Source organism: Siphateles boraxobius, unplaced genomic scaffold (genome assembly GCF_051911475.1).
Source record: "Siphateles boraxobius isolate OS27281-9 unplaced genomic scaffold, OSU_SipBor_1 130, whole genome shotgun sequence".
Lineage (NCBI taxonomy): Eukaryota > Metazoa > Chordata > Actinopteri > Cypriniformes > Leuciscidae > Siphateles > Siphateles boraxobius.
Genome location: NW_027508734.1, coordinates 38,125,880 through 38,197,968, shown reverse-complemented (window position 1 = coordinate 38,197,968; position 72,089 = coordinate 38,125,880). Strand labels below are relative to the sequence as shown.

General features: G+C 37.6%; 4 protein-coding genes across 9 annotated transcripts; 1 reads left to right on the top strand and 3 right to left on the bottom strand.

Moving 5' to 3' along the window:
* Nucleotides 1-14,743: 14,743 nt before the first annotated feature.
* On the top strand, nt 14,744-39,220 carry sin3ab (SIN3 transcription regulator family member Ab). Of its 6 annotated transcripts, none has more exons than XM_077229326.1 (21): nt 14,744-14,794; nt 17,735-17,948; nt 20,138-20,305; nt 20,383-20,495; nt 22,637-22,928; nt 23,011-23,262; nt 24,529-24,681; nt 24,758-24,913; nt 25,026-25,109; nt 25,239-25,357; nt 25,550-25,760; nt 26,227-26,343; nt 26,436-26,674; nt 27,707-27,890; nt 27,981-28,548; nt 28,892-29,061; nt 30,391-30,564; nt 32,596-32,688; nt 34,951-35,045; nt 36,808-37,009; nt 37,696-39,220. In XM_077229326.1, the coding sequence occupies exons 2-21, from the start codon at nt 17,766-17,768 to the stop codon at nt 37,915-37,917; spliced, it is 3,795 nt and encodes a 1,264-aa protein (XP_077085441.1). In that variant the 5' UTR covers nt 14,744-14,794; nt 17,735-17,765; the 3' UTR covers nt 37,918-39,220. The 6 variants fall into 6 exon arrangements, with proteins under 6 accessions (XP_077085441.1, XP_077085443.1, XP_077085442.1 ...); XM_077229328.1 differs by having other exon boundaries at nt 14,752-14,794; nt 20,383-20,489; XM_077229327.1 differs by having other exon boundaries at nt 14,792-14,999; nt 20,383-20,489.
* A 1,259-nt stretch (nt 39,221-40,479) lies between these two features.
* crabp1b (cellular retinoic acid binding protein 1b) lies at nt 40,480-49,159 on the bottom strand. Its single transcript, XM_077229312.1, has 4 exons — nt 48,872-49,159; nt 47,087-47,265; nt 43,889-44,002; nt 40,480-41,137 (listed from the first exon to the last, which is right to left on the bottom strand). Exons 1-4 carry the CDS (start codon nt 48,939-48,941, stop codon nt 41,087-41,089), a joined length of 414 nt encoding a protein of 137 aa, XP_077085427.1. The 5' UTR covers nt 48,942-49,159; the 3' UTR covers nt 40,480-41,086.
* A 5,445-nt stretch (nt 49,160-54,604) lies between these two features.
* On the bottom strand, nt 54,605-58,214 carry slc25a44b (solute carrier family 25 member 44b). Its single transcript, XM_077229310.1, has 4 exons — nt 58,065-58,214; nt 56,036-56,705; nt 55,642-55,769; nt 54,605-55,425 (listed from the first exon to the last, which is right to left on the bottom strand). The coding sequence occupies exons 2-4, from the start codon at nt 56,664-56,666 to the stop codon at nt 55,234-55,236; spliced, it is 951 nt and encodes a 316-aa protein (XP_077085425.1). The 5' UTR covers nt 56,667-56,705; nt 58,065-58,214; the 3' UTR covers nt 54,605-55,233.
* A 1,201-nt stretch (nt 58,215-59,415) lies between these two features.
* oaz2b (ornithine decarboxylase antizyme 2b) lies at nt 59,416-66,621 on the bottom strand. The gene is given in 6 exon segments (XM_077229309.1): nt 59,416-59,674; nt 59,872-59,957; nt 63,927-64,099; nt 64,525-64,602; nt 64,604-64,676; nt 66,507-66,621. Coding segments are annotated over 6 exon segments (561 nt in total). The 5' UTR covers nt 66,527-66,621; the 3' UTR covers nt 59,416-59,543.
* Nucleotides 66,622-72,089: the final 5,468 nt, after the last annotated feature.

Genomic DNA, 72,089 nt, shown 5'->3' with positions numbered 1-72,089 from the left:
TTAGTTGTTCAGTGTTATTATAACTGGTTAAACGTCGTAATTAGCCAGCATAGGATTCAAATGAAAATAACATTTGATATTAGTGATATTTAAACTGTGTATTATTAATGAATATATAAAATAGTTTCTGTTTGATAAATTTTAACCAGTGCTAATTTAAATAAAATTAATGAATTTAAATGGATGAATAACAAATATGTTGCCCAATTGTTATTTTCTTTATTTATCTTTATTTATTTGCAATTCCGGTTAGTTACCTTTACATCATTAAAAATGGGTGTCTCAACTGTACCATGGTAGGCTACCGTCTCAACTGTACCACATATGGGTACAGTTGAGAGAGACAAAGTTGAGACAAAAAGCACCTTATTTTTATGAGCTAATTGTGGAAAATATAAACTACTTATGGGTATTATTGATTGATAATACAAGCCATGTGGCATGTCATGTGGAAATTCACGTCTTTTCAGTAGGCCTATCTATTTTTGTGTGAAAAATCAAAACGCAAAAAGTGTCTCAACTGTACTCAGTCTACACCACAAATCAGGGATAATCTAGGAGTAATATGATCATTTCATTATTTACGCATGGTTGCCAAGGTTGGAAATAGGCACATGCAGATTTTATAAATATTTTTATATGATTTTTATTTTTATTTCTACCAAATGTATATTTTGTTTAGTACTTACTATTTTGCAGATAAAATCATATAAATTAGATTAAATCATAGTTTCTCTAGCAATTGCTAGCTATTTTAACCTGATAAATTCAAACCATTATGCTAATGTATCTAGCTAAACACTGATTGACAGGGGTGCGGTGAGTTGTAGGCTGAAATTTCTTTTAAAAAATGTACAACCATCCCCTAATATACAAACAACAGTTTGTTTTCATTAACTTACAAAAGGCCTAGACATTGAAAAAGAAAGGTAGACAGAGGTGAAAAAAACTGACGAGGTTTCAAAGAAGGAATGTATTGTATTGGCAAATGTATTGGCAAGATGTTTTAGGATTTATTAGGTCTGAAATCTAAAATGAATGTGTGTTCTATTGGAAGGATGTGGTCCTAGGCTTTGTTGATTATGATAAATCTAAATATAGATATATATATATATAAATCTAAATATAGATATATATATCTAAGTATAATTAATATGATCTTATTACTAGCAAAATTCCATATTCATAAATCTAAATATCTAAATGCCAAACCTCTCTTTCTTATATTTGTTAAAGAACTTGAAAAATATGTTTTTTCAATTAAGTTGTCTGAGAATAAAAAAATCCTGTAATTCTTTTCCTTTTTTCAGTGTCATGTAATTCTTATAATGTATCAATATGTTTAATTTATATTATTCCCCCATTGTTATTTTCTTTTTTCTTTTAAATTTTTTTGTGTGTTTTTTTGTATTCTGTTATCTGTTATTATTTGTGTATTGTGTTAAGCATTAATAAAAAAAAAAATAAAAAAAAGTTTGTTCTAGTAGACTAATTTAAAGACACATGCACACACTCCTGAATCTAACATAAAGTGGATTTTAGACTTTGTTTTTTATTGTTCTTTTGAATTGCTTCAATACATGAAATAAAACGTTTTTTAAAGCATTATATTGCATAATTTGTTCTTTGTTTTTGCTTTTTTTTGTTTAATTGTTACTAACTGACCCAAGCATGTGTTACATCCTACCCCGGTAGTGGGGTAGATTGTAACAAAGGCACACCATGGGCCCTATTTTAATTATCTAAGCGCATTGTTTAAAGGGCAGGGTGGCAATTGCACTTAGGGCGTAAGTAGTGTACGGCTGTTGTGGACCCGCCTAGGCGCACATTACTAACGCGCTCTTTAAACAACAACAAAAATATTGCGCCATTGACTTTAAACCAGGTCTCAGTTGGTCAATGGCGCAGTCTATTTCAGTTGCCTCAAAATAGCAACATGCCAACAATGCGCCTGAACACACCTTGTTTTCAGATCAGCACACCCATTGGCTCACAAATGGGCGCAAATGCTTTTGCTATTTAAACAACGTGGTGCAAGACGTGAAAATGATAACTGCGTCAGGCTGAAACTAGCAAAAAACACTTGCGTCGCGCTTGGTGCTGCATTCTGCCGGGTGTATGATAGGGCCCCATGCTTGGGCGTAATTTGCGGGTGGGACATGTCCCCACCACTTTTTGCCAGGGTCGATATTGTCCCCACCACTTTTTAAAACATCTCGCGGCACGGATGTACCAAAACAAATAAATTAAAAAAATTCCAGTTATAGAAGAGCATTCCTTTAGTTCGTTTGTTAAATAAGAGGTGATCTAGCAGTGGAATGTGTTGTTTTTGAAATCAAGTGATCAAAGCGCTCATTGCCGCTGCTATCAGGGGCGCGGATACAGTGTTCTCTTTTGGCTCTAGCACAGTCTTCACTGTACACGCGCTTCAATCCGTTACGGAGACTCTCTATTCGTTCCGGTGAAATCACAAAATAAACGTGTTCCTGCTTGACATACAACAACTGATGAACATATTCGGTTTTGAAGGGGGAAAAAAAACCTATACTAGTGCGGATTAGAACCCAGAACCTCTGACACGCTTGGCAAAATTTCTACCACTGGACCATTAAAGTATATAAGTAAAGAATTTAGATCTCATTAAATGACAAATTAAACCCAATGTACAATTTAAATTGATTGCTGGACATCATAATGTTATTGTACATTTATATTGTACATATCTGATTTAGCATTTTATTAGCAACCCTACCCCACCCACACACACACCCCCCCACACACACCCACACATCTGTCCCACCCACTTTTTAAAACAAAGTTGTCACTGGCCCCATGCATTTGATGCATTTGTAGTAAACAAATGTGGGCATTTTGTATACAAGTTTGAGCACTATAGCTCAAAAATGGAGTTACAGATGCTGATGCAAAAAGTGTTACAACCATACCCAGGCTCCCGTACACTGTCACATATACAGTTTGGCACCTTTCACCACTTTTTACCATTTGGATCAAGGGGCCCTAAACTCCAAGACAGAAGAACAATAAAAAGGAAATATGGGCAGAGCAGGTGCCTACACAGCTTTGGTGCTTGGCCTCAAATAATTTGACAGCCTACCACTATGTAAATAAAAATACAAAAGGGCATTCACATAAACCACTAGACAATATGTCATGCATAATATATGAGCATCTGGGTGCAATTGGAGATATTATTTTTAAATGAATGTTGACATAGGCTACTATAAAGAATTTTCTTTTTCTTTTTTTACCTTGTAGACTATGTAGTGCTCTCCAGCAGTTCATTTTTATTTACTTAAGTGCACAGAAATTTCATTTAAAGAATTGTTGTTGATGCATCTCTACTTTGCAGTTTATGCTGTGCTGTTAATTGTATTTAATCAAAATTAAAATTTACTAAAAGGCTCACAAAGCCATCCAATCTAGAGATACACTGATTACCCTTCACACACTCTGAGGTTTATTTTGAAAAATAGCATATCATGATCCCTCACTTTTTTTTTCTCTCACATTTTGCAGCATTAAAACTCTAAAATAATATCCTTCAAGCCACCTCTATTACCTGCAGAAAGATGTCCTGCTCATTCAGATTTCTGTCATATACCGTCCATCATAAGGACATGGTCAACTAGCACAAAACTTACATGTGACACTAGATCCTGAGGTGCTAATGCATGAAAAATAGAGCTTTCTGTCGTTCCCATGGTGAGAATTTGATGGCATGATAATTAATGCATGCTAGAATACATGGAATAACACTGGTGAAATAATTATTTTAGAAACAAACTCTGTTATATTATTTTCATGTTATCACTGTGAAGCTGCTTTGATACAATCTGTATTGTAAAAAGCGCTATATAAATAAAGGTGACTTGACTTGACTTGAAATATGGTGAATTTGTAATTATAACAGTATTTAAAAAAGGTTTGCAATCTGCCTCAATCAGGAATAGTGTTTATAGTTCTAAGAAATAAGTATTTCCATTAGAAAATAAAATCATGGTTTGTTTGGTAAACATAATGCATTTAGAGTGAGCAATTGAGAAAAATGTGACAGAAAATAAACAGACCTGATTGTGAATGAGTATAAATGTGGACCCACTGCACTAGCTGAAAATGTCATATATGTGTAAATCATTATTCATGATTCAACAACATGCAAGGGATTTTTGTGTCTAAGAGAGAGAGATTAACAACTCAGAAATTACTCTGTCTCCCTCTGCTGTTATGGGTCCCTCCATACAACACTGTTCATCACAACTTTAGATTTACCAATGTTCCGTTAATATATATATATATATATATATATATATATATATATATATATATATATATATATATATATATATTGAATAATAAAAAATGATATATGTGTGTTTAAATAGTGAGCATTTTTTCGGATGGCACAAAACAAACATATGTTCAGAAAATAATTAAAGTCTACAACTTCATGAATTTTGTGCAGTATGCATGCCTACTTAATAAAAATAGTGAACCATAAGTGAAATAGTAGATGACATCAAACAGAAATCCGCATCATGTAACTTGCAAAGACGTGATATCAAATTCAAACTCTATAATACCTTGAGAAAGCTATATGTTAGCATTCACATTAATCTCAATGTTGCAGGACACTTTAGTAATGCCTTCTTTTATCAAGGCGGCTCATGGACCCATAGTTCTGCTGCCAGGATCTTTTAAGCCAATCATCTAGGCCATAAACGTCATGTGACAAATTACTCTGGAAAATGACATCATGACAGCACTGACTAGCTGATGGGACCACAAGAATCTGCACAGTCCCAAAACCTTCACTAGTGACTATTCTGATAAACGAGAACTAATAAAAAAATCGACTAAATACCATGCAATATATACATTTACATTTAATCATTTAGTAGATTCTTTTATCCAAAGCGACTTACAAATTAGGAGAACAGAAGCAATCAAATCAACAATATGAGAGTCTCTGTTGACAAGTCACATTTAATGAAGCACAGCATACTGTACATAGTATAGGCCTACAGTTTACACATTGCAAGTTTTTTTTTTTATAAATAAAAAATATATATAGATAAAATATAAATAGAATAGTGTTAGTATTAACAGGTTAAGTGATGATGAAAAATATGTGTCTTTAGCCGTTTCTTGAAAATGGCTAAAGGCTCAGCTGCTTGGTTTGAATTAGACGCTTCATTCCACTAGCAGAAAAAAGTCCAGGTAAAGGTTCATGAAAGTGATTTTGTGCCTCTTTTAGGGGTGGCCAATACTACAAAATTTGGTATCGATCCAACACCAAGTAAATACAGGGCCAGTATCGCCGATATACCAATACTGATACTTTTTACTTTTAAAAGCATGCAATTGAACTTACATGTTCTTGTAAAGCATTGTGTCATGATTTGTAAGGGGAATGCATCAATATGCCAAATCTGAATACATTTTTGTGACCACTAAAAGATTTTGTGATTTGTTCTCTTGACGTGGCTCTAATTAGTTATGTGTATTGTTACTGCAGTTAAGCCATTGTTCATTTTTGCAAAAGAGTGCCAGTGACAGGCTGTTGTACCCCAAAAAGTAAAACTGTTGCACATTTTTTCGGACAGATTTATTAACAGCAGTTACAAAACATAACCCAATCTATTTGGACTTTTAACTATCAATTTAAATCAATTTAATTGCACAAACTAATTATAATAAATGTTACATACAGTACTGTTCAAAAGTTTTTTGTTCAGTAAGATTTTTAATGTTTTTGAAAAGTATTTTCTGCTCACCAAGGCGGTATTTATTTAATCAAAAATACAGTAAAAGCAGTAATATTGTGAAATATTATTACAATTTAAAATAAAATGTTATGTGAATATAAAATGTAAAATATAATTTATTCCTGTTATCAAAGCTGAATTTTCAGCATCATTAATCCAGTCTTCATTGTCACACAATCCTTCAGATTTGAGGATTCAGACAGGAAGACCCCTGGAAATGCCTGATCGGCTCTGTGCTTTCCTTCCTTCATGAGGGGTTGAAGCAGAGGCTTTCCCCCTCCACCTTGAAGGTGTATGTTGCTGCCATCACAGCTCATCCCGATGCTGTTTTGATGGCTGGTTACTGGGAAAGCCCGACCTGGACATGAGGTTCCTGAGAGGCACTAGGAGGTTAAATCCTCCCAGGCCATGCCCCGTTTCCTCCTGGGACCTCTCTGTCTTCCTTTCAGGTCTACAGAGAGCTCCCCTGGAGTCAGTTGAGCTTAAAATCTAGCTAAAAATGCTGTCTTCGAAGACAGTACTCCTGACCGCGTTTGCTTCCTTCAAGAGGGTCGGGGACTTGCAGGCCTTTTTGGTCAGCGAATCGAGCCTAGAGTGTGGACCGGTTTCACGCCATCTCACGACCAGGTTGTGAACTTGCAAGCGCAGACCCAGCCCTCACGTTGCTGTGTCCCGTTTAGCTCTGCATGTTTACGTGGAAGCTCAGAGCAGCTCTGTGTCTGCTTTGGAGGTCAGCAAAAGGGAAAGGCTGTCTCCAAACAGAGGTTGGCCCATTGGATAGGGGATGCCATTGCCTTGGCGTACCAGTCCCAAGGTGAGCCGTACCCCCTTGGGGTGAGAGCTCACTCCACTCGGGGTGTTGCTTCCTCCAGTCCGACGTATTGTCTCCGTTCTCTCCTTCAGTGAACAGGGGGTTACATTAGTAGCCTAGACGTTTCTTGTATAAAGACCCAATTTATATTGTGAAAAATGTATTTCTATCAAATCATTAAGTTTTTTTATACTCATTATTGTACTGTACTGAAATAGTACAGTACCATGGACCCCATAACAAGCTTGCTCCCCTGATTTAAAAGTGCAGTAAGTGATTTTCTGGTAAACACTGTTGATAACCTGCAACGAATATGGCAGAATCTGCTGTGCATGCCAGGGTATGATGTCATCAATATGTGAAAGCAATTTGTTTTACTATGATAATTTAGGTCGAATGCCTAATTGTTATTTAGTTCCTCTACTCATTCGATAGCAAAATTACGCCTTTCATCCCAAAAAACAAACACCGTTTTCATGAACAGCTCCCTACATAACACGATAGTCCAAGTAACTAATATATTACAAATATGACCAAAGGGTTCCCTTCAAAGAGGTCTCTCGTATTGTGCAAGTTACCTTACGCTATGGTTAAACTCCTTTTCTGGAGAACATTGAAGCAAATTTTTTAAAACGAAGTGCAGCTGCACAGCAGACATACAGCTGAGTGCCTTAGCTCGCTCACTGGCTGTGCTGCGGCCTCTGCACGAACCTATGGCGAGTTGGCTAGGATGCGTGAACCAATCAGGACGCTTTGCGCCCGTGCGCGTCAGAGCCCGCCAGAATGGGCGTGGCTAATAGCAATATAAGCACCCATTTCGCCATAGAATTCAGTTTTAATCTCCTTCAGCATAAAGTTGAGCACAGCAGTTATTGAAAATTGATGGTAAGTTATTAACATAGATAGAAAAAAGAAGTGGTCCCAAAGTTGAGCCCTGGGGCACACCTCTTTGTTGAATCAACAAATTAGATTTATTCCCATGTAGGATGAATTATTGTTTTCTATTTTGAAGATATGAACTAAACCACAGAACTTCAGAAAGGCCAATAGCATGGAGTTTATCTAAAAGTAAATAACGACCAACAAAGTCAAAAGCTTTAGTCAAGTCAATAAATATTGCACCTGTAAATTCACCATTATCTGCAGCAGAGAACACATCATTGGTGAATTTAAGAAGGGCAGTAGATGTAGAGTGGTTAGACCTAAAGCCCGATTGAAATGGTGATAAGATATTGTTGGCACTAAGATAATGTGAGAGTTGATAATAAATTATTTTTTCAAACACTTTGGCAATAGAACATATAATAGATATGGGTCTATAATTGTTAAGATCTAATACACCTCCTCCTTTATGTATTGGAGTGATGCGTGCACATTTCCAGATGGATGGTAACTCATGTGTAGACAGAGAGAGATTGAGTTAATAACTCACAGATCTTGTCTCCTCAGCCATCTAGAATGCCTAGGTCTCAGGATCAATGCTTCAAAAAGTGCACTGTCTCCCAGCCAGAGTATACCTTTTCTGGGAACAGCCATAAATTCTATACAGATGAGAGCGCGGCTGACGTCAGAGCGCGCACTCGCCATTTAGCGACTTGCGGCATCATTCAGAGCAGGCGCTTGTGATCCTCTCAAGAGATTTCAGAGGATGTTAGGCCTCATGGCCTCAGCATCATCAGTACTCCAGTTGGGTCTACTGTTCTGTATATGCATCGCCTCCAGCACTGGTTAAAACCCCGTGTACCAGCTCACACATGGCGATCTGGCCACTTACGCATCAAAGTGAACCACGGATGTGTCAGAGCCTTGGCTCATTGGAAAGCAGCTGACTAGTATCAGTCCGGCGTGAGTATGGGCGTGATTTCGAGGAGGAAAGTGATCTAGACAGACAATTCCAACAGAGATTGGGGGACCCTATACGAGGGCAGGCCCATTTCCACCCTTTGGTCGAGCCCGGAGAGGTGCCTGCACATAAACTGTCTAGAGATGAGAGCAGTCACTCTATCACTAAATGCTTTCCTCCCATACATAAACGGTCACCACTTCTTGGTCCGGTCAGACAACATGTCAGTGGTTTCCTATATAAATCACCAAGGTGTTCTCAGGTCGAGCAACATGCACATCATAGCCAAACACCTCTTGCTATGGGCTCAGCTCAATCTGCGCTCGCTAAGAGTGGCGCACGTGCCAGGCATTCTGAACCAGGGTGCGGATATGCTATCCAAAGACAATGTCCTCCCAGGGGAATTGTCTCTTCACCCGCAAATGGTTCAGATGATATGGAGCATCTTCGGCGAGGCAGTGGTCGACTTCTTCACCTCAGAAGACAATGCTCGTTGCCAAACATGTTTCTCCAAAGACAGGGACTCGCTGGCCCAGAACTGTCCACGCCGCCCGCTGTACGCATTCCTGCCAGTCACGATGCTAGCTCAGGGAGAGCAAGTGTGCAGTGCTCTTAGTAGCCCCGCTCTGGAAGAACCAGTCATGGTTCTCTGAGTTGACTCAACTGCTGGAATCAGCCCCATGGCCGATACCGCTGAGGAGAGACCTCCTCACGAAGGTGAACGGGACGATCTGGCAACCCCGTCCTGACCTGTGGGCCCTCCATTTATGGCCCCTCAACGGGTATCCGGGAACCTTCTGGATAAGGTGCTAAATTCCATTAATGAAGCGAGAGCGCCTTCAACCAGGCGTCTTTATGCTCTAAAATGGTCAGTGTTCTCCAGCTAGTGCACAGCGCGGAAACTGGACCCCTACTCATGTGGAGTAACAAAGGTGCTTTCCTTTCTACAAGAGCTTTTGGATGCAGGTCGCACCCCCTCCATGCTCAAGGTACATGTGGTGGCCATAGCAGCATTTCACGCTCACGTGGCTGGGCAATCACTGGGAAGGAACAACCTAGTCGTGCGCTTCCTCAAGGGGGCCAGAAGGCTAAACCCACCTCGACCCCCATCTATACCTATTTGGGACCTTTCCACGGTCCTGGAGGCCATGAAAGAGGCCCCTTTCGAGCCACTTTAGTCTGCTGACCTGAAGCTGCTTTCACTCAAAACTGCCCTCTTGCTAGGACTGGCATCAGTCAAGCGAGTGGGTGATTTGCAAGCACTCTCAGTGAGTGCTTCCTGCCTTGAATTTGGGTCCAACGTCTCCAGAGTCATCCTTAAGCCAAGGGACGGATATGTTCCTAAAGTGCTCTCGACTTCGTTAAGAGCGCAGGTTATTTCGCTGTCAGCGTTATTTCCTTCATCAGAAGACGAAAGAGACACAAACCTACTCTGCCCTGTTAGGGCTCTCAGAGCCTATTTGGAGCATTCTGCCCCCTTCAGGCAGTCAGAACAGCTCTTCGTGTGCTTCGGAGGCAGCACCAGAGGTTTTGCGGTCAAGAAGCATAGACTGTCAAGTTGGATAGTTGATGCTATCTTGCTGGCATATGAGTCTAATGGCTCGTTTCCACTGAGGAGTACGGTACGGTACAGTACGGTTCGGGTCGGGTCGGGTCAGTAAACCATGATCCAGCTAGTGTTTCCACCGCCAACAGTACCCTACTTGATAGGCGTGGTGTTTGCCGGAAAGAAGCGATCAACGTCATTTTCGCGCGAAGAAGAAAGCGACAAAGTAAACACCAATGGATGGCATACAGCAGATGTTGTCCTTGCTTCTCGGCATGTTTGTCACAAGAAGACAAGCGCCGACATTAGGCATTTCTCAATACCAAGTATGTAAAGTTCTCAGCAGAAGGACTCCCGAGGACGCGAGTCCGGTAATTCTCCAAATGGAACAGCGCGTTCTTGAAAGCGTCACTCAGCTCGCTCTGCATGTACATTTTAGGCAACAATAAAACGAAATATGTTATAAATTATAAAACACCACTCTGCCTCTTTTCGCTTTCATTTAAATAAAATTTAAACATTATAGGCACACAAATGTGGTTCAGGCAATGTATAGACCTGATTATATACATGTTTAACGTTAGCCTATTTATAACAAAACGAAATATAAAACACAACCCTGCATCTTTTCATTTAAATTTAAAAAAATATTAAACATATTCCAGGCAATATGTGCATTTGTACAAATGTTGCAATAAACAACATTACAGTGATAATCTTGTAATAAAAAATGACAAAACTCAACCCTATCTCTTTTTGTTAAATTTCAGTTCTATCAATAGTAGCCATTATAAAAGTATAAGTAAAAGGTAACGTTACAAGAAGCTATACAATAAGAAATAAAGCTAACAATTCAGTCAAATATACAAATTCAGCGCTAGTCTAACGTTAACTTTACAACGGAAAAGTTATAGCCAAAATATATGAAACTTCACTTAGCCCTCAGCCAAAACGATTGGCCAGGGAACGAATTATCGATTCACGAGACCAAAGATCACCCGTTAGATATACACAAGACGAATTACCACTACGGAGTCAGCGGCAAACGTCAGAACGACTAGCCGAGGAAAGGCTGTTCCAGGTGGGGAACATGAGCGCAGAGCGCCCGGTGATCGCCTGGAATTGATCAAATTATCATAAATCATTATAAATAAACCGCAGATTTGAGCTTTAAACAACTACATTCTCGCCTCAAAAACTCTTAAAACTACATTTCGTGAAAGAATAACCGTAGTATTATATTCCAATTGTATATTAAAAAATGGCACTTCTTATGTTGCCATTCCCCTTGTAGCTCGCGCAAGTGACGATACTCTGTCAACCAATCAGCGTTCTGCAGTGAGTCTAGCTCCTCCCTTTAGTACCGTACCACTGTGCTAGGTACCCCAACGGAAGGGTACCCAAAAAGTGGTACGGTACGGTTCGGCTTTTTGGTACCATTCACAACTTTTGACAGTGGAAACGCAAATAATTGCGTACCGTACCGAACTGTACCGTACCGTACCGCTAAGTGGAAACGAGCCATAAGGGCCTCCGTTGACCCATAGGCATCAAGGCTCATTCCACTAGAGGCATGACTTCGTCGTGGGCATGGTCGAGTGGAATACCAATTGAAAATATGTGTGCGGCGGCAGGCTGGGCCTCACCGTCCACATCTATGAGGCTTTATAATATGGAAGTTCCCGCTTTGCAAGCGAGGGTTCTTTCTGTATGAATAAAGTGTTAAGCACATCTTCACAATTATAAGGCTCGACATCTGTCTGGTCCTGGGTAAACATGAACTGCGGCTCTATATGCCATATAAGAAGGTGAATGGCCCCTTATAAGGCCCATTCCTATTCTTATCCTATAAGGCTCATTACTGATCTGGCAATATTAGGATTCATAACTTTACTCTTCTATGAGCCTTGGGCGCTTGGCTGAATGGGCTGAATTCTATGGCAAATTGGGGGCTTATATTGCTATAAGCCATGGCCATTCTGGTGGGCTCTGACGCACGCGGGCGCAAAGCGTCCTGATTGGTTAGCGAATCCTAGCCGACTCGCCATAGGTTCATGCAGCTGCACTGCGTTTTTAAAAAGATTGCTTCAATATTCTCGAGAAAAGGAGTTTTCCCGTAGCGAAAGCTAACTTTCGCAATACTCGTTCCCTACTCTCAGGGAACCGAGGTTACGTCAGTAACCGAGATGCTAGTTCACACAAAAATGAGAATTATCCCATAATTTACTCACCCTCAAGCCATCATAGGTGTATATGACTTTCTTCTTTCAGCCAAACACTATCGGAGTTATATTAAAAAATATCCTGGCTCTTATAAGGGGAGTGAATATTAACTTCACTATAGAATAGTAAGATTTTGAAGCCCGTAATCCATTATTTTGAAAAGTAATCCATAAGGCCTTACGGGTAATAAAGGCCCTCTGAAGCGAAGCGATGCATTTTTGTTCGAAAAATATATTCTAACTTTATAAACTATAATCACTGGCTTCCGGTAACGGCTGTTTGCTAGTCTAGTTCCAGCGGAAGAGTGACATCTAGTGATGGGGACGAGACCGCCTATGCCTAGTCCGAGTCAAGACCGAGTCTTTGAAGGGTCGAGTCCGAGTCCGTTGGTTTTCAAATATAGTCGAGTCCGAGTCAAGACCGAGTCTTTGAAGGGTCGAGTCCGAGTCGAGACCGAGTCCGTTGGTTTTCAAATACAGTCGAGTCCGAGTCAAGCCCGAGTCTTTGAAGGGTCGAGTCCGAGTCGAGACCGAGTCCATTGTTTTTCAAATACAGTCGAGTCCGAGTCAAGACCGAGTCTTTGAGGAAGCAAGTCCGAGTCGAGATTTTGTCTCGACATGTCAGTTTTAATATTCATGATTTAATATCACACCAGTTAATAATCAACAGTTAGGCCTACAGACTAAGCTAGATTGAGAATTGTTTAGAGGAGCAGTCTTAACGTCTTAATATGGACCAGGGGCGTAGCAAGCTTTTCAAAAGTGCGGGGGATGGATGTGACATTTAAATGTTGGCATTAACAGCTATTAATGACTAAAAAGCTTAAAAGGAACTTTGTTGTATATGCTGGGGTACAATTTATAAATGATCATTCTATCCCACTGGATTTTGTAAATTTTTTTGTACATTTTAAGGTTAAACGCTCAATCTGATGCACTTTGAGAGCACAAAATTAAGAGCTTTAACCGGGTTCGACCCATGACCTGTGCACATTGAACAAAGAAAAAACATTGACTTGTACCTATAGAGGGCTCAAATATCTTTTTAGTTATGATATAGAGTCTCTGTCTACATTACATTATCACTGGTGTTTTAGAATGCCAAATATTTATTATAATAAAAATTTATATAATTATTCCTATGATGGAAAATCCATATAGCCTATAAATGTATGCTACTGTATAAATGAAAATGAATATTTCAAAAGTATATTTTATATTACGCCATAGAATAGGGAAATTACAATAGCCTAGTTTTGTCCTAATTTCTTCACTTGTAAGAAATAAACCCTTGAGCTTTTATATTGGAGAAAAGTGTGAGCAAAGTGCGCACTTTTCTTTAAATCTCGCAGCACAAACAGAATGCCTAAGTCTTGTGCGGTTTAGTCCAAAAAAAACGAAATATAATACTGAAAACACTCGGCATGTCAACAAAACATAAACATAACATCTTCCTAAACAGATATCAAGCTTATTTAAAAACCTCGAAAGCATAATCACTCATTCAAGTACCTGGAAAAGGGAGATGTAAATAACCATAAGTTCCCGTCTCCTCAGCACGATCTGACCGATAAATCTAACAAACCAAGAGAGGCGGGACTTAAGGCAGAACAGCCAATCATCAGCCGGTCACACTCAAAGCCGGTGTCATTTTTGAGAATAATGGGGAGAGGAGACGCAGCGAGCGCAGACACAGAGCGGCCAGAGAAACGACTGAACGAGAGCGAATGTAGTAAGGCGTTTTTGCATAACTGCAGAAAAAGTGCGGGTGTTAAACCCTCTCACCGGGAAAGTGATGGGGACGAGACCGCCTATGCCGAGTCCGAGTCGGGACCGAGTCTTTGAAGGAACAAGTCCGAGAAAGCATAAATCGGTCTCGAGTAAGTTACTACATCACTAGTGACATGATCTGACCTGACGTATCTCTCTCTATGGCTCTAGTCAGACCTAGTGAACAAATATTCTCACTTCACTGAACAAGACTCGAAACGGCACTGAGGGGATAACTTAAGTCGTTCATTGATGTAAGAAATTCACGGTCATATGGAAAGAAAGAGACGGCATGGGAATTTGTGAAAATGTCGAAAAGTCATTATAGCAACTCTTAAATTAGTGTTTTTTAAAATGTAATAGTTGATAAAATGAGGGTAGTTGACAACACTGTGCGTTTATTAAGTAAATGTCAATGATTCATTCAGAACACAAAGAATACTTTTTGGTAATGTTTTCCGAATGCAAACAAAATAAAATAAAAAAGTTTATCAGATGTTTGTAGACGCTTTCTAGATGAAAAGCTATTTAACAGACGTGAATTGAGGGTCACATGCAAAGATCCTTCCACACCTGGCTGCAACAGCAAACAGAAATGTAAGAACGTTTAGTGAACCGATTCAAATGAGTCGACTCACTGAGATGAATCAAAATCCCCACCACTGCTGCTTTTGTCAGAGAGGAGGCGGGTAAATCCAGCAGAAATCTGATATATTCGAATTTAACCAACGCCCCACCACTCGTTATTCTCGGTTGGAGTTCGTTGACTCTGCCTCCTTCGAGACCACGCCCCCATGAGAGGATCCTCCTGCTGAGGTTGTTTTCCTATGTTAGCCAATTAGCAACCTAGCATGCAATTTGAGGTCTGGCGCCTTGACTGAATGGTGCTTACGTGTATTTTAATTTACCTTTCAAATCCGAACCTTACACGAATCTACGTTTGAGAGCGCTGTGACCGAGCTTTATAGGTTTTGATTTCTCGGCGGAGCAGAAAGAAGTCATCCGGAGTGTCTGTTGCGGGGTGAGTTGGCTCTTGCGTGCTAGCAGACGCTCGCTAGCTGTCGTCGTCGCAGTGCTTCATTCAGGCTAAAAGTAGATAACCCTAGTTAATGACGCTTGAACCGCTTTCCTCACCTAATGGCCGCCGAATCTTCCGGGTGATGCGAAATTCAAAGATAGCGACATGTTCTTTTGAAGTGAAGATGTCACAGCAGTGATTATATAAGAGTATTTGTCGAGGCGCTAGCTAGCCGTACTTAGCTTGAATTGCTGCATAAGGTTTTTAAGCTCTGCTGGGTTGATCAGTTACTCAGCATGGGGGTCTAACTATCATTCTTTGCCTTTGACCTGTTAGCGATCAGTACTGGCTTATTGACGTCTTCTGGACTAACGTTACGGGATAACGGTGCTGCATTGGTCATTGAACAGTTGTGTGTTTACCGGTAGAAATCGTTCAGTAGGACTTCCTGATTTGTAGCTAGAAACAGTTCACAACATGGAGTGCTAACCAGGTTGCCTTATCACATTTTCTCGGTGTTTGATGTTTTTTTAGATGTTTTTTGCTGGGTTCGGTCGACGCGGTAGTCACCGGATCGTGTTTTTATTTTGGTGTGGTTAGTTTGTGTTGGACTAACGTTAAACTCTGCATCGGACAGAGGCGTTTACCGCTCAACGTCTCATAGAGGTTCAAGAAGCTTTATCGACTTGATAAAACGCGTTTTAATAGCCAGAGCATTAGTAAACATGCACAAGTACTAATTTAAATGCACAATACGTGTGTTCGGTCAAGTTGTACTGTGCGTTTGTGTTTTGTAGAGTGTGTGGGTCATATAGTCAGGCCTGACACACTCGGACGACAAGAAACTGAACGGTTGGATGAAACGGAGTTTTGCCATTCAAATAAAAGTGAGACAACACACGTGCCCCAGCATGTTTGCCTCACAGTGTAACTGTTTACACACCACTATCCGCCTACACAGGTTTATAGAAAACTGTAACATTGTTTAAAGTCTCATGTGGTAATGGCGAAAGGTCAGACTCATAATGCCGTGCTATCTGTTAGCTGATCTGGGCTAAGCAACGACAAATAATGGACAGTTTATGACTAAGTCGATCAAACATCTAAGGTCATTATTTGGCAGTGCAGTACATTTGACAGGTGTCACTAAGTCATAAAGTGTCTCTCCTCTCAGAAGGCTGCTGACACGTTGAGTTTTTCCAAGATTTAAACACTTTTGGGTTATTATGCATAATACAATAATTCAGCCAAACTGGTCATAAACTAATCTCTAGACCAGAAATTTCAACAAAAAAAATTCGACACGCCTTTAGTAATGAGGCATGAATAAGCCAATCTTGGGACTTGTTCATCTAAAATAATGTGTATAGCCATTATTTTTGTACTCATGTTGTCACATTTTAGAATATTAGTAAACTTATCGAAACTGAAATGGCACACATGGAAGTATGGAAATTATGTAGTGGCCAAAAATATTGAACAAATTAAAACAATAGTCGCAATAGTCTTCATGGTGACACTGGGCTTTTCTCAACCAACTTCATAAAGTGTCACCTGGGATGTTTTCTTGAACACTTTGGCTCATTTACCTGCACTATCCAGTCCAACTTATCTATTAAAATAATGCATTTTGGTTTTGTAATGCTACATGTAGGCCTATTTGTCTAGAAAACTGATTTCTGTGTCCTGTTGCATGAAGCTAGCTGAACAAACTCTGTTTCAGAGTAGGCTCAGAGTTGACAAAACTAAACAAATCAATGCATAGTTGTTTAGATCCGGTTCATAGGCCTCACAACACTCGATATAAACTTTGATTCACTTCTCGCGAGAGAGCTGGCACAATTCACTTCTCTCCTGAAGATTAAGTGATTATGAAAGATATCATGAATGTAAATGCATTTTTTTTAAGACAGAATAAACGCTGCTGCTGCAGTGAAAGTTTGAAAAGGCAGTTAAAAGAAATTGTCTTTATCAATGCAAGTGAATCAACTGAATTTAAATAATTGTTTATATTGGTTCACAAAGAGCTTAAAGAAAAATACGTAAGCTTAGGCATTTTAACAGCTTTATATATTAAAGCTTGTACGTATATATTTATATTAATTTAAATGTACAGTTTAGTATAAATTAATATGATGATTATGTGAATACATTATATTCATTAATAATAAAAATAATTATATAATTTAAATATATGAAATAATTAGCAGCAAAAGACTGGCAATTTTGTCTCAAATTATTTTGCTATTATCTGCTTTAATTTGGGAGTTCAGTGGTAGTGGCTTTATTGCATCACATATGTCCTATATATATGTATATGTATGTCACTTTGCTTACAGATGATTGGTTCAGTTTTGGTTTGGGATCTCTAAAACCTGCTCCGGAGTAGGTTAGCTTTAAAGTGTAAGTTACTATGGCGATGAACACTGCTAAAAACAAATTCACCTTCTTGAGCCCAAAACAACATGAGTTTGCTCAAACTAATCTCAAACTTACTTGGCTAGCAACTGAAATCGGCTTCCTGCAACAGGCCTCTGTTTTTTCATATGTTTTTTAAAGGAATAGTTTAAACAAACAATCAGTAATTTACCCACTCTCATTTTGTTCCAGACTAGTTCTGGAACAAGTTCTTTTGGGTGAACTATCAGGTTAAGATCAAAATATACATGAATCGTTCCATATGTTTGACTAGTGTCTGTACAAATTTCTTATGAATATTTGCCGTTTTGTTGTTGTAGATTCCGCCGCAGTGAGGAGCATGAGTACATAATGAAGCGGCGCTTGGAGGATCAGGACACAGTGATCGGCTCTCAGCGGCGGCTCCCCGGGGGTGTGGACAGCTTTCAGCACCGCGTCCTCAACTCTGCCTCCCAGTCCTCCCTCTACGAGACTGCACCGGATAACATGCAGCCGTCGTCCAGCATGCAGTACTCTGTCTCACAGACCTATCAGGTACTAAAAAGTTAACAACACACTTGCATGATTTTGGTGCGGGACTGTGTGTATGTATATATATACGTATATATATATATATATATATATATATATATCAAATATAATCGATAAATATGAAATCTAAATATAATCAGGCAACATGTATGCATTATAATTATCTGCCTCCTTGGTAAATATGATCAAAGATTGCTGTAAAAAATAAATCTGCATTGTTAATCCTTTTGATATTTTATTAAAAAGTATTAACAAAAATCTAACCTTTCATTGAAGTAAAATAATTGAAAGTGGGGGGGAAAATCACATTATGAAGTAAATGTTTTTTTCTCCAAAAAATATTGGGAAAAATTATTTTCCCGCTTTTATTAAATACTTTTTGCAGCCTCCTTTTGACAAGATAACAGCTCTGAGTTTTCTCCTATAATGCCTGATGAGTTTAGAGAACAACTGACAAGAGATCAGAGACCATTCCTCCATACAGAATCTCTCCAGATCCTTCAGATTCACAAGTTCATGTTGGTGCTTCATCTCTTCAGTTTACCCCACTCATTTTCTATAGAGTTAAGGTTTGGGGACTGGGATGGCCATTGCAGATGCTTGGTTTTGTGCTCAGTTACCCATTTTTGTTTTGATTTTGATGTTTGTTTTTGGATCACTGTCCTGTTGGAGATCCAAACATGGCCCGTTATAAGATTTCTAGCAGAGGTTGTCAACTTGTCAGGTTTTGATTTTTTATCAGGTGTTCTCCAAACTGATCAGGCATTATAGGAGAAAACTCAGAGCTGTTATCTTGGCAAAAGGAGGTTGCAAAAAGTATTTGATAAAAAGGGGGCACATAATTGTTCCCAATGTGTTTTGGAGAAAAAACATTTACTTTTTCCCCCCAATTTCAATTCTTTTACTTTAATAAAAGGTTAGATTTTGGCATAAAAAAAAAATTAAAAAAAAAAAATAATAAAAATATATATATATATATATATATATATTTATATATATTTATATACATATATTTATATATATATCTCAAAAGGATAAACAATGCAGATGTATTTTTTACAGCCATCTTTGATCATATTTACCAAGGGGGCAAATAATTCTAACCAGCACTGTATGTGTGTGTGTGTGTTTATATATATACACACACACATACATATACATACTGCGTATATAGTACCGGTCTTAAGCTCATCAAACCTGCAGAAATCATTCTGATATGCTGATTTCATACTCAGTTATTATCAATATTGGAAACAGTTGTGCTGCTTAATATTATTTTGGAGACTGTGAAACATGTTTCAGGATTCATTGATGAATAAAAAGAACTGCATTTATTCAAACTATAAATATTTTCTAACAATATAAATATTTACTATCACTTATCAATTCAACATCCTTGCTGATTAAAAGTATTAATTTCTTTAAAAAAATTAGGCTTTTCTTTTTCTTTTAAATGCTGTTCTTTTTTAAGTTTTTATTCATCAAAGATTTCTGAAAAATGTTTCACAGGTTATAAAAAAATATTAAGCAGAAACAATTGTTTCCAACATTGATAATAAATCAGCATATTAAAAGGGTTTCTGAAGGACCATGTGACACTGAAGACTGGAGTAATGGCTGACAAAAATTCAGCTTTGCTTCACAGAAATCAATTATATTTTAAAGGATTCAAATAGAAAACCATAATTTTTTAAAATTGTAATAATATTTGAAAGACTTCTTTCAAAAACATTACAAATAGTAGTGTTTCCAAACTTGTTACTGTGTGTGTGTGTGTGTGTGTGTGTGTTTGTGTGTATACACACACACACACATATATGTATATTATATAAATAATATACATTTTTGCACGGTTTTGTTTTCTATATATATTTAGTTACACTCTACTATTTAAATATTTAATTGGCTAGAAATTGCTGTTTGTGAGTGCAACTTCTATTAATTAAATAAAAATAATGAATCCATTAATCGTGATTGACTGGAAAATCCATGGAAATGTATTGATCAAAAGATGCAGAAGATGACAAATTATGACAGATTAAGTACTGTGTGCATTTAATATATTTAAAGCCTTTTCTGGGCTATATAAACATATACAGATGAGAATTCATTGCATAGTTTCAAAAGGAAATTACATTTTACTTCACGTAAACAGCGATGATAATTAACCATTTCTCCTTCTGCTCTAACAGTTGTCAATGGCCCAGAGTTCCGGGGGACATGGTCACACCAGCAGTTCAGCTGTGCACAGTGGGCCTCATCACCATGGGCCAGCTGTCCAGCCTGTGGGCCAGGGGCACTCTCATACTACCCCAGCCCCTGCCCCAACACTGGGCCAACAGCAGTTTCAAAGGCTTAAGGTAAGAGATCTATCTAGTAGAGTGTGGAAATTATCTGCATTAGTTTAGATCGAGAGCTAAGATTTCTGTGATTTCAGGTTGAAGATGCTCTTTCCTATCTCGATCAAGTTAAACTTCAGTTTGGCAATCAGCCGCAGGTCTACAATGACTTCCTGGATATCATGAAGGAGTTCAAGTCTCAAAGGTCAGCGTGAGTTTTGTTTTTATTGAATATTTTCTCTTCTTGGGGCTTGTTGTGTTTCTGTCCCTTCTAGTTCAGGCTAGCTTCACACTGCGAATGGGTTGATCTAGTTGTCCTGGGGACTTTATCTTTGGTCTGGGTTGCTGAGAGAAACCCTTAACCTGTCTTTGTACTTCCTTGTTGCTTGTGCATTAACCTCTCTTTCTTTGTCAGTGACAGAGGAATTGTTTGTACCAGTAAGCCAAGCATTGAAGACAGGTTTTTGATTAGTTTGTATGTTATTGTATTGTATTGTATGTTATTTTCTTCTGAAGTTTGCACATTTTCCTCTAAAATTCACATTCGAATTGCTGATTAATTATATACATGTTTCCATATGTTCTGTTCATAGATTTTAGGGGTGTAACAGATCGTAGTTGATCCATGATACATATGGACCAGACCGCATATGGCCCGCAGATTAATTGCAAATTTTAACCATCATACAGTGAAAGTTTGTTATTTGCTTGTGTTTCTAAGTCTTGTGATTTTAAACATTTCATTTGCAACATGACAAAGTTTCTGTGCGCGAACACTCAAAAGCATGCACACAGAGAGCTGCATTTCAGATAGTGAAAATACAGAATTAAGTTATCTTTCATGTCTCCTTGTGCTTGACAGACAAATTCACACAAACTTATCTCAAAATACTTGTCTTGGAAAGTATTCTCGTAAACACAGTCAGTTATGTCTTAAGTGAAGTTAATGTAAACGGAAAGAAATAGGATGTGTTGCTATTTTGGATCAGTGCATTAGGTCTTAAAGTGACATCAGTCTAATAAACCAGCAGTCTGTGTCATTAATGTTAAAAAAGGGTTAGTTCACCCAAAAATGAAAATGATGTCATTAATGACTCGCCCTCATTTCGCTCCAAGCCCGTAAGACCTCCGTTCATCTTCGGAACACAGTTTAAGATATTTTAGATTTAGTCAGAGTTTTCTGTCCCTCCATTGAAAATCTATGTACTGTATACTGTCCTTGTCCAGAAAGGCAATAAAGACATCATCAAAGTAGTCCATGTGCCAGCGGACTCATGAACGCGGATTGACAACAGAACCGGAAGAGAATACAATGCTGAATAAAGTCGTCGTTTTTGTTATTTTTGGAACAAAATGTATTTTTGATGCTTCAAAAAATTCTAACTAACCCACTGATGTCACATGGCCTACTTTGATGATGTCTTTATTGCCTATAATTTTTGGGTGAACTAACCCTTTAATAAAAAAAGACAGCTTTAACAAGGATGACATTTAATTGTTCTTATTTTATTACTGATTGTTCACTTGTCTTTAATGTTTGAAATTTATTAATTTGGCTATTAGTTTTTGCTGTGGTATCGAAGTACTTTAAGTGTTCTTTAAGTAATAAATGAAAAGTAAAGTTATAGTCACCCCCCCCCCCCCTTTTTTTTTTGTCGATCTGCAGAATGATCCGGTCCAAAATTGTAATATGATTCAAACCGTGAGTTTTGTGATCTGTTGCACCCCTAATAGATTTGCATTTCCAAATAGGAAATACTAGTGCTTTGCAAGGTAGCAGAAGTGTAATATTTTAAGCTTAGGTGTCAGGCTTTCGATCTAAACATATGAATGCTGAATTGGAGCTACTCTTCACACTCATTAGTGTACGAGAACCAATTCTATTAAAACAACCTATAGATGGTTAAATAATCACAGTGAATCGGGACATTTTTATTTATGCGTTTTATTCATTTAATGCATCATTGATTTGATTCTGAAAGGCGTTGCACTCTAAAGCTTGCAAGCTTGCAGGGGCAGTGTTTAACCTGACTAAATGTTGTGGAGACACCCTGGATACATCACGGATACATCACCTGTACCCAATCACAGTTCACTCCTCATATATGCAATGGTCGCTGTCAGTTAGATTTTGAATGGTCAGCCTTAATTTAATGTAGGTAAACAGGAGATTTTAAAATTTAAATTCATTTGATTTTATTATTAAATAACATGATTACAATTATTTAATGCAGTGTTTTTAAAGTTTAATACTTACTGTTTAGAAAAAAGTAATATCCATAACACATTTTGGATTGATTCTTGGGACACTGCAAATCAAATACCATAAGTCTACTGTCCTTGTGTTGTCAGCATTGATACACCAGGTGTGATCAGCAGAGTTTCCCAGCTCTTCAAAGGTCATCCAGACTTAATCATGGGCTTCAACACCTTCCTGCCTCCTGGCTACAAGATTGAGGTTCAGACCAATGATCTGGTTAATGTGACCACTCCTGGCCAGATCCACCACATCACCCCTCATGGTATCTCAGTCCAGAACCTCCCCATAACACAGCCAGCACAGCACCAGACCCAGCCAGCAGCTCCCACCAGCACTGCTGCCGTGGTCATCCCTAGCCAGCCAACCCCTGCCAAGATCAGCAAGGTAAAACTGAATTATTTTACCTTCTGTACAGATTTGGGTTGTATATTTGCAAAGTTGTCTAATTTAGTTTTATGTTCCGCAGCCAATGCAGTCTCCTGCACTTACCCCAACGAGCCAGCCTAATCCGTCCATTCCCTCGTACGCCTCCCCGCGCTCGCCCTCGGCCCAGTCCCAAACTCCCATCAGTAGCAGCACTGCCGGTTCAACCCCTCTACAGAATAACCAGCCTGTAGAGTTCAACCATGCTATCAGCTACGTGAACAAAATCAAGAACCGATTTCAGGGCCAGCCAGAGGTCTACAAATCCTTCTTGGAAATTTTGCACACATACCAGGTGAGAGCTGAGGCACTAAGAGGAATATCCATTTCAAAATGCTGTGTAGTACAACCAACCTTTTTATTCAGCTAAACAGCTAAAACACCACTGTTCAAAAGTTTGCGCTCAGTAAGATTTTCTTTTTTTGTGAAAGAAATTAATATTTCAGTTTAGCAAGGATTAAATTGTTCAAAAAATGACAGTAAAGACATTTATAATGTTAGAAAAGATTTCTATTTAAAATATATGCTGTTATCTTTTCTATTCATCAAAGAACCCTTAAAAACTATCTCAGTTTTTACACAAATATTAAGCAGCATGACTAACCCTAACATTGGCAATAAAGGTAAAAAAAAAAGACTTTTTTTGAGCAGCAAATCAAAATATTAGAATGATTTCTGAAGGAACATGTGACACTAGCTATGTTTCCATCCAAAGTAGCGAATTTAACTTGTGCGTAAAATTGGAATTTTGTAAAAAAAAAAAAAATTTTAAACAATTGCGAACAAAGCATCGTTCCCATCCAGTGAGTCAAACATGAAAGAGAACAAAATTGTCACTTCCTGATAAACTGACGCTAAATATCACTAAGAAATATGGACGTTGCTGCAATAGGAGAAGCCACTTTTTATAATAATTTTCATTTAGCCTATAATAAATTGACCGCAGTCGCGTAATACAGTTCTGGGAGGTAATTGTTCCTAACCACTTTGACGGCAGACTTTACTCAGGCATTTCAAAATGACCAAAACAGCATTTCAAATTCTGTGCAATGAGATCGGTCTACTGGTTGGTCCAGTTATGCCGTCCTTTTTTTAATGCGCATCGAGGAAATTGTTAGGTCCTTCGTAGTTTCCTTATCGTATAGAATGTATGTATGTGTATATATATATATATATTATTTTATTTATGTGCATGTGGGCATTTCCATCCAGCTTTTTTTTGTGATATCCCAAAATGCGTAAAAAAATGGGTGGATTCAATCATAGCTACTGAAGACTTGAGTAATGGCTGCTGAAAGTTCATCATCTGAAAATTGCTATCACGGGAATAAATTGCATTTTAAAATGTATCAAAATACAAAATTTATTTTTAATTATAATAATATTTTAATTACAGAGCTAATAAATGATCAAAAATACAGCATATAAGAAAAGAAAATGAGCCTAAGAGACTTCTTACAAAAAGAATAAAAAGTCTTACCGACCCCAAATGTTTTAACAGTAATGTATATTTACAGCCCTTCACGCTTACTGTAAACTTTCTGTTCTGTGTGTTGTTTAGAAGGAGCAGCGTAATGCTAAGGAGGCAGGAGGAAACTACACACCCACTCTCACGGAGCAGCAGGTGTATGCTCAGGTGGCCCAGCTCTTCAAGAACCAGGAGGACCTCCTTTCAGAATTTGGCCAGTTCCTGCCAGATGCTAACAGTTCAGCGGTAGGTATTATGAAAACTAAAAATCATGGAGCTCATTTAGCTTATTATTCATAAGCCTTTTTTCTCTTCTCCTCAGTTATTGAGTAAGACTACAGCCGAGAAGGCTGAATCTGTACGTATTGATCGTGGAGCGACGGTAAAGAGACCCCAGCCTAACCATAAGCAGAGTTTTAACCAGAATGGCTGTCAGATCCGCAGACACGCGGGGCCGCCCACTACACCCCCTGTTAAGGTGACTTTGAGTAAAACCTTACATTACTGTACTTAATGGCTGTTCTTTTCCACTGTTCTTTTATACATATTATCAACCAATATTCGTGTTCTTTTTTTTAACTCCTAAACAGAAAAAGCAAAAGTTTATGGCAAAAGAATCAATGGCTGAAGCCAGCAAACTTGGAATTGGTGCTGAATCTCTCTTTTTTGAAAAGGTGATTGCTTTTAATATAGTCTTGCACTGATTACAATGGAATACAAATATAACGGCATTATGTTGGTACAGTAAATATTACAAGGATTATAGTGAGTTATGTGGCTTAAATGCTCCGTTCTCTTTTTAGGTCCGGAAAGCACTGCGGAGTTCAGAGGCTTATGACAATTTCTTACGCTGTTTGGTCATCTTCAATCAAGAAGTGATCTCACGGGCTGAACTTGTGCAGTTGGTCTTGCCATTTTTGGGGTGAGTGGAATTCATATTAATTTAATCTGTGAAACACAGACTGCAGACTGATTTTATATAGCCATTGTTTAATTTGATTATATAATTATAACTTAAAAACCAATAAGATTATTCATTACACATTATTACATGTTAAAATTGTAATAAATGTTATGACCTTTTTCTGCCATTTTTGCTTTTTTTGGTGATCAGGAAATTCCCGGAGCTTTTTACATGGTTCAAGAACTTCCTCGGCTACAGAGAGTGTGCCCATATTGAGAGCTTTCCCAAAGAGCGAGCCACTGAAGGCATTGCAATGGAAATTGATTATGCGTCCTGCAAAAGACTGGGCTCCAGTTATAGAGCCCTTCCCAAGAGCTTCCAGCAGCCTAGATGTACAGGCAGGACTCCACTGTGCAAAGAGGTGAGTACACTGTTCGCTAGTGGTGTGTTTGTAAATATAATTTCAACTTGTATGTAAAAACATCACACCACAAAGGAGTTTTGTTTCTGAATTCAAGGCTAACTCGGCACTTATAAATCTATCGAGTAAAATAGCAGATTAGCAGGTAGTTATGTAGGGGTGGGTCAATGTACCACTTTTGATGATTTAAAAATTAAATAAGTTAGCTTGCCATTGTGGGCGTTTTTTTAGTAGTCTGCAGGAGGTGCTGATCAACAGTTAGTTCTTTTTGTATGATTTTGTGAAGTTATGGTTAAAAACTCTGCCTCCCTAGTCTACACTCGTATTTTCAGTGTGATTAATTGGCCAAATAAAAAAAAACCTCTAAATTTCTATAGATATAATAATATCGTAAATTCTTTTGAACAAGATCATTTTTTATTAAAAGTGAGGTATTGTGACAGCGCTATGCTAATGTACTTCTCAGGTGTTGAATGATACGTGGGTGTCATTTCCATCCTGGTCTGAGGACTCGACCTTTGTCAGCTCCAAAAAGACCCAGTATGAAGAGCATATATATAGATGTGAAGATGAGCGCTTTGAGGTAAGAAATAAAACAAAGCTTAACTGTCATAGAATTCAGTTTAATTGGATGTTCAGTTTGGTGTTTAATCAAACATGTCATGTGTCATGAAGCTTGATGTGGTTCTGGAGACGAACCTCGCCACTATCCGTGTTCTGGAGTCTGTTCAAAAGAGGCTCTCGCGCATGTCTGCTGAGGAACAAGCCAAGTTCCGACTGGACAACACCATTGGAGGCTCCTCTGAGGTCATCCACCGTAAAGCTATTCAGAGGATATATGGTGACAAAGCTCCAGACATCATAGATGGGCTCAAGACCAACCCTGCTGTCTCTGTACCTATTGTACTCAAAAGGTCAGCATAAATGTTATTGTCTGACTCCTTCCCAGCAAATTCATGAAAACTATAAAAATGTCATTCATTGATGCATGAAAAAGGAAATATTTGTTTTTAAAAACATTTTATTTTAACATTTACCTTGGTAGTACCATAGTTTTCTTTGAAGTATAATGTTTACAGCATAATACAGGAATGTGGTAATTATTCAATACCATATAGGGCTCCACAGTTTTTCAAATTAAGATCTAAATTTTTATTATTAAACCTCAGAGTGCTCCATGTTGACTTTATTTAAAACATTTCTTAGCTACCAGTTCTTCCTTCTGTTTCAAACCAAACTAAAGACTAGATTCTGTCTAGTTTTGCTTTGTGAAAGTCAAGAAATGATGACTGAAATGTATTGCTAGTGTACAAAAAAATATAATAGTATAGTATTTTGATATTAAGTACTGTGATAATATTAATAATAAATCATTTATATTACAGTAATATAAAGTTAGCTTGCTTGCTACAAAAATAACAGTGCGAGTACCAAGTAGACTTGAGACCTATCAAATGGATTTCATGATTGATTGATTGATGTCAAATTCAGGTAGGATGTGAATGCAAAGAACCATGTTTTTTTTCCACATTTTGATCAACTAAATTTCTAAATTATTTTAAATAAAACAAAATACCCTTAAGGAGTAACTTTTATTGTTCCTGTTATTGGCAGCAAAACTTGTTTAACACACTATTGAAAATGAGATGTGTTATTTCAATGTGATTATTACGGCTTTTGTTCTTTTCTTTCTTTCTTTTTTTTTTGATATCCAAGCAGCAGAAATATGAGATGGTAAACGTTTATGTATCGCAATTGGAATTTTTTATCAAATGCACACAAAAATAAAAAATTTTAGCCGTAGTAGTACCTTAGTAATATACCATGCTATTACTATCCTATAGCATCGTTATGCACTTTTTCTTTCAGACAGGGATAGCTATCTTATTCAGTTCTTTATATTTCAGGTTTTCCTCACAGAATTCATTTTGTGTTTGTCTTCTCAGGCTGAAAATTAAAGAAGAGGAGTGGCGAGAGGCTCAGCGTGGCTTCAATAAGATCTGGAGAGAACAGAATGAGAAGTATTACCTGAAGTCTTTAGATCACCAAGGCATTAACTTCAAACAGAATGACACAAAGGTGTTTCGCTCCAAGACGTTGCTCAATGAAATCGAGTCTCTTTATGATGAGGTAAGAAACATTCTAAATGTACATAGGCAAAAATGAAAGGCATCTTAAGTGTGGTCGGGTTGCTTAAAAATTGCCTTTTCATCCACTTAGCGACAGGAGCAGGCTTCTGAAGACAATGCTGCCCCTCCCTCAGGCCCTCACATGACCCTCATGTACGAGGACAGCCAGATCCTGGAAGACGCAGCTGCTCTCATCATTCACCATGTCAAGAGGCAGTCCGGCATCCACAAAGACGACAAGTATAAAATCAAACAGATCATCTACCATTTCATCCCCGACATGCTGTTCGCCCGGCGTGGTGAGCTTTCTGATGTGGAGGAGGAGGAAGAAGAGGAGACCGAACCAGATGAAGATGGGACTAAAAAGCACAATGGGACGACGTCTGCAAAGTCTAAGCTCCTCTTCAGCCATACTGCAGCTACCCAGCAGAAGCTGAGTAACTGTGACGATGCCTACAACCTCTTCTATGTCAACAATAACTGGTACATCTTCCTTCGGCTGCACCAGATCCTGTGCTCCCGACTGCTGCGGATCTACGGGCAGGCGGAAAAACAGATCGAGGAAGACTCCAGAGAGAGGGAGTGGGAAAGGAACGTACTGGGATTGAAAAAAGAGAAGAACGACAGTCCGGCCATCCAGCTGCGTTTGAAAGAACCCAGTAAGTTTCAGATTACAGAGCAGAACACAACTGTTAGTTTTGCGAATGAATTTATTCCCCTTTTCACTCAGTTTTCACACTGGTTGTCATTATGTTTCGTGCATGGTTGAGAACTCGAGTGCGAGACCTCCTGAATTTGTGAAGACAGAATTTTATCACCAGTCGCTCTCAAGGGTCTTAACACATGTTGGAGCTAATGATATTTCTCTCAGATTTGCCTGCAACCCTCAGGGCCCTATAACCATGGAAACTACTTGAGCGACTCACAGATTGGCTGTAATTTGTTTGTTGGTAATGCAGTTGCTTGACTTTGATCAAATAAAAAGTCTCTTTTGTTTTGCAGTGGACATCGATGTTGAAGACTACTACTCTGCCTTCTTAGAGATGGTGCGAAACCTTCTGGATGGCAACATGGAGACATCTCAATACGAGGACCAGTTGAGGGAAATGTTTACCATCCATGCCTACATTGCCTTCACCATGGACAAACTTGTCCAGAGTATAGTGAGACAGGTAGGGCTTTTTATTGTATTACTTGTATTGTCATTGTAATTTTGGCTTTAGCTTTATAAGTCCTTCTTTTTAGGCGCTATTATACTCACAGCATACTCATATTTTCATCGCTGAGGGGTACGAAGAAGTAACCTTTACAGCGATGTACTGTTAGTTAGGGGTGTGAACCTACACTGGTCTCACGGTTCGATTGCGATTATCATGTCATCGATTCAGTTCAATTCGATATCGCAATGCGCATCTTCAATTTTACTTAAGTAGTGATGTGCGCGTTCGCCTGTTCGGGAAGTCGCAGTGACATTCCAGTTTAAGTTTCAAGGGAGTAAAGCCTGTTTATGCCATTAAGAAAATTTAATTCTGCTAAATTAATTTTGTTTTAAAGAAATGTTCATTTAAAAGCAGCGCTCATTCATCAGTGTATAATGTTACCCAAGAGAGCGCGCATCAACCGTCGTCGAGTCCACTGTTGAAGGTGACGATCATCCATGTATAATCACGCTTAACAACGGATACTTAAATCAGACACAATTATTGGGGCGGGTGGATGATTTTTGGTTGTGGATTCGGGTGACGTTGGAGCTCATCCGCTGACTCTACAGCAGTCAGACTCTTCCAGGCGTTAACAGCTCGGGGTGAAAACGGCTAACGTGATTTATCAAGCTAGTGGTATTACCTCCTGCATTATATTCTATTTGTGCATGACATGAGCGCGCACAGCACGTGTCTTCTCCAGGTCGTGCTTACCAGGTTGTTCATAAAAGCCAAAATGTGCCCAGATGTAGTGCTCCAAGTAGTTGGAGCATTTTTAATTACTCGCACTCGTGCCTCGCCTCCCTCTGCTATTGTATGCTACCGCGGCAAAGCACATACGCGACTGTTAGTGATCATCCCGACACCACCCACACCACTGGGATTAGATGACCACGTTTAGATGAATATGTAAATAATGTGCTTTCCTCTCAGTAACAAAATAAACGCACCACAAAAATGACAGAAGTGTTAAAACGGCAGTTAAGAAATCTGATCATAGCTTGTTTGCACAAGCTCTGCAATGACCTCGACGGACTGAACAGAAGAAATGAACCGGAGGAAATGTTCACGTCAAAGAAGGCAGAGCTTCAGAGCAGTGATGGTTCGTGGGTGTTTACCAGTCAGAGCAAACTTTTCCGGAAAGTTTCTTGTTGACAACAACAATACAGGCTGAACTCTAGAAACACACTCCAAAAGGAACTTGATTTTGACCAGTTTGTTCTTCAATTTCACCAAGCGTATCAGTGAGCATTTTCATCTCAACTTACTATTTTCTCTTTCCTTTTCACTTTCCCACAGCTGCAGCACATAGTAAGCGATGAGATCTGTGTACAGGTGACTGATCTCTACCTTGGCAAGTGTGCCAACAAAGCCACTGGTGGGTCCCTGTCCACCCAAACATCCAGAGGCAGTGCTGAGACATCCTACCAGCGCAAAGCCGAGCAGCTGATGTCTGACGAGAACTGTTTTAAGGTTTGACTATCTCTTTACTTTACCAACACACACTGTGTGTACTACTTTATTGCCTATGGAATTGGAGTGGTATGATAAAACTAACACAGAAGATTATCATTAAAGCCCAAAGTATACTGTGGTTTTTACACATACACTAAGGGTGTAATGCAAATATGGTTATCAACATATAAGCGCTTGGTGTACCCATGCATTTTTTTCTTACTATGCATACTCTGTATGTGCAGCTCGCATACTGTATGCACCTTGAATTTTTTTCCAGTAATTTGTTCACAAGGTGGCAACACTGGCTCACACAGCTGTTTCACAGTCAAAAAAGAAATGGAGATCAAAAAGCAATAATAAACTACTAGCCATGACAACAACAATACACATATGCGTTGAGAGTACAAAGACATGTTTATTACTCATAACTTCTGGAGAGAAATAGCGCATACACGAGACAAGGATGATGCTCTCCAGTGTGAATCTGTCGTGTGCCTGTGGTTGTGTACGCGATCAAATACTTTGAAAGGCTGCGCATGGGATTTTACGTAAACACTAAATGTCTAAAAATTTTGACAAAGTCAAAATTAAAGTGTACTTAGGGCTTTTTGTAGTTTTATGCAGTCACTTTAAAAAAAAGCAAGTTTCAAGGGTGGAAGTGATATCAGTAGTATAGGGAAAATATGGATATTATGGTGTGTTTGTAGAAAGTTTTTTTAGTTTTTTTTTTAGCAGAATTGTTTTGACAGTGACAAAGTTCAAGTCTCCGTAAAGGATGGTTGTATAGAAAATGCTGATAAGACCTTTCTGTTGGTTTTTCAAGCAAACCAATTGACCATCCATCAAGCTATCGGGCAAAGATGCTTAATCGGCTAAAATCACTGCTTTTTGTTTTAATGACCACATCTCTCAAAGTCACTGTTATCTGCTGCCTCTTTTCACCTCCTCTGTTTTATTTTAACCACACCTTCGTTTGTGTATCAGGGCTCCAGACTGTTACCAAATGGTCGCGTTTTGTGACCTTTTTTTCCTGCCGGTGCAACAGTTTTGTTAGAGATCGTTCTGTTGCATAGAATGTGGAACGAAGCTGCGCTACTCGTTTGAGCGCAAGCTCAGAACAGGTAGTTGCGGGCTGATCTTTGATCACGCGACATTGTTACTACACAGCTAGAAGACAAGCTGGAAGCTGGAGTGAGAAAATGTTTGAATTCGCCGCTGCTTTAATAACATATCAGCGAGATCTAGTGAGAAGTATTTAAATTTGGCGCAGAATTCTGTTATAAATCATATCAGATCCAACAGCACTGACGTGGAAACCAGGGGGAAACGTTGTGCCATGAACAAACGAGTTATAAAAGGCTTTTTTTAGTTCACAAATTGCAAATATTCACCATGGATATGTATATAAAAAAAAAATTGTGACTAACAAACACTTTTATAAAAAAAAAAAAAGACATGAAATTACAACTATAACCAGAAGATGCTGGCAGAGGAGCACTTGTTGGCTTATTAATTACAGACCACAGCTATTAGTTTAGAAAGATATGTAGGACTAGTTTTTGTAGGCCTAGTTTGGATCTCTGTTCTGTGTAATAAAACGCAACAAAATAACTTAAAAGACAATGCAATTATATCTGTATCTCAATTCAAGCTCAGTGTTTTACTGTCAAATTTCCAATAAACAAACATATAATATTATTAGTAACTATACACTTATTAATGCAAAGCAATAGTAATTTTATGATTAAATTAACTTTGATTAAACCCCCCCCCCCCCCCCCCAGTGCTATCAAATGTTATTTTGGAGCCCTGTGTATAGATATGCATATATAGCCTATGTATTCATAATATATTTTTTTCTCAACATTTTAGTTAAAACTTATGCGAATGTATAAGAAAAACTGCATCTTATAACTGGCTTTGAAAAAGTGCAAAGATTTCATATCGTCTCTCAATTTATGTGAGATAATATAGGCTGCATATATAATTATAATAGTCAGCTACACATGCTTTATATTTAAATGTATATATATATATGTATTACAGTTACTGTTCCAGAAGTCTAAGGGGACTGTGCAGCTGGCTGTGGAGCTGTTGGACACAGAGGAAGAGAACTCGGATGGACCTGTGGATACTGAGGTACTTGGCTAACGCTCACAGCGGTGAAAAGTTGCTTCACAGCAAAAGTTGTTCCTGATACACGTATTTATAAACCAACAATTAAAGAATAAAAAAAAAGCCCAACGAAAAGCAAGAACACATCAAGTTCTGAAAGGTTCTTTTGGCTAAGACTATTAGAGGTGTGACAGACCAGTCATGATAACTTGCTACCAATGTAGTTGTCAGTAAACTTGGTACTTGTGCTATTCCTTTACATTCTGTGCTGTGCAATAGGCCTTCAGCTGACTCGTCTCCTGAAGGCTGAGATCCATCTTTCAGAGGAACAGATTTCGCTATTTCTGCTGCATCGCTATTTCCAACGAGATCTGGTACATCTGTGCCGCCTGCTGCTGCATGAGGTGTTGAGGAGAAACAAGTAAAAAAAATGGTGCCATTTCCTTCTTGCTCTTTCCTGTTGCACCTCGGAAGAGAGGTGACAATGGATATGAACCAGAAATTGGTTTCTGAACTGTACGAACAACTGGGGCAGAGTTTTCTGACAGTTTCTAAATGGCTCTAAACCAGAAAGAAAGGATTCTTGCTGTTATTAAAATGAGCCAGTTCTGCTCACCACTATTTCTGGCACAAATCATGGCCTACACAAAATTCCTGTCCGTCTTAAGACTCCATATCGTATGAAATTGGACACCATGAGGAATGGGCGGATCCTTGCAAGAACTCTTCATGTTTTATAGATTATTGCAGTTGATGAATGAATGTTCGAGAGCTGTACTTAATCCAGCATCTGAAAAAATTGACCCACAAAGGTGACTAAAAATATTTGTCCTGGCAGATTCTTATTTGTGCTTGGGATTTGAGAGGAGACTTCTTTTTCAGCACAGACCATTTGAGTTATTACTTTGTTACAGCCCTTGTGGATGAAAATGTTTTGGTCACTGACTAAAAGCTTTTGTTGGCAACTCTTACACCAGCCTCTCACTCTTCAGGGAGTTCCTTCATAAATTCATTCGGGCTTGTGGCAATGTTCGGGATGCAGGTTAAGTTTGTCCCGAACAGCTGAACATGTTGCTAAGGAACACTCTCTGCGGCAGTGTCCAGTGGATCAGAAACAACAAGGTGCTGTTTGATGAATGGAGGGATATGTGGGAACTACCGATCCTTCCATAGAGCCTACAGAGATGGTAGGGATGGTGACAGACAGTGGATCCTAATGAATTGGAACCTGTGAAGTTTTACATGAAATCAGGCAGTGGTGGTGAACTGTGTTGGCCTTCAGCAGATTGCCAACATGAATGACCCACACAGTATTCTAGGCATAGGGGATACTCATTGTGGCCCTTGCAGAAATATGTTGTCAAAGTGCTACTTCTGCATCAGTTCCCCCGGGACTTTTCTATATTCGTGTGTGTGCGCCGACACATTTGTACCCAGAAGTGACTAAACCTTGACAAAATCTCCAAAAACCACACTTAAGGGACGTCCTCACTTGTAAATCTGCTATAAAAAGTAAAATACTTAAAGTTTTTTTTTTTTTTAAATGCAGAAAGTTTTCTGTAATGGGTAGGGTTAGTGTAAGGGGACAATTTGTACAGTATAAAAAAACATTATGTCTATGGAATGTCCCCATAGCTAAGTCAACGCATGTGTGTGAGAGAGAGACCCAAAGAAGCACTGTATACTGTTTAATTAACTTGTACATAATTTTACAAAAATATGTATTGTAAAATAATTTCAATTGGTGGACTTTAATAAAACAATTGTGTTTTTGTTATTTATATTGTAATGTGTACTTTATTTAATGTTACACTATTTTAAAGTACTTGCACGTTCAGTGTACTTACTAAGATAGTACTAGTAATATAAGGTAACTTCATGGGTTAGGTTTCAGGGTTAGTACCTAGTTATTACCCAGTTATTGCAATAATTATAGGAAGTACATAGTATGTACATGAGAAACAGGACTGTAAAATAAAGGTCTACCAATGTTTTTTTTTATTTTACATAATGTCACTAGTACTTTGATTAGATTTTAATTCAGCTTTTTTTTTACATTGGATATGTCAATTTTGGGTTTGTGCTCCAACAAAGAGAAAAAAAAAGATGTGAAATGCATGAAGTGTTTACTCATTTCTATGAATGAACCTCATGTATTATGCAATGAAAAACAACACACAGAATTGTCACGCAGAGGGGATATCTTGCCGAATGTTTATGTATTCAGCTATTAACAGTGACTCTTTATCCTGTAAGAGTAACCTTGAATGTCTGTGTGTGTTTCAGCGCTGGCCCGACTATGTGGAGCGATATCTGAACACCAGCTCGGCCTCTCCAGAACTACGAGAGCACCTGTCCCAGAAGCCTGTGTTTCTACCCAGGTGAGGCTCAGCCAAGTACACCCATCTTTAGAGCCATGAGTCCTTTACACTTGCCCCCTTCCCATCAAGCATCAACTCAAGACAGGAACATCCCAGGAATGCTTACGATAGTCTTGGGAAAATGTCTGGGAGTTACACTGTACAAGTGCTGCCTGTTTGTAATCGCCTGGCATTTTTTTTTTTTTTTTTTTTGTTGTTTTCTACCCAAACACACATGAGCTCTCTGCCTGCTTGCATTCGCACTTTACTGAGAATTTATTTAACGAAAACTCAATGTTAGGTTGTTTATCTCTGCTCAGATGTGGCCACAATACAGTCATATTGGTTATTTTATGCTTATTTATGAATTGTAAGTATGGTGTGTTTGTGGGGAATGTGTGCAGAGGTGTCATCTAAAATTGTGTGCACCCTTTTTTATTTTAGGGTATAATAGTGGTTGAGCCTTTTATAACACATTTAATGAGGTGGAAAAAAATCATTTTATTTTAATGTTTTTCATCTGAGAAAATGGAAGATGTTTTTAAATGCCTGCTCTTAACAGGGTTTCGGTTGAGTCGTCATTTTCTTTGGGAGAGACTGAAGACTGCATTTAGATAAGATGAGCCTGAGTGCTCTGTTCAGATCTGTACTTTTTTCCTTTGAATAGATTTTCATAATCTTTTTAATATAGCCCACTCTAGGGTTCTTTCACATATAAAGTGTGCTGTGGTCTGTTTGTGTAATTCTATTCACAGATATATTTCTGTATGTAACTTGATTTCATTCTTGTGTGTAAATGTTTTTATAGTCAAAGAATTGAGTGAGTAGACCTTGTATGCTGAGATCTCAGAGATGATTCTTTCTTGAGTTCGATTGGGGTTGTCAGTTTACAAAGTAGTGCTGTGACTCGAAATTAAACTCACCATGGTCTGACACAAACACGGCTGTATTTCAGAGAGGGGCTTGTCAATAAAAATCTGGTCTGGATTTTATCCTCAAATGTGCGTGTATTTCTTTCCGACAGACGTTTGAGCTCTAGCATGGGGAGGATGATTGATTTGCTTGTTCTTTTTAGTTTTTTTATGCATGTTTTATGTGCAGTGCTGGAGATATGCTCTTGATGTCTCAATCCAGAAACAGATAATCAAATTATTATTATTATTATTATTTTTGATTGATTCATTTCTTTACTGTTTATGTGCAGTGTGAGGTTGTTTAGCTTACATTGCAACACTGTTTTTGCTAAGAAAAGTAATGCAAACAAATTTTTCTAGTGCATGGTCATGCAATGCATAATGCACAATGTCAACCCATATCCTGGCTATTTAACCTAATTCCCTACCTGGTTTCTTTTTTTGTGACGATTGGCTAGTTTCTTTAAGTGAAGTCCTGAATTCAAAATAAGAGTCATGGTTTCTATGCCCATTCACATCTGTAACCTTTGGTAAGTACACTTCTAATTTGAGTCTTTAATTGAAGCAAGGAAATTAAATGTCCGTTTTTTTGTTTTGTTTTTATCCACCCAAAACCTTGATTTGGCACTTGATCAATATGAATTTGCCATGGATATGAGTTTTCAATGGAAATAATTGTATCTGTTGATATTTTATCATATCTATTAAGACCAAGGTGCACTGTAGACAGTTGCATTGGTGCATAATTTCTATTTTAGATCAGGATCTTCCTCTCCTTAAGCTGTCAGATACTGAGCTTTAACACGTTTGATACTAAATTCAAGAAAGTTTCTTGAAAATGAAACGATGTGCCCTTTTCTTTTTTTAAGGAATCTAAGGCGAATCCGGAAGTGCCAGAGAGGTCAAGAGGTGCAGATGAGAGAGGTCAAAGAAACGGCCAAGAAATCCTCTGAGGGTGGTGAGGACTCAAAGATGGAGTGCATGTTTAAGCTCAACTCCTACAAGATGGTGTACGTCTTCAAGTCGGAGGACTACATGTACAGACGCACTGCACAGCTGAGAGCGCATCAGGTATATATAGATGATAGAGCAGTGCTTCTCAAGCTTTTTTGACTTGAGGGCCCCCCAATGTCGAACACCATATTCGAAGGCCCCCTTATTGAATGAGAAATCTCCTCTGTAATTATCTTATAATATTCAAATTATTATTTGTATGAACAGAATCTGGGAGTGTTCTTATTTTAAATGATAGTCCACCCAAAAATGACAATTTACTCCACCTCATGTCGTTCTAAACCGGTATGACTTTCTTCTGTGAAGCATAAAAGCAGATATTTGGAAGAATTATGGTAACCATACAGTTTTGGTTCCCATTGACTTACAAATAACAATGAAAGTCAATGGGAACTGAAACTGTTTGGTTACCAACAGTCCTCAAAATATATTTTCTAATCCACAGGAGGAGGTCTTACAGGTTTGGAACAACATGAGGTTGATTATAATTGAGAAAGAATTATAATTTTTTGGGTGGACTATCCCAATAAATGTTGTGGTTACAGAATGTTAAGCATTCTAATTCTGTATGTTCTTATTGAGAGGAAAATTTCAATTCACATGTTGTTGTTGTTGTTGTTGTTGTTTTTTATTATAATTTTTTTATTAGAAATGTAATTACAACTAAGAATCAATGTGATAAAGGAATTTGTTTTGACACGTTTTACAATGATTTGATTTCCGTTTATCTCCATGGTTTTCAGTCTCACCAGCGAGTAAGCACTCGTCTGCATCAGCGCTTTCAGGTGTGGCTGGACAGGTGGCGGAAAGATCACGTGACCAGCGACATGGCAGCCGCCACGCACAAGTGGCTGATGGGAGAGGGCCGGGAGGGGCTACTGCCCTGCAGAACGGTCTGTGAACCCAAGATCGTCCACTTCCAGAACATCAACAAATATAAAGTCACATATGGCACTACATTGTAAAGCTCAAGTTTTCAAGACAAGGGGGGGCTTTTACCTCCTTTTTATGTTGTTTTTATGAAGACTGAAGTAGCACTGAAATTAAAATCGGTCCACCATTGAGTTCTTTGATTGAAGATTGCTCACTTTCTTTTTTTATTTATACATTTTTAAATTTTTAGATTGGAGCCCCCCCCCCCCCCCCCCAGTTGGTTATTGTCCTTTAATCATGAGGGCACGAAAACACTTCTGGCAAATGCTGCAGCTCTAGTCAGACATTCGTTTGATTCTCACAACAATAAGAATCACTTTTGTCTTTTTGATGGTTTACAAATACAGGTCAAATCCATGCCCATTTGTATATCGTTTTTTATTTTTCATCTCCTCAAGGTGAATAGTAGTTTATTAGCAATCTTTTGTCTTTTGTGGTTCGCTTAAACCACATACATGTTCAAAAAATGAGAGAAAATGTCTGACAATGACATAAAATCTTGACTCAGTTTTTTAAAAAGCCTCTGTGCTTGGGGCTACGCAGCTAAACCAGGAATGATGATGTGAATTTCCCTAGTCTATTGTTCGCAATATACATGCAATGTAATTAAGGTCTCTTTTCACTGGTTAATTACAGCACCATTAATGAAGGTATTACTGTTAATTAATAGACATCCAATATACCAGCCACAACATGTCAATCAGGAACACCAGAATAAGTACAGTCACAAAAGCTCTTTTAATGTAAATACAATGTGTCTATATATATATATATATATATATATATATATATATGCCTGACTGTTTATATTCAGACAACCTTCACTGTTACGTAGCTCAGCTTAGGCTTCCTTATGTGTAGTGGAGGCGGCTAATGCTGGGATCTTTAAGAAAACACTTTATGACTATTCTTACCAAAGGGAGTAGTTGTTTAAAGTGTTTTGTCTGGTCACTCGGTCTCCTCTCTTTATGTAGTCACGGAAATGTTCGTTTCGACAGCTGTTGTTGCAGATGTTGTATAGGATCATTTTTCATGATGCTATATTTGGCCCTTAACTGAACTTGTATTCAAATTTGTGATATCACTGCCTGTGTTCTGAGTAGAACTTAGAAACGATCCTGTTTGGTCCCATTTTGCCCTCTTATAACGAGAAGTCTAGAAATGTAACTTGGGGCACATTTGTGTGTGCTTTGAGGCTTTGGTTTATGCTGACAAATATGTAAAACATATTTAAAGAAGGCAATGATGGCATGTTTCTATGTTCTCATGTACAGCCCTTTTATATTATTCATTATTGTTTTAAAGATTGAAATAAAACAGAATTGTAGTAGATTACCCTGCCGTGTGTCTTGCTGCCTGGAACCGTATTGATCAATAATGAATGCTTGTTTTCTCACTGAATTTCGTTCATGTTCTCTGAATATGAGGATGCATAATTAATATGCACTGAAAACGCACAGTGTTGTTTTTCCACACGGGCAGCAGAGGGAGCGTTGGGACCGTCTCCTGGGGCACAGTGTAATAATGTTCTACAATGAAATGTGACTTTAGAGTTAACTTAAAACATTTCTCGAACTCTCATTATAACACTGAAGCATGCAGTTATGAATTTGCATTGCTAGAGTTCTCATGTTAATTCTTTACAGTTTTTTATTAGGAAATGCAGATTAATAATCTGTTATGTTTTTTAATACTTTTGAGTTAGACTTTTTTAAATAAAATTTCATAATTTTGTTTTCAAACAAGAATCAAAGATCTTTTATAGTTTCTTGACCTAAAAAAGGGAGCAGATTTTAACACCAAATAGAGTAATAAACGTTTACAGTGAAATTTAACAAAACAATTAATAAAAAAGGGGTGCTGGTTTGATATGCCTCATTATTCAATCAAGATTTGACCCTGCGTTATAGTTGAGCAGTCTCTGGAGAAATTGTTCATAAAAGGCTCTACAAGTCCATAACTCTCAGAGCATGAAATGAAAACATGTTTTTAATGACAGATGGAGAGTAGGATTCCAACACTTTCTTTTGACCCTTGTTTCTTTTGCAAACCATTAGCCACATGTGTTGTTTGCATTTGCAAATGTCTTATATTAATGAGCTTGCATATTTTGGGGGAAAAAAAATGAAGTGTGTGTACCTGGTATTACCTACGTTATGGGAACCAAATGTCCCCCACAAGGATAGTAATACCAGTAAATTTTGACCATATGGTGACTTTTTTATTGGTCCCCATGAGGGAACACGCCGTATAAATCATAAGAAATTAAGTCTTGAATATCTAAAACTGCAGAATATTTCTGTAATGGGTAGGGTTAGTGTAAGGGGACAGTTTGTACAGTAAAAAAACATTATGTATATGGAATGTCCCCCTAGAGAGAGAGAGAGACTGTGTGTGTGTGTGTGTGTGTGTGTGTGTGTGTGTGTGTGTGTGTGTGTGTGTGTGTGTGTGTGTGTGTGTGTGTGTGTGTGTGTGTGTGTGTGTGTGTGTGTGTGTGTGTGTGTGTGTGTGTGTGTGTGTGTGTGTGTGTGTGCGTGCGTGCGTGCATCTGTCTTTGTGTCAGATTCTGAAGACTCAAATAATTGCCGCTGATCAGAGGAATAAATTAAATTTTATAATATATTACAATAAAACAGTTGCATGAAATGCAGCCATGGTGAGCATAAAATCCTTTTTTTTTTTCAAGAAACTATTTCCAGCTAATGACGCTATCAATTATCTTTCAGTAGAATTGGTTAAATATATTTATAAAAAAAAATACAATCACATCATTAACAAGTACATGTCTTTATTATTTCATGCGCGGTCGGTGACTGAAAAAGAAAGTAAAGTAAATTAAGTTCTTGAGACATGGCTGCAATGAACCATCGTAACTGTGCTAAGAATGTTTGATTAGATATAACCATGAATATATTAACTATATTCCCTAATACAAGGATCACTCAATTCCCCAACGGTCCTGTAGCCCACCTTAAATGTTAGAGCTCGCGCCAGGCCTGACTAACACTGTACATATAGGCTATAATTAATAAGAAACATTATAAAAATGAATCGAATGATTAATGCACACAAATGGTATCCAACTTAGAACAGAAGAAAGTATCAACTAACAAACCACAGTGCAAGTTAATCATGTACAAAATGTTATTCCTTCAAAGCTGCAAGTGCCGGAACATCCCTCCATCCAGTTCATCTCGGTGCTCATTCCCGTACATAAATCCGTGTGCACACCACATCGTCGGCCCCAAAGGTCTGAGCAATGAAGACAAACAGAGAGAGAATGCCATGAACTCAGTCATACGCAGTTCATTTCATTTACCATGATTCATTTGCATTCATTAAGACACCCTTAAAATGAAGGTACAGAAGGTGTTTTACATTTAACTTTTGTATGTAGCTTGTTGAAATTGTGCATCACTGAAATGCTTTGAGTGATGTATTGATCAAATTAAGAGGAAGTGCCTCTGACATCTCTATGCTGCCATTTACTGGAGTTTGAAAGTCACACCAAAACAGAACTAGAGCAGCTGACAACACTATACACCATCTGCGCTCCAGAGCAGGAAGAGTGCACGACCACCTCACACACTCTTTTAAAAAATGGTATTAGTACAGGCCATCTGGTGTGTGTGGCGGTGCTGTGGGAGACATTAGAGAGAGGAGAGTCAGCCCCCTACACACCGCCAGCATTCCTACATGTAACATGATCAATTAGACACATTTGCTAAGTATTTTCTGGGTCACTGCATGTAACTTTGCTCCATGATGCCAGCTTTTTAGTAATGAGTGGCCATTTTTACACAAAACACACGCATTAGTCATTAGGGTAAGAAAAAAAAACAGATAAAGATGAAGTAAAGTTTAAGTGAGCCATTTATAATGAAGAGAGCTGTAATGCATAAGACAAATGGTTTATAAGAATAACACATTAATTTCAATAAACAAAAGCGCAAGTGCCATTGCGTATGCAACAAGGCATTTTTAAAATAAGCTCCAGTGGGTCGAATACTTTGGCATGATTAGTCAGCTCGTGACAAAACAGCTGAATGGAACAAATGAACGGAAAGATACGCATCACTATCTTGCATTCAAAAGTCTGAAGGAATTGTGATGTGACCCAGCTGCATCACCATTTTACTGCTCTGCCTAATAAGACACAGATGTGACTTCAACATGTCTTGTCTTGCATCATGTAATGCCACCAACTGTGTCAGGGTCCATTAGCGCATTAATGTAGACCAAAAATAAGACTGGATGCAAGTTGTGCTGTGTTAATGTCCCAGCGTATTTCCCTGTTGAGGTCATTTAGCAATAACTTTCCATGAGTGCATAGGCCCTGAAATGGCCTCTTAAATCACTTTTTCAACAAATGCATTTCAGCATAAAATATAATACAAGAAAAAAGAATAAATGCATACCTAAATAAATAAAATACAAAAAAGTAATATAAAACATTAAACTATGCAAAAATAAGTAAAAGGGCTGCAAATATTGGTAATTTGGAACTAAATTATATATATATATATATATATATATATATATATATATATATATATATATAAAAGCAAAAATCTAACCATTCATTGAAGTAAAAATAATTGAAAGTGGTGGGAATATCGCATTATGAAATAAATGTTTTTTCTACAAAACACGTTGGCCATAATTATTGGCAATACAAATATTTTTTTACAAGTAAAATAACTCTGAAGTATATTCCCATTAATATTTAATTTTTTTTAGCACAACAGGGTGACTATCAACATGATATTGTCTAGTTATGACTTCTTGTTTCACAGAAAACACTTTTTAAATAAGTGTTTAAATATGAGGAAACACAAAGGCCAATTACTTAAAATTATGTAAAAATGAATTAGATTGTTTTCTTATTTTCTTACTTTTCTTATTTTTGTAGAAAATAATGTTGTTTATTTAGGTGTCAATTTAGACGACAGTTTACAAGAATATGGCATTTTTGCGAGAAAGTCATGAAGTCATGTTATGATTTTTGTTAAAGAATTGTACCGTATTGAACTAAACAGCAATTCAATGGTTTATATCAAAATGATGATGTGGTTGTATCATGTACATATAGTGTCGGAGGTCCATTCATGTGGGTAGGACATACTAAAATCACAATTTTAAGGGAGTAAAGACATTTGGGCCTGGTTTCACAGACAAGACTTAGATTCTTTCAGGTAAAAGCAACATGCATTTTAGCTTGGGACTAGCCTTAAGCCTTGTCAGTGATTATCACTAATAGTTCTCACAACAAAAATATGTTTGTGCTTCTAATGCTTTGACATATTGGCATACTAAAGTGTACTGAATTTTGCTGAAGAGGCTAGTGAATAAAGCATAGTGAGCAAATTCAAAATTGGGCCTTGGTCATAACTTGTGTTATATGGAGCCCTTATGAACTTTTAAGTTTGGCCTACACATATCAAACTACTTATAAATAGCATGAACTTTGTCATCTCATGACTTTTTTTTCCATCAGTAAAATTGCAGAAGATGCATGTGATCCATAAATTAGTGTCACACAAGGTTAGCTGCTACTGTAGGTTGTGTCCTGCACAAGATACCTTTATTGAATGCTCATTTTCATGGCACATATTTTCAGTGACCCATATTAAGAATGGTAAAAATCATTTCACAGTGTTTCACCATCACAAGTCTTTACGAAATCCACTTTAAAGTTTACAACAGACACTTGAGCGAAAGAAGAAGGCATTTGATGTCCCTCAGGGGCAGCAAAGCCAGTAATAAAACCTCCTCAGTTATAAGGCCAGTTTACTGTTGTCCATATGGCCTAGAAAAGACAGAAGGCCAGATATTTACCCAGTGTTGCATTTTTAAAAAAAAATTCCAAGCAAATAAATGAATATGAGCAATTTATCACGGGTGTTAGTAATCGCAAAGCAGATTGAAACATTCAGCTCAGAATAGAGGGTGCCAGACACAGAATGAGTGATTTTTAGTGGTGTTGATGGAAAAGTTCCTCACCAGGATGAGTTCGTTCCCTCTCAGCTCTCGTGTCCAGTACGTTTTAGGGCCGTTACCATCCACAAGGGTTTGCCTGCAGGTCATCTTGTTCTCTGTCTCCCATGTGACCAGGCTCTGTGGACAATTACAGTCTAATGGTAGTCTTTTGAAGATGCACGTCTGTATCTACATCTACAGTACTCTGTGAAAAAAAACAGTTCTTTCCAGGGAAGAACATTCAAATTATTCTCAGAGGAATTCTTCTGTCCATTTGCATTTGAATTATGATCTCCATTGAATTTTAAAGGCTCTTAGGCCATTGATTTGAGGGAGTGAATCATAAGTAATAGGCTGAGGAGAGACGCCCACCACAGCTATACATTTTACCCTTCTATATAACCTCTACATACATTTCTCTGTATTACTCACCCTCTCTGCTTAACCAAAATCTTGGATGACTAAATGTACAGGTTTCATTTAATGTGTATCTTATGATGTCAGATAGCCTCTGCCAAATATCTAAATAGAAAATGTCTGGGTGTCGAATTATGTCAAAAACAGATGTTTATTTTGTGCCAGATCTGTGGTTACTTTTATTTGCCTGTTAAATACCAGCAGTCATAAAGGTTAACTTGTTAAAAAGGATTTCCAGCACATGGCAGCTCGGCCTGCAACCACCGATTGCCCTTTCAGTAGCTTCTGATGGGTCAACAGGCTCAGAAGGAAAACTCATCCTGTCATAACAGTGCTCATCAGTTCTTTAGTATGCACACATTATCTTATGCAGTGCTGGATGTGATGGTGCAACCGTTTGAGTCAGAAACCCCTCAGATCCATTTAAATCCAGGAGATTAAAGGTGGGAGACATATGGGTGACTGAAACTAGTCTAGATAAGCCTGCAGTATTGCTTTGATGCGCTTGTGTGTCATATAATATAATTTACCAAACTATCTGTGACCTAAATAAGAGGTGAAAGAATTTTGTTTTGTTTTGTTTTAAAGAAATCTCTTATGTTCAGCAAGGCTGCAGATGTATAATTTGATATGTTCTATTTTAAAATATTTTAAAATGTAATTTCTTGCTGTGATGTCAAAGATTAATTTTCAGCATCATTACTCCAGTCTTCAGAGTCACACAATCCTTCCGAAATCATTGTAATATGCTGATTTGCTGCTCAAGAAACATTTGGGTAACACTGCAATAAGGTTAATTGGTTAACATTAGTTAATTAACTAACATGAACTAACAATGACCAATACATTTGTTACAGTATTCATTCATTTTTGTTAATGTTAGTTAATAAATATACAGTTGTTCATTCTTTGGTTCATGTTAGTTAACAGTGGATTAACTAATGTTAACAAATACAACCTTTGATTTTAAAGGCAGGGTAGGTAGAATTCCCCAAAAATACTTTTTTCCAAATTAGTTTAAACTGTCTTTATATATCAATGCATAATTAAAATGTAAGTACTCTGGAAAAGAAATTATACAAATCGAGTGTCTGTAGTCCTCTCAGGACTGCAATAAACACAGCTCATTATTCCATTAACTCCCACCACCTCCCTTCTCGGCTCCTTCCAAAGCATCGCCCCCAAAACAAATGAACGCGCGATCCCGGCCGTTCGCTCAGCTGGAAGAGTCGGACGGGTTTACCAGCGCCGAGCAGAGAGGAGCGCAGTGCATGTAGTGACATCATGTCAGAATCACAAGTAATAAAATAACTAACTTTATCAGTATGAATGTAAACAACTAACATGGCTGTTAGTACTCACTATCAAGCTCGCATATCGATACTGGTAAAGTTTAAAATATTTTACAAGCTCGTAACGGAATCAAACTCAATATAAGGCAAAGCTATATATAGCTTAATTGATACACGTTTGCCGATACTATCAGTTACACTGTGATGAAGGTGAATTTGTAAGATTCATAACATACAGGTGTTTTGCATGTAAGAGCTTCCATGATGAAAGCACTGTTGGCTCTGAGGAGGACTACACTCCGGAGACAAGTACCGCATCGTCGGCACAAGGACAGGTCCGGAGTCGAGGGCGAAGCAGAGGAAGTCGTGCAAGGTATTGCTTATTTATCGTCTCAACCCTGGCTCACTAACAGTAACGTTATACCAGTCGACACCAAAGTTACACTGTCCTAGCTAAGCCAGTGTAACGTTAGTTATGATACGTAACGTTAGGTAGCTATATTAGGTAGCTACTTGTGCTAGTGATACATGCTTCATGAAAAAATAAATGGCATCAAAATGAACAGCAAGACTACCTGTCCAGCAGAAATAAAGCCATCATGGAGTCACTTTTCAGCACCTTGAGATCCCTCAGTTGTCGCCACCGCTGGAAAGCCACGCCGATATTGACTCTCGTATGATTTCTTGTTTTGTCCAAAGACTTTTTGTTCATAGCCTTTTCAAATACTGTCTTCCTTTTTTTTTTTTACTTGTTTGACTTCGCTGCCTCTATATGCAGGTACTGAGAATTTTGACTGTTCTTTCTCTGCCATAATTGTTATTACTAGCTTCCGTGCCTCTTCAAACGGGTGCACGCATTTGGGCTGCTCCTGTATCAGCAGAGGTGGTATCCATGGTAGCGAGGGAGAGTGACAGTCGCCCCAGCCAATCATTTCTTTCGTCCAGAAAGGAATAATGAGCTGTGTTTATTACAGTCCTGAGAGGACTACAGACACTCGATTTTTAGCATTTCTTTTCCAGAGTACTTACATTTTAATTATGCATTGATATATAGAGACAGTTTAAACTAATTTGGAAAAAAGTATTTTTGGGGAATTCTACCTACCCTGCCTTTAATGACGTATTAGTAAATGTCGAAATTAATATAAACTAAGATTAATAAATGCTAACGAAGTATTGTTCATTCTTAGTTTTTGTTACTAAACCTTATTGTAAAGTGTTACCATTTCTTGTTGAAAACAGTTCACTATCTTTGTGGAAACCATGATACATATTTTCAGGACTCTTTAATGAATAGAAATTTCAATTTAAAATATTTTGTGATATTATAAATGTCTATGCTGTCACATTTGTTCAATTTAATGTGGCTGAAAAAAAAAAAAATACTGACCCCAAACTTTTAAACAGTATCTACAGGAAGCTGTCTGTACATAGTTCTGATGATTTGTCATCTCTCTAAGCTCTTTTTAAAAAATATTGATCACAACAAAAGAAAACCCCTAAGCTGTATTACCTTGCACTTCCGCCCATCCACGGTCTCTTCGTTGAACTCTTGTCCTATCTGGAAGTTGATTTCTGTGGTCCTCACAGTAGTGGAGGTTTTGATGTAGAACTGTTCTCCGTTCTGACGGATCTCCACGTGTGGTTTGGAAGCTGCTGCACAGGCCACCTTCCTCAGCATAGCGTTCACCCCTACATTACACAAAACATGTAATCATGCCACATTAGTTATGCCAAAAGTGTCACTTTGCTTATGTAAATGTTTTCAGCTCTATGTCATTGAGACAGAGTGGATAAATGTCTCAAATTGAAAGTCTCTAGTTAAAATGATTATTATATGCAATAAATAATCGAATAACACTCTCGACTGTGCTGTAGTTATCCACTTTCATATAATTCCCTCAAGACGGTATACTTACATCATTTATTTCTATCTGCAATAGATACTGGGGCAAAGGGAATATCTGATCTGCTTTCATGTTTTTTAATGTGTCTGATGTTCATTTTTCCTAGTCATAACTGGGGCAAAGCAAGCATTCATACAGCTGTGGTATGCCATTTTCTGCATAAATAGTTTTCAAGTGACCACAGAGTAGATTGTTATCAGCAGATGTTGGAAATAAGGAGTTGTAATGACAGGGTGTTGACTGGAAGGAATGCCACGGCTCTCGTATAGTGCCTACTTACAGTGTTGAAATTCTAGGACTAATTGCACATTTTTGGCACAAGATTGTAGTGTAAACTATTTGGGTGAGTAATTGTTTGATCAGTTTCATAAATATTTCAATTCTCTTTCCCCTCCACCCCAAAATTTCTCTCTTTATGTTTGGAAACAATTTAGAGGCTTTTTTGGAGAACTGGCATCAGTTTCACTCACCATTAGTATATTTTTTGATTGGAAAATATTACATTTCTTGATTCAAATATTCACACTGTTCAAAAAGTTCAGGCTCAGTAAGATAGTTTTTTTTTTCAAATTAATACTTTTATTCAGCATTAAATTGATTCAACGTAACAGTTAATGCATTTATAAATTTACAAAAGATTTCTACAATTTAAATTAATGTTGTTCTTTTGAACTTTCTTTTCATCAAATAATCATGAAAACAACAGTGTATCATGGTTTCCACAAAAATATAAAGCAGCACCACTGTTTTCAACATTGATAATAAAAGAAATGTTTATCGAGCAAAATGATTTCTGAAGGATCACGTGGCACTGAAAACTGGACTAATAATGCTGAAAATACAGCTTTTCCATCACAGGAATAAATCACATTTCAAAACATATTAAAACAGTTATTTAAAATTTTAATATTTTTGTACAATATTAGTTTTAACTGTATTGTTAATCAAATAAATGGAGCCTCTGTCAACATTAGAAACGTCTTTCAAAAACATGGTAGTGTAAAGTTCTGTACAAACTTTGACCAAACCATATTTGCAGGGCCTCATGAAATGGTAATTGGTATTAAACTATTAGATTTAATTTAATTTTGAAGAAAAAAAAAATCCACTGAGTGAGTGCATTTCTTTGGCCTTGCTAAATCTCTTGCACTGTCGAATACGAATCCAGGCAACTCATGCAGCCAAAGAAACAAAAGAGACTGAAGAAGCAGTCCAACAGCCCGAAAATAATAGTGATTTACTCTTCACACTAGTTAATCCATGAATATGCTATTGAAGACGAAACAGTAGAAGAAGAGAGGATCCTGGATGCTGCCTAAACAACAGGATAAAATAGTCTAGTCATCACCTACTACACACATAGTGAAAGATAAAGTGAGTGGATCACTTACCGAGCGCTTTCAGGAGTTCTTCAAAATTTTCACTGCTCTTCATCTTCCAGGTTCCAGCAAAATTAGGCATCTTGAGCTGTTCCTTTTTATCAGTGTTACTTTGAAAACTTAAAAAAAAAACTAATAAATCTAAATAGATCTCCAACCCTTTTTATTTTTTTCAGATCTAAGAACCTGTCAGTCTCTCCCCGTTTTCTTCTTCTCTTTCTCACACTGTCTTTTCTACTGTCTCTTTCTTTCTGTCTCTGTGTTACGCCTTCTGGACCACTGCTGATAGCAAGCATCTGTGACGTACGTCAGTGGTCCCTCCCTCCCGCCCAGTTGGATGTAATGGCTTACAGGAGCCATTCTCTAGCGCTTCTCATTCATCTCACATCCTTGAATTCATTGCTTTAATACTATCCGAGCTGTCGCATTTATTCTCATATAAAGCTTCTAAAGACTTTAAGTAGTCAGTTCCCTCTTATAAAGTCTTTTTATCATTCTGCCAGTTCTGCAACTTTTGGATGAATATAAATGTAAGCAATAGGTTTCATTTTCTGCCCGTGCATTTTTTAAAAACCATTACGAAGTGCTGAATATTAATTCTTTTTTTTACAAATATGTGCAATTGTTGAAATTGTGAGTGTACACTCAAGGATATACATTAGATTGTCAATTTGTTTCTACAGCACATTTTAAAAAATAGCCCTGAACATGTCCTCAACACATTTCCCATGAAGACCCATTCATCCCGGATCCTGCCTCCCAAGAGGAGAAGGACAGGAGCCCCGGGAGAGAAAGAGGGCCCCCAGGCTGAACTCCTCCCTCCCCTGCTAGGCAGTCTGATTTGTTCCTGTCCCAATGTTGTTTCATTTATCTCATTTGACAAAGTGCCTTTGAGACAGCGGTTGATAATTAATGTAGAGAGAGGGCAGAGAGCACTCTGTCATTTCTCCAGGAAGTATCCAGGACAAGGGACGGACCCATCTACTCGCTCGCACGCCCTCATCAGCCACTGTTTGTCCCATCAATCAATTGATTTGGTATGGGCCTTTAGATGTTGCTGTGTGTGAATGTATCTTTTCTCTCCTTTGTTTTTATAAGGCCCTGGTGAATGTGCCAATGTGTGGTCCATGAAATAGACCTCGCTATGCCAAGACCTTGATGTGGAGGACCACTGTTCCTCAAAAACCCGCAGAACGTTTAAAGGTTGCATTAACATACTGTATTGTATTGTTTCATGTTATTGCATTAACAGTGGACTGTTGCTTTTAAGTAATTTTATTTCACTTATGGGTAACACTTTACAATAAGCTCTCATGAGTTCATGTAATAACTAACATGAAGTAACAAAAATCAATCTATTCTTACAGCATTCATTAATCATTAGTACTATGTAACATTTCAATTAATAATTTGATGCAATGCTCTTATTGTGTACATACATGTTTTACTTTGAACTTAATTATACATTGTATACAACTACTATAATTGCATTGTCAAGCCTTCCCTCACACCCTTAAAACTACCTCCAAACCTGACCCTAATCCAACCCGTATCCGACCTTAATAGCAGCAAGTGTTTTGCAATTCAACATGAACACAATAAGTACATTGTTCCTAACATACTTTTTACATAGTTACAAAATCTAATAAAAAGTGTGACTGATACAACTTTTGATCTTTAAAATGTATTGGTAAATGCTGAGATTAACATTAACAAAGATTAATAAATGCTGTAGAAGTAGTGTTCATTGTTAGTGTTATAATTAATGTTATCCAATGAAACTTTATTGTAAAGTGTAAAGTGTCTTTCCTTTTGTCTTTTTATGAACACCTAGATTTTAAAAGCTTCCCATCAGGGCTCAGATGGACCTGTTTTGAGGTCATACCAGATCAAATCACAAATCACCAATCGACATTCACTAATGGAAAACATCCATCAACGTCCAGCTTAGCAAAAGAGACATGGCCTAGTGTGACAACACCCTGTCCACTGATGTCATAGATATAGAGACCCCACAGACTCATTAGGGCATCTATTATGCTCAGTCATTTTTCACTCAGAAACGTACCTAATGGAAGTCACTCCCAGTGGGACGGTATGCGTCAATGCCCTGGGCGTCTGACTATGAAGAGCAGTACATCAAACTCCAGTCCATCTGATCTTTACTTGATCATTTATCTATGTTGACTAATCAGCGATTGAGTCTTTAGACCTCAGCTCGCAAGCTTCCCATCTCCCATGCTTATCATTAAATGTTTCTCTCAGCAGTATTCTTTCATAAAGATTGAATTGGTTAACCACAATAGTAAACATGAACGGACAATGAACATATTATGCCCCTATTTAGCTTTTTAGGACATTACCTTTCATGTAATATACTGAATGTAAAGGGTCTGCAACGTTTCATAGATCAAAAAGCCTTATATAAATGGAGTTATTGGGCCTTATTTATAACATGCGCATTTGCTAAAATCCACACTAATGTTAAGATTTGTAAAAAAGGTCTTTGCACGTTTTTTGTGCATATGTTCGTACTTTGAGTCACATGTATGCACATTTGAGAAATTATTGTAAGATCAAATGTAATATGGTTACTCCGCAACATTTTATAAATGAGGCCCATTGTCTCCCGAAAGAAAGAACCGATTCTAAACGGATTGAAACTTCCTCCAAGAATCTTGGTTTGTAACAAATTTGCATAATGCCAGCCTTTGGTCTTCATTGGCTGCCCGCGAGCAACGTCTACTTTGACGCGCCCTCAAACACTGCAGTTGTAGCTGAGGCCTAAAAGAGTGTGGTTAGTGTTGTCAACATGTCGTGAAGCTGTTTTCTGTGCTGGGAAACCAAATCCACTTTGCATGCGCTTCCAAGGGATGAAGACTCGAAGTGATACGGTAAAACTGACGCCCTCGTTACTGTTCGTTTCACTGTCATGAGGTGCGTCTGGAAGGGAAATTCAGATTAGGAAATGGCCATGTAGTTTCTGACACACGCTGTTAGCGGTTGACCAGTCACAACAGACTTGGACCAATGAGAGCAGAAAGGAGGGGTTTAGCGAGACCAAATCCTTTATCGAACCATTTCAGACAGTGTGTGAAAAGAGGTGATCCTGAAATGTACTGTATATTATGAGAAAATTATTATTTTACCATTGATGCAAGTAAACCTATTGTAGGAGCCCTCCAAAACAAAAACAGAAACCTTTAAAATAGCATCATAGAATAATTTATAAATACGTTTTTTTTAATAAATGTAAATATAACATCATTATAAATAATATTTTGTAGACAAACTAATTAACAATTACCATCACACACCGTCTCATAAATATTTGTTGATACTTTTTGCAAGTATTGATAGTGTGTGGGATTTCCTTTTTTGTATAGAACAAAAAAAATGATAATGTCTTTTCATAAATTGTGTTTTATGTGAAAGGAGGACAGTAATGCTCTTTTCAGTGGTCCATAGTCGTTACGGGCGCAAGATAGTGGTTTTGGCCACAGTGATGAAGTCTGTGCCATTGTGTTCTGGCTGAGACATTGATCATTGGCAGCACTTTCCTGGCCTGAGGGTGGAGGCCCTATCTTCGCACTAGTTAATCACAGCTGCATGTTGCACCCCAGTCACAAAATATTGCTGCTAGCACGCTGATCATAGGCCGTTGTTCTATTATGATTTAATTACGCGAGTTCAAATCTTGGGAAGCGTGAGTTATGTAAGTGCAGAAATGCCATATGCTGTGTGTTTTATATTCTCTTTGCATAAAACTGTCCCAGTTTATATTTATTTGGACTGTTTTATGGTCTTCCTCATATGGTAGTCTGTATAAAAAGCAGTCTGGTATTTTTCACAGTCATCCCAACTGAGCAAATAAACCCTTTGAGGTTGAGCCTAAACTGAAAGTTGCTCTATTATTTAGAAAGTTGTTTCACAGTAAAGCAGAGTCATCAAAATTTCAAAATTTTCCAACTGACAGAAAAATAATAATGAGATCTTGCAAACTTGGGAATTGAAATGTATAATATAATTCCTTCCCCTTAAGGGAAGCATAACGAACCATCATATGAATGCAGTTGCAGGGAAACCTCAGGCTATAGAGAAGCACTGCCCTGGCACTAATCATTAAATCAGAGCAGAAAGAAACTCTACTGCCCAAAGACAAACACACTGTCGGGGGCAGCGCACTTGCCCTGAAATTGAACTAATGAATAAGCTCCTTCCAAACGGTCAAAAATTTTTGTCAGTTGGTTTGGTCTTCTGCTGCAGTGTTGAAGAGATAACAACCTATCAGTGCACTGCATGCCACTGCTTGTGCATTTATAGCTATATTTATGTTGTTGTATGATCTCTGCAAATAAAACATTGCAGACATTGTCTCCCTAATCGCTTGAAATTAGTGGAACATTATTTAATGAAAAATCAATATATTTGAAGCATGAAGCAGAGCTGAAGTGTAAACAATGAAAACAAATACATTCTTTAAGCAGTGGTTAAAAAATTCCGTTAATTTTCCAGGTCTAGAAATCATACTAATTAGGCTTTCTCATTCTATTCAAGATGATATATGAGTTAAGAGGTGAATAAAAAGAAAAAATATAATTTTTTTTAAATTAATTTTCTATCATTTTAAATAATTTAAGTAATCTTGAGGCCCCCTGATTGAGAAGTATAATATTTGCTATATGTACTTAATATACTTTTTACAGATCAACAGCTATGCACATGCATAGCGTTTCAGAAATGTACTCCAATACCTGTTGACATTGTGAATAATATTACATCATATTTGACATTTTATTTATAATGATTTAAAAAAAAATTCTTCTGATTTTATCCCAGATTTTTGAGGAGTAAGTTCTGACTTCTTTGATCAGGTTGTTACTGTAATGATAGTTTTATCAATACAATCAACTATTCATCTGTTCACATAAAGAAACACAGATTCCCCTATATACAAGTTTAAATTATTCAAAGCTAATATTGATTTGCTGTCTGCCCCATGGTAGCTGAAACGATGTTAAAATTAAACTGCAAGTAAAAACGCCTCAGAAGAGCAGCAGCTGCTAAAAATATAATTAGTATGATTGGGATGACTTTGTCAGGCATGTCTATAAAACTGGAGCAGAGCATCTGCTAACTCTTTATAAGTGACTGCTCCCTAGTGGTGACAAGTACCACGGCACAGAGTCCATGATTGTTAAACGCTGTCCAGTATAGTTACGCTGCCAATGCAACATTTAAAGGCAAATAATTATTTGGAGGTCCCACGGCTGCTTCGCAGACAGCATATATAAAAGATATGGTTTAAAAAAAAATCTTAATAGCCCCACAATTCACTCCAATTGCATCATAATATGTTTAAAGTAACACTATTAAAGTGATAGTTCACCCAAACATTGTCATCATTCCCCTGATTAACAATAAAATGTTAGCAGAAATGGCTTACAAGCAAGATTTACAGTGAATAATGACTTTAATTTCGGTCAATTCCTTAAAGCAGTCTATTGTATGCACAATTATATGGATATTTTGATGCAATATGATGCTAATCTGTCCATTTAGTGCTTGACAGCCCCTAATTCCCATTCACTTTCATTGCATAAAAGAGAGCAACTCAAACATTTAGCTAAAATTGCCTCATGAGTCCCAATAAAGAAAGAAAAATAGCGTGACAGTAAGTACATTTTCATGTTTGGGAGAACTATGCTCTCAAAACTCTCAATAATACTCAAGGGCACACGGACATATATATATAACTTGATATATTTGTAATCAGTTTTGGGTTTTCATTATCTTCAGCAAAGGTTATCAAGAGATTTGAATATTCACTCAGCTTTGGCAACTTAAAACATCCCAACACCCCACAAAAACAATGAAAAGCATATTCAGAGGTAAAACATGGTACACATGAGAAGATCTACTTACATAAAAACTGTACCTACTATGGATAAAATGCCATTTTTGGGGAACTCGAATGGAGTGAGTTCTCTAAATGAAATATCTTAAAAGAAATATTGTTTATATCATCCTTCTGAAAATCAACGCCTGAAGACATTAAAATACTTTAACTAAAACATTAAATATATTTGATTACATACTTTTTAAAAACTCATTCAAGAAAAACTTTTGTGCCTCTTACACCGATTAAAAACCTGAGCAGCATTTTTTCTTATTGACAGTAACAAAGAGCTCAAAAGCTGCATTGTTACTATTAGCTAAAACAAAAAAAATCACCATAATCACCCAAAAGTAACCAGCAGTGTCACACTGAAGCATCACAAGGCAGGAGATTTAAAAGGCAAAAATGAACAATAAAGATGGAGTGGAAGAGTATTAGAGCAGATGACAGACACTGTAAAGTTTCTTTTTCTTTTTCACCAGTGTCGGGAGTCAACCAGCTCTGGTCGTAAGCTGAGCTTTTTTAGAGTTTCATAACCAACCACCATGACTATTGCTGTGGGCGTTGAAGATATGATGCGAGCAGAGAGGCCTTTAGTCATCCCCCAGAATCCTTCCTCTCTGATCAGCTGGTTAAAGGTCTCAATGACTGATGTCCTGCCCTCCACCTGCACAAGCAAACAGTCAGATAGTCAGGTATTACATTCAGGGGAAAAAATTGCAGCATGAGAATTGTAGAAAGTGCACAAAAAACAGAAAAAATAACAGTATAATTGTGTAATGCCAAGTCAGTCTTATTGTGTTGGTTATCCGTGTTTTGTAAACACACTCGGTCACGCGTGCCAGCTGTTGTCTGATTTTATACTGTGTGCAAAGGAAATGACCTGGACCCGGGCCCTGATGACGTCCATGGGGTTGGTGACAGTAGAGGCAGTGGCGGCCGCCAGAGGTCCAGCCATTGCCTGCAGCACTAGATGAGGGCAGTTACTGGGAGCCATCTTAGACAACTGTTCTGTGGAGCCAATAAGAGCAAATTAAATCTCAGCTACTGCAACTGATTAATAGAAAGATCAAAAGAAAAGCATTTATTTAAAATAGAAAATTTTGTAACCTATGTCTTCTTTAATCTGTCACTTTTGAACAACTACGTGCTTCTTTGCTGGATAAAAGAATTAATTTCTCAGTAAAAAATCTTACAGACCCTAAACTTTAGAATGGTAGTGTATATTGACCCAAAAATGCAACGCTTAAGGTCATTACAACGGTTATATTTCGTACCTGCATAGAAGTGGTAAAACGGCCACCAAACAGCACTATTGGGGATGTATGTGAGGAGAGATGCCACATATCCTCGGTAGAACCCACGAATGCCATCTGCAGCAAATATCTGCCCAATAATGCATCTCGTCTGGCCGAAAAATACGGAGCGCTTTGCATCAAATCCTGTTTCGGGTTTAATTTTAAAGCGCGTCAGATGCTCCCCTTGGCCCTGCATCATGAGGTGCTGTGATATGACATCTATGGGAACAGTAATGCTCTGGGCCACCAGTGACGCTGAGCCTCCCGCCACTACTGACTTTAGCGAATTGTCCTTAGAATAGTTGGAAACATATTTCCTTACCAGTTCGTAAGTGGTTATGTAGGCCTGTCCTGATATGAGTGTGAACGTGGTCACCATGAAGCCCCTGTAAAGTCCTCTCAGACCTTCAGCTCTTAGAATCTTACAGAAGGCATCGTAGGTCCCAGTGTAGAGAGATTTCCCCTTCTGAACCTGCAGCCTGGTGCGGATCAGCGTGGCTGGGTAGACCGTGGCACGGATGGCCATGGTCATGAATACTCCAAAGGAGTAGAATTTGCGTTTGTCCAAGTCCTCCCATTCTATGATCTGAATGTTGCGCTTCTGCTGCATGTTTCCTGCCTGCAGCGGCCAACATCAGTCCCAGGCCACCTGGGAAATAACAGGGGACAAATAAACATCTTTAAGGGATAAACTTTCTTTCTTCCGTGGAACACAAAAGTAGATGTTAGGCAGCATGTTAATTGGGGGGGTTCTAACATTTATATGAGTTTATATTTCACATCTATGACTTTTTTCCTCAGAATTGGAACATTTAAACTTGCAATTGCAAGTTGTAAAGTCTTTATTGTGAGTTATAAACTCGCAAATGTGAGAATTGTGAGACAAAAATTCACAATTACCTTTATTATTATTACTATTATTTTTATTCCCTGGAGGAAACAAGTCTACATAAGATGAGGGTGAATAAATGATGACCGAATGTTCATTTTTGAGTGATCCTTTTAAATATAGTGATAGGGATAGTTCACCTAAAAATGAAAATTGTCATCATTTGCTCACTCTCATATTGTTCCAAACTAGTTTCTTTCTTCTGTTGAAGACAAAAGAAGATATTTTAAAGAATTATTGTAATCAGACGGTTATAGCCATTGACTTCCATAGTGTTTTTTTTTTGTGTGTTTTTTTTACCTACTATGGAAGTCAATAGGTGCCATCAACTGGTTTGGTCGTTTGGTTACCAGCATTCTTTAAAATATCCTTTTTTGTGTTCAACAGAAGAAAGAAACTCATATAGGTTTGAAACAACTTGAGAGTGAGTAAATGATGACAAGATTTTAATTTTTAATAAAAACATTTTTAACTATCCCTTTACACTAAGAAAGTCAAATATGTGATGAGGATCTGCTAATACAAATGCAAGGAAGTTGTAAATCACAGTCTCTGTACCAAAGCTGTATGATCCGAGAGAAAAAATAATAAAAAATACTGAGACATTTCTCAAAATATATTCTTTTATGTTCAACTGATGAAAGAAAGTGGAACGACATGAGGGTAAGCAAATGATGACTAAACTTTCATTTGAACTGTCCCCTTAAGGTTATAGTTTCTGATAGAAGCTGTAATAGTTTGCTCTAATAGTTCTTAAAAACATCCAGTAAGTACATTGGTTCTTTACAAAGCCACACTGCTAGTGTTCATTAGCTTTCAGTCTACATTCCTGGGCTGAGTTAACTGGTGCTGGTTTTCTGTAACGCATACCGTTGCTGGTGTTAACCATAGACTGTAACACAATATTTGTAACATAATACTGCTCTCTGAATTTATGTTTAGATAATCAATGTCAGGGTCGACGAATCAGATAGTTCAGCCGTTTTAATAACGCTTTAATAGCATATAGTGGCGGCTAGTTAGCACAAATCTCATGTGGCTCAATAGACTGCCGGGCTCAGCTTTATCATCTATGAGCTCAGCTCGGCTACACGTCAACAACACTAGTGAACGTCTTACCGTGCAGCAGGGATGATTCAATCATATAGCATATTTAGGTTGACATTGGTGTATATGTTCAGCACACACAGGACAGTAGCAGAAAGACAGGTAGATAGATCGGTAGTGAATGGTGATGGTGATGACAGCATGACGCTGTCTGCGTCACTCCACTGAACTGACCAATAGCGCTATGGTCTGACTTTCCATTAAAGGTTAAAGTGCATCGACCGGGGTGTTGGAAAAAACCAGACATAATAAATATTTATGCATTTTATGTTTATGAGAAAAACCGCAGGTGTCATGATTCACACATTATTGATTTTTTTTTTTTAGCAGGCCTATTATTATTAGCCTACTTGTATGAATATAAATCACACCGGCTAACTGAATATAGTGGAGAGTGAGTGTGTATGTTGCAACTCACGTCTGCCTTCAATAAAACTATTGTGTTCCTACAAATGACCTTGATCAATGTCAGATTTGAGTCACTTAGTAAAAGCTATGCCAGGCAGTCAATTTAATTAATATTTGGTGAAATGACCTCCAGGTAATAACACAAGCAGCTAGGTCAATATTTGGTTTCTTGTTCTTTATTTTGCAACTATATTTTGCTCATGCAGATAACAAGAAATGAACAATAACATCTGTGGACAAGACTTGAGAGATGTCGATTTTCTACTGTGATTTTAGCTTCTTTTTTAAATTGTCTTTCAGTGAAAATGAATAATATTCATCCCTTGGTTTTAGAAGGTGTTGTGTTTTATAAGGATACTTTGAATCCCCAGTTTTCTTACCTTGTGAACATGGTACTTTTGGTGGGGAAATGAAACATAATTTCCTTTATTTCTTCATGATTTTGTGAGATTTTTTCAAAGTTTCCAATACTTCAAAGTAGGAAGACAGAAAACCTATGCTCACCTCTGATAAAATATTTGCTATTTTTATGATATTTGCCTCTTTTACATCTTTGTTAAACTCTACTCCATTTTATTTATCCGTCTTGTGTTGTAAATGTGCAAAATCTGTAAAAAAAAAAAAAAACTGACACATTCATTAACAATTGATATTTGTAGTTTTACTGAGACAATGACTGATTCATAAAGTGCAAAACAAGTTCACATTACAGCATGGAGGTGCAGGTGTTGCTATAATTAATTTTACATATAAAGTGGCCACAGTGTACATAAGAATTACTGTTAAGTATGAATATCACAGGCATGTTATTTTAGTTATTTTGAGTCATTTTCACATAACAACCAAGTTATTGCTGTTTTGATACCTTGAACGCATAATTTAAATGTTCAGTATGAAATGGTGTGTTTTTTGAGGCAAACAAATTAGCCCATACTTTGAATTATTATACTTTAATTTTTAAGTTACTGATTTCCTGTACCCTCAATGCCCCTCTGCAATGTTAGTTTTTCACAATAACCCTGATATTGTTGGTTTTATATTTGTTCCAGTTAACAACAGTCAATAGAATATCTGTTTGTTTAGTTATTCTTCAGACGAGTGAGTTTGTTGAATATCGTAGACCACAAGACGCAAATCTCCTGCAATAGATGCTATAAGATGATCTGGTTTTACAAGCTCAAAGCCAAGGTAGCAGAATGTTCTGGTAAGGAGCACTGTGGAAGAGACAAGAAGAAATGGCAACTTTGTTAAAAAAAAGCATCAGAGTTCATGGGGTATAAAATTTCTCATGATAAAAGGCAGCTGACAAGTAATAATGGTGTAATGTATTGTGATTCTTTATATAACTCTAAGAGCCAACCCAAAATTCATACCATTTCCAGCCAATCAAATCCACTCATCCGGAACTTACATTTATCTGGCCTGTTCTTCGTGAACCACACAAATACACGATTTATCTTCAATTTCTCCTCTGCAAACTCCAAAACAGCAGTGAGCCTTCAGGAGTAAAGAGAAAAAAGAGAACATACTTTCAAAAGTCCCTTTTAAGAAAAATCAGTTCGTTTAGTTTTGCTTAATTGGTGGCGCTGGGATCTTTGCGTCGGTGTAATGCATTGGACAAAAAAAGTCAGCGTAGGTTGTTTTTTTTTTCCTCACAGACCGGCCCATGTAACATGTAGATCAGCGTTATCATTGGTTATTTTCTTGATTGACACTGGGCTGGTCCAATCACATCTTTAAACACCTCCCCCTTTGGGCTCTGAGCGAGCGTGCAGTGTCAATGTGTATCTGCCAAAATAGTCAGAGAGATGGAGAATAGTGGTGGGCAATACTGCAAAATTTGGTATCGATCCGATACCAAATACATATAGGGTCAGTATTGCCGATACCGATACCAATACGATACTTTTTACTTAAAAAAAATAATTTTGTGTAGGGGAGAGCAGTATGTCATTATTTCTGAGGTGAATGAATGATCAATTCTTCAGGCAATATTTTTTTATTAATGTATTTAAGTGCACACAATTATTAGTTATTAGGCACTGTAGAATGAATGCTTTACAGCCTTTAAAAAAAACAAAAAAAATTAAGAATAACAAACATCTCTCCATTTTTTCTGGTTTTAAAAGCAAATTAAATAAAGTGAAATAAAGTGCACACAATTATTACTGAAGAACAAACAAAGAACAAATACTGTATACCTGTGCGATTACATTCCCTGAACCACTGTCCTGCAGAGTTTAGCTCCAACCCTGACAAAAACTCTTTTCTAGTAATTCTGAAAACATTGATTAGCTTGTTCAGGTGTGTTTAATTAAGGTAGGAGCTAAACTCTGCAGGACAGTGGCCCTCCAGGACCGGAGTTGCCCATCCCTGACTTAGGCTATGAGTGTAGGCTTAGGCTAACCCTAACCCTAACCCTAACCCATTACGCATCTGCATATTTGACGATTAAGCATTTTACTATAATTTTAATGAAACACGTTTGTAAACCATGTTTTCCGCCAAAATAAAAGCTTGTTGCGGTTTCCGTCAAAATAAAAGATCATGTGTTATCTCTTTCAAGCACAGAAATTAGTACAAAACTAATTATAAAAGTTGCTTTTGTTTTTCAGTGCATTTATTTTACAATATATGGCTATTACTGTCATGGGATGAATATTATAACTTTTATTATGTACTAGTGTAATGTAGACAGACACTATATCACAACTAAAAGAGTTTTGAGTTTTTCTTTGTTCAATTTGCACACTGATTATTCAATTCAATTCAAATTTATTTGTATAGCGCTTTTCACAATACACATTGTCTCAAAGCAGCTTTACAGAAAGTGCATTTCGGAAATGTACATAGAAAAATACAGTTAGTTAATCATGTATTAATTTATGGCATAACATATCGCCGGCTTTGAGTCGTCTCTTGACAGGCGTCGAGTCGTCTCTTCACAGGCGTTGGGGCATCTGAAGTCTCCGTGAGAGGCTGGATACAAACTGGAGCTGATTATGGGTTGGAGCTCTTAATTTTGAGATTTTACCAAAAATACTGTGTCAAACACTGGTATTGCTATGCCAATGCAGTTTATAGCTTGTTTTAGGATTCATCACTGTGGAGTATAGTTTGATTGTATTTTACAATTAGTAGTTATTTCATCTGTTAACTCTTACTCATTCCTACTCACTCATTACATGGCATTAGTGGTTTTAATAGGAGTTGGTAATACTCAAGGGAGTGCAAAGATCGATTGTGTTTATGATCATATGTAGTGGGCCAGTCTGGGCCAAAATGCCAGGGCCAATTTTTTTTGTCCCAGACAGTCCAGCCCTGCCTCTGGGCTATTTCGGACATGCAAGACCAACTCCTATCTACTTGAATTGGGAAGAACGAAAAAAGGTAGCCAAACTCACATTTCAAAAACATATTTCAAATCAGCAATAAAATCTGACATGAACTATCCCGTAAATGTTGTTTCATATGCTTCATATGCATAAATATATTTTAGATTGGTCCAGTCCAGGACACTGACTTACACTGCCCTACCAGTATACTGTATCAGGGCTATTACCATTAACTAAAACTATAAAAATTTGTAATTGAAATAAAGCTGAAATGTATATAAAATATAAATATTAAGTGAAAAACTTGACCTAAACGCAAAATATAAATGTTGCCTTGGCAAGTAACTTCAATAAGTTGAAGCACTACAATTAACTACAATTTTTTTTTTAAAAATTAAACCTAAATAGTAATATTAAATAAAATAAAACACTTAAAACGGGTGTTGCTAATTATAGGCTATATCAGAAATGCACAATGACAAATGCACCAAAAAAAACAAAAAAACAATACAATGTCCAGAAATCTATTTCAATAGTGCATTGAGTTTAATTTATCGACATAGTTCTTTCATTCATTTTGTCCGAAGAGTCTTTAGTCAATGAAAAAATACATAGCCTGCATGTGATGTTCATGTGTCCTAACACATGACATGTCTGATGCTAGAATTTTTGCTAGAATTGGTGCAAGAAGGTCTGGTGCTAGAATTTTTAAAACCAAAGATGTTCATCAGTGATTGTATATCAAGAGACACATTTTGTTTTGTGATTTCTCCGCAACAGCGTTAAGCAAAAGATTAAAGTGCTTGTTTGTGTGAATGAGCTACCGCCACTTATAACAGTGGCAACAAGCACTCAGCATAATTTTTTTTTTTTTAAACAACAAATTCCAGGGCTAAATCGCCTCTTATTTTTACACAAACGATTGAAAATAACAATTTTATAGACAATTGGAGATGTTTACTTTGTATTAGTTATATCCGTGCCACAAATTGTTTCAAAAAGTGGTGGGGACAATATCGATCCTGGCAAAAAGTGGTGGCGACATGTCCCACCAGTAAATTATGGCTATGTTTATAAATAATAAAATAACACTGCAGTATATAGGTGTAAGACTGGAAAACTAGTCAAGGAACGATCACTCCTCGAGTGGACAAAGGACCCTGCTGAAAATTACCATTTGAACTCACTGTCGTGCACCATTCGCAAGTCTCACCCCAGAATCATTCTAATCTACATATCTTTCCCTCCACCCCCACTCTCTCACTCTCGTGGTGAGATCAACTAAAACTCATCCAAAATATACATGGTTTTAATGTGAACAATTATCATGCAGTTTTATACATGTTTGGTATCATTTGAAATGTCTCAGTGCGACTGGTACAAATGTCTCATTCCCAAAGAAGTAAACCAAAAGGTAATAAAGTTCTTAAGAGTTTAGAAATATCTTGCACACAGAAGGGTGTGTCTTACAGACAAATGGTCAGAAGGTGTTAACTCAATGCGTATGTCCACTGTTAGCAAATGGTTCCATGTAAATCAACTTCTGCCCCAGAAAGTCTGGGACAGTGATTAAGGTGAATTTCCACTGTGAACTCATGTTTACATTTGAAATGAGTTCTGGCTATACAATGGAATGCAGCAAAAATATCATTTCTGTACCTCAGATCAGCCTGTGAATGCTGAGAGTCGCCGAGATTTTGAACTGATTATGAAATTGGCATGATACATTTGCGTGACATAATATATTGTTACATTTGATTATTCTAATTGACTTTGACACTATTTTCATTCAAGAGTTTAAAAAGAATAGTCAAACATTCGTTCACACTTAATGATGCACAGATATCATTAAAACCTTTTTCATTTATGGAGTCAGATTAAATAACGAGTTAATACATATGAGAAAATGTATTACATTTAATCAAAAATACTTTGCCGCGAGAAAAGACAGTAACACGCAAAGAACTTCCGTGCTGTTCGGATGCCGGACCTTGGGCCGATCGAGCGCGAGTTTACATAGGCGCATATTGCATATCAGCAGTGTATTGTTTCAGTAGGCTAAATGTACCAAAATGTATAATCAGGGAAATGTTCAAGAAGAAAAACAGTGCAGCCCATACTAATCACGTACCCTTCTTTGGTGCCTTTGAGAAGTTCTCCATTTGGTAAACCAACAAAGAGGCTATGGCCAGAGAGCACAGTCTGCATGCTCCAGGACAACTGCTCACTTAGCTGATACTGAAATAGCAGAATGGGTGATTCGCTGTCCAGTGAGGTGGACTGTTTCACAGTTAACTTCCCATCCTGCATGAAATGATGAATGAAAAACGAAAAGAAAAAATGGATCAACAAAAAACAAACAATTATCACACTATTTTAGATTAATCTGTTCCTTTCCATCAGCCCAATATCATCACTCACATTCCTCTAAAAAAAAAAAAAAAACAGAAGTAGCTGTTTAGAGTTTGAAATCAGCATGAAAGTTGCAATCTATAGTGTATATTGGAGTGAAACGGCTTCTCAAATGTGGGAAAAAAAGGCAGGACTTGATTTTGACCATCAGAATTCGGGTGGATCATTGTGGCTTGCTGTTGCTGTGACCTCATGTGAGTGACAACTTGTAAGCATTACATTTATTAGTGCTAAATAGACTGTCTCAGGAAAGATAATATTTACTTATGTGGCTTTTGTAAATAAGCATCACCATTGTGATGTGGTGATATCCTCACCTTGTAAAGGAGCACATCTTGAGTCAGATCCCTGCTCATGTCTTGTCCAGCTGTGTTCATCTGTGGGTGCGGGGCATCAGGAGCACCACTGAGGCCCTGGAGCCTGCCGCCTGACCCAGCGGAGCACACAAGCTGAATCCAAAAGCACAGCTCTGCACAGACACAAGAGAGTAATTTGAACTTTGAGTTGTCCAAATATTCATGTTAAATGAACAAGACACACAATTATTACACACAAAACACTCCCATTTGGCTGCATATGGGATATATTTGATTGCATATAGTCTTCATGAAAGGTGTTCAACACTGCATGATTACAATGTAGATTTAATTACACATTTACATATCTATTTGTTTGCTATATACTTCGCTACAGCACATTTTTTTCTTGACTAATATTTTCTATCCCTTAACCCTAAACCTCACACAAGCATGTGCATTTTAGATGTTTCCTAACATGTAGCCTATATTTGGTCTTAATGACTTTACTAACTGTGGTTTTTATATTATTATTATTATTATTATTATTATTAGGTTATTATTTGTAAACGGCCCCGCTGTGAGCTCGAGCATTGCGTAACGTCCAGCTGGAGGTCGCGCGCAGATGGATCACACTCACAATTAGCCTACAGCCCTGCAATAAACGTAGAGATCAGATCAGAAAACATAATGATAGAAAAATAACACAGGACAAATGTGTGCGGTCCATAGCGTGAGTCTGAAATATGTATTAATGTGTAGCCTATTCATTCATATTTACACAAAGTTGCAATCTAATTGCTTTTTCTTCATAAGTGTTTATGTAAGGAGCTAGTCCAGCAGTTCATTATTTCCTTTAGTTTTATTTGCCAATACGTCGCAGTGCAATATAAATAATGACAGAACGGTTTGCCTTTGGACAATTGAGACTATAGCCTACGTGAAGTTGGACCTAGCACTGACGGTTTCTATGAACGCCAAACCATTTCGGGAATGTAGCCAGGATGCTCTAAACATCAGTCTCTGAGCGGATGCTCTTGTACACTGACTGACCTAAGCAAAAAACAACACACGGCTATTACTTAGTGATGGGATTTATGGCTCTTTGAGAGGATCCGGATCTTGGCGATCCGTTCATTTCAAAGAGCCGTTCAAAAGAACGGCTCTTTTGGCTCTTTTTAAATATATAGTCAGTTTTAAGAAGCCAGCTTGGGGGCATCTCAGTTTATCCTGGAAATAATCACTGGGAGGAATGATGAGGTGAGATTTGTAGTCAAATAATTAAAACTCAGATATCACACACCAATACCTGAGTTTGAATTATTCTGAAATATTGGTTATTACCTCATTTGTTATGTGTGAACTATATTCCATAGGGTTGCACAACATCCCTCTGCTTAGAAAGTGACATCAGTATTTTGTCGTTATTATTTATCATTATTTTGGATTTACCTTTAGTACAAAGTGTGTGTGTGTGTAAAGCTGTTGACTAATGTTATTCATACAATACCTACTCACAAATAAACATCAAAGACAAAGCTGGCTGCAATGCATTTCTGTGCAAAACAGCTTTTACTACAAACACTAACACTTCCACACAAGAACATTGTTATCACACAAGAACATTTTTATAAAAAACAAAAAATATTTAACTTTTTTTTAACTGGAGTAACCATGTGACGGCAGCGTGCACAAGTCATTTGCTCCACGACAGAGGCATGTAGTGTTTTTTTCCATTGGAGTACTTCACGTAAAGGATGCGGGCACGTCCACAACTACTATCATCATGCTGTTAGGCAGTAGCACCCCTGCGCTGGGTGCGCCCCTTCCCCTATAACGGAGGAGCTAATTTGTGTGCATCTGTGTGAAACACGCATAGGAAAAAAAGAACGACAGAAAGAACGGCTCCCCTCCAGCCGCGAGTCGGCTCCCATCGTTCATGTTTCTGAGCCGTTCAAAAGAATCGGTTCGTTCGCGAACGTCACAACTCTACTATTACTTACCTTGCTTGGTTGTTGATCATTGCGTCTCTTCGGGTAACGTTAAGTTGTGTCAAGCGAACGCACTTGTTCGAGTCACGGGTTTAACAGACGTGATGCTGCGTCCTTCCTCCCGCGCGCTCTCCCAGTGGACCGAGTGCTTCATCATCATCATCATCATTTCAGGAGGTTACAGGCTAGAGCTGCTTTTGCCCCAATGAATGCTCAAGTTCATTTTATGATGCGAGGAGAACTGTGATCCCACTCCCTTCTTATCTCAACCACAAAACTTACAAATTACTAAATTAAATAATGTAGAAAAATTGTTTTGTAGACAGATTGTGTGTTTAACTTCAATGTTACCTTTTACACCACCATAAACGTTTATAAAAGAATAAATTCTAATAAGAAAATTTAAAAAACTATGAATAAGTCCAATTTATAAAATGCAGTTTGATCAAAATGTTCCATTCATGGGTGAAGACATGGAAAAAACGGAAAGCCAGTCAGTTTAGCTTGTTTTGTCATAACATCACCACTTGATGGAGCAATAATCCTGATAGGCTATCTCAATCCTTTCCTCTAAATGCCTATCCTACAAACACAGCCAAAACTATAAAATATCTTGCACATTATTTTCCATTTGGTTTTCTGTTTTTATGTCGGGTTTTCTCAAGAAGCTAATTCTTCCGAAGATTTCAGATGACCTAACACCTGTGAAGAGATGACTAGCTAACTCTTGCTGCGAGGACCTCACATGACGTAACTCTGAATCAACATACACAACTGTTACATTTTCTAGATATTGTAATTATCGATCACAACTAAATTGTAATGTTGTCACATGCATTTTGTGGTGTTTTGAAATTATATCTAGGCTATTGTGAAATGCGCTATAGGCTACAAATAAATCTAGGCTAACTTGAATTTAAATTTATAGGCTAAACTTTAAAAGACATTTTATACAAAGCTATTGTGTCAATAAGTAAATTATGAAAGAAATCATTTTTATATTGCTGCCTTTGTGTAGCCTATGTATTCTCAGATCTCAGATCTATGTGGACTTTGTGTTTGATTTGCAGGTGCTTCACATAGCATTATTCGAATTTCAGGTAATAAGAGAAAAATGTAGCCTACTATTATTTTTATTTTTTATATTTTATTGATCACTCACTACTTAAACCACTTATTCTCAATACTATAAAATATGTATTAAACCTAAGAAAATATTAGTAATGATTTAAACTTATGAATAAAACATTAAAATATAAACCTTATTTATAGCTTCACATCTGTGTCCATTTTTTCAGTACAGCCATTATGTTTATAAAAACAACACATCTAAATTGGCAAAATCACAGTTTTCACACTAAAGGCCATGTGGAAAAGACTTTGATGCTGTATTCTTGTCTGATGGTGTTGATTCATATTCAGCAAGTATTATTTATTAGAAATAATGAAAACGAAAGCAGCAGGATGTTGCACCCGTTTTGTGATGTGTTTTGTCTCAACCCAACTGCAACATAGTATTTTAGAAGAGAATGGGTTCTACTCGTAAATTAAATTGAATACTGTTGTTGTATTAAGGAGGTAAGTGTCATGTTTGCTTTCACAATATTCCTAAATTAAATTCTAGCTAATACATACATTTTCCAAATGGAAGTCCTCAGCTAGTGAACAGCAAATATCCTGGCTGAGGTTTTTTGTTGTTGGAGATCCGTGGGGGTCAATGAGAGGTGTTTGTCTTCTTCGCTGGATATTTGTTGAGTAGGATTAGTTTCTCTCAAAAAGGACACGCTAAATCAAATAAACCACATTAATTTGGTGATTATGTTACATATATCAGAATAAGAACACAACCCTGTCTAATATTTCAAAATGATATGACCTCACAAAATGACTCAATACAATAACATGATCCTGCTGCTAGTGAGGCTGTTAAGAAAAGGATCTTGGCAGCGTAGACTGGCCTCCCTCACTTTGCCTCATTAGATAAAGAGGCATGGAGCGGAGGCTGGTCATTTGCACGGCTCAGTCTAAGGGGAGTGTTGTCTAATCTTCTTCAGAACAAACATGACTCTGGAAGGTTGTGGAATGCCTCTGCTGTGGGGGCGGTGGAGGGTCAGGCTGAGGCCAAGGCAGGTGGTATACATCAGCCAACGGATGACATCGCCTACCCCCACCACCCTCTAAACCCTGGGATATACTGCCAGCTGAGGAAGAGGAGACGTAGGACAGGATTGAGGGTATACATCTATATGTTAGATTTGTTTGAAAAGGACAAGTTAAACAAAACTTTTGATGAGTCCGAATTTAGCGCGCCCATGTCAGAAGCACTGTCCTTTCCATTTTACTGCATAAACATGTTATGTAAACACAAATGTGGAATTGGAGAGATCGTGATCTGAACTGCAGTCATTGCGAATGTACTTTTCAACAAGCCACTAACTTAAAAAATCAAATCAAAAGAAATTCAAATAAAGGTAACATATCCCACAATATGTTCTTAATAAAATAAACATCTTGTGTTGAGAATTTTTTTTTTTAATAGGATTAAAATGAATAATAATACAGCAGAATAGCTGTTTAGTTTCCATTTACTTTCTGGTTGACACTGCTTGACCAAAGCAATGGTTTGTTTTTATCTTATGAGTTCACTGGCTTTGAGTCTGCCAGAAACTAATCATCAAATAACATCCACTTACATAAGTTGATTTTTTAAAAAACTTTTAAGCACATTTATTTATTACATATTGCTTGATAAGGCAAAACTCCAAGTAAAAATAAATAAATGATTATTATAATTATTAAGCTATAATAAATAGGTGCAAGCAGCAATTAAGAGGCCAAGCATCACAGAAGCACCGAGCATCAGACAAATTGCAAAAATGAGCGAAGACATTAGGTTTTAAGTAAAATGGTTTAAAGCCCATAAATACAATCACTTGTATTGTGACATAATTGCTTATTACTTTTGACCTTGATCTGGACCTTGATCTTTTTAAAGATTTTTGACCTTTGGTCAAACTGTTAAGAAGCTATAAGCAAAAATGTTAATTTTCCATATCTCCTGACCACTAGGTGGCACTGTGCTGAAAATGTACCGGTATCCTCAGGTCATGGTTGTCATAACGCACACCGAGGGTGCTTCTCATTTCTTATTTGTGCATCCTCGTTTCCTTTCCTCCGTCCTTTCCTAGCGCCTCAGCTCCTCCCCCTGTAGGTTGTGAGGGAAGGACGCAAGGAAAGAAAATGAGGACGGAGGAATCGAATGAAAGCTTTTTTTATACATTGGAATACTTGATCACTCAAGCGTCACTACATAGCGTCATCAGCAGCGCTCAAAGGATCTGCCCTTATGTTGTTGAAGTTTGTTTATTTAAGAAATTCATAATGAATAATAATAAAGCAAGATACCCTGTTGAAATATGTGAGATGTGTGGTTTATATAAGCTGCAAAGGTAAACTATAAATTAAAAAGATTGTGACCGATGTGAAGGAGGAGGAGAATGTATACGTGCGTCACGTTTAGTCAATAAAACACTTCCGCATAGGATACAGCTGTGTATCCTCGCTCATGACACCTCTAAAAGCCTCCTCACTCCTCGATCCTCGACTCCTCGTGGTGCAATTAGAGAATTGAGATGTCCTTTAAGATAGCTGGGCTTGATTGGTTTCCGGGTCATAGGATGGAGGACAGAGGAGCGAGGAGACGAGGAGGGATATTGAGAACCACTCCAGTTTTGGTCTTCATATTTGTTTGTGCGTAAATCAAGAATGGTTTGAAGAATTTACTTGAATTAAAAAAAAAAAAATGTTGTCGGCATGGTCTGAGGATGATCTGATTAGATTTTTGTGAATATTGAAGCAATGGTGTAGGTCTAGGAGTTAAAAGTAGGTTTTAAACAAAAATCGAATTGACAGACAGGAAGTGGCAAAATTGGTATCTATGGGTGCTTCTCATTTCTTATTTGTGCATCCTCGTTTCCTTTCCCCGCTTCCTTTCCTCGCGTCTCAGCTCCACTCCCTTTAGGATGCGAGGGAAGGCTGCAAGGAAAGAAAATGAGGACGAGAGAATCGAAAGAAAACTTATTTGTATATATTAGCATATTCTTGATCACTCGAGTATCACTTCAAAGCATCATCAGCTGTGCTCAAAGGATATGACATTAGGTTGTTAAAGTTTGGTTATTTGAGAAATTAATAAATAATCAAGATAAAGCAAGTTGATATATGTGTGATACATGGTTTATTTAAACTGCAGAGGTGAAGCATAAATTAAAATTGTTGTGACAGATATGAAGGGGGAGGAGAATTTATACATGCGTCAGGTTTCTCAAGAAAAACTTCTGTATATATACACCTGTGCATCCTCGCTCATAACTCCTCTAGAAGCTTCCGCACTCCATGTTCCTCGCCCCCTCGTGGTACAATTAGAGAATTGAGATGTCCTTCAAGATGGCTGAATTTGATTGGTTTCCAGGTCACGGGCTGGAGGATACGAGGAAGCATCAATTTGAGTATTGAAAAGCACTCTATCCAAATCTAGGAATCTATCCAAAAATGTAAATTCTGTCATTAATTACTCACCCTCATGTCATTCCAAACCTGTAGGACTTTCATTCATCTTCGGGACACAAATGAAAATCTTTTTGATGAAATCTGAGAGATTTCTGTCCATCCGTTGACAGCTATGCAACTACCACTTTGACACTTCAAAAAGTTAATAAAGATTTCATAAAACTAATCCATATGAATTGAGCAGTTTAGTCCAAATTTTCTGAAGAGAAATTATAGCTTTATATGATGAACAGATTAAATGTAGGCTTTTATTTACATGTAAACTTTCATCAACTCACATTAGTTGTGAAGCTCAAACATGTTCGCTTGACGTGCAAGAACCAATGAGGTTCATTCTCCTGTTACCAATGAGAACCAATGAGGTTCGGTTGAGCATCTGATCGGATCAATGATCAATGAGCTGATTCATGTTTATAAGTGAATAAAAACCTAAATCCAATCTGTTCATCATATAAAGTGATCGAGTCTCTTCAGAAAATTTTTGGAATTAAACCGCTCAATTCATTTGGATTAGTTTTATGATCTGAGCTGAGTTTCCCAATACCGCGCTACGAAGACTCTTAAGGTATAACTTAACTGAAGGTATACCATTTCTAGGTGTGTTCCTCGAACCATGCCTTAGGAAGCCGCTTAAGATATACCTTCTTACGTGCGACGTTACCCGGTGCTGTCCGTGGCGATGGTGCTGAATTTGTTGATATCGATGGCTCGAGAATCAATTATTCCCTCGTGCAGGGGCTGCTTCACTGCGTTATGTGAGAAAGCGGTGTTCTTTTTAAAAGAAGCACTTTAGAAATAGTGGAAATTGCATTTATTTGGACTCATGGGATATTATAAAAAATTAAAAATTGCAAACTAAATTAAACCCTGGATATTTTATATAATTTCGGAAAGAGTGCGCGAACGCACAACCTCGTGCTCAAACGTGTCATGCGTCTAGCCCACTACAGTAACTTTCCGTATGCTTTCATTGAATTAGAAAGGGCCACTTATATTATCATAATATAGTTGCTATAATTTCTTTAT

Excerpts from the sequence above, each read along its gene's own strand:
- crabp1b (XM_077229312.1), bottom strand. The coding sequence starts at position 48,941 with ATGCCTAATTTTGCTGGAACCTGGAAGATGAAGAGCAGTGAAAATTTT. Across the intron at positions 44,003-47,086 it reads TGGATGGGCGGAAGTGCAAG|AGCCTGGTCACATGGGAGAC; the intron begins GTAATACAGCTT and ends AATTGTCCACAG. Across the intron at positions 41,138-43,888 it reads GAGGGAACGAACTCATCCTG|ACCTTTGGGGCCGACGATGT; the intron begins GTGAGGAACTTT and ends TTCATTGCTCAG.
- slc25a44b (XM_077229310.1), bottom strand. The coding sequence starts at position 56,666 with ATGCAGCAGAAGCGCAACATTCAGATCATAGAATGGGAGGACTTGGAC. Across the intron at positions 55,770-56,035 it reads GTTTTACCACTTCTATGCAG|AACAGTTGTCTAAGATGGCT; the intron begins GTACGAAATATA and ends TTGGCTCCACAG. Across the intron at positions 55,426-55,641 it reads TCATCAGGGCCCGGGTCCAG|GTGGAGGGCAGGACATCAGT; the intron begins GTCATTTCCTTT and ends TTGCTTGTGCAG.
- sin3ab (XM_077229326.1), top strand. The coding sequence starts at position 17,766 with ATGAAGCGGCGCTTGGAGGATCAGGACACAGTGATCGGCTCTCAGCGG. Across the intron at positions 25,358-25,549 it reads TTGGTCTTGCCATTTTTGGG|GAAATTCCCGGAGCTTTTTA; the intron begins GTGAGTGGAATT and ends TTTGGTGATCAG. Across the intron at positions 28,549-28,891 it reads GCTGCGTTTGAAAGAACCCA|TGGACATCGATGTTGAAGAC; the intron begins GTAAGTTTCAGA and ends TTTGTTTTGCAG.